Source organism: Pseudophryne corroboree, chromosome 8, assembly GCF_028390025.1.
Source record: "Pseudophryne corroboree isolate aPseCor3 chromosome 8, aPseCor3.hap2, whole genome shotgun sequence".
NCBI classification, from domain to species: domain Eukaryota; kingdom Metazoa; phylum Chordata; class Amphibia; order Anura; family Myobatrachidae; genus Pseudophryne; species Pseudophryne corroboree.
The window spans coordinates 163543396-163604343 of NC_086451.1; the positions used below are offsets into that span (position 1 = coordinate 163543396).

General features: G+C 39.6%; 13 non-coding genes across 13 annotated transcripts; 12 read left to right on the top strand and 1 right to left on the bottom strand.

The window, feature by feature from the left end:
* Window positions 1–11224: 11224 nt before the first annotated feature.
* On the bottom strand, window positions 11225–11390 carry LOC134951549 (U1 spliceosomal RNA). The gene has a single exon (XR_010184269.1). It is a non-coding gene; the product is annotated as a U1 spliceosomal RNA (small nuclear RNA).
* An 11510-nt stretch (window positions 11391–22900) lies between these two features.
* TRNAS-ACU (transfer RNA serine (anticodon ACU)) lies at window positions 22901–22974 on the top strand. The gene has a single exon. It is a non-coding gene; the product is annotated as a tRNA-Ser (tRNA).
* A 6909-nt stretch (window positions 22975–29883) lies between these two features.
* Window positions 29884–29957, top strand: TRNAS-ACU (transfer RNA serine (anticodon ACU)). The gene has a single exon. It is a non-coding gene; the product is annotated as a tRNA-Ser (tRNA).
* A 1094-nt stretch (window positions 29958–31051) lies between these two features.
* Window positions 31052–31125, top strand: TRNAS-ACU (transfer RNA serine (anticodon ACU)). Its single transcript has one exon. It is a non-coding gene; the product is annotated as a tRNA-Ser (tRNA).
* A 3436-nt stretch (window positions 31126–34561) lies between these two features.
* On the top strand, window positions 34562–34635 carry TRNAS-ACU (transfer RNA serine (anticodon ACU)). The gene has a single exon. It is a non-coding gene; the product is annotated as a tRNA-Ser (tRNA).
* A 1095-nt stretch (window positions 34636–35730) lies between these two features.
* On the top strand, window positions 35731–35804 carry TRNAS-ACU (transfer RNA serine (anticodon ACU)). Its single transcript has one exon. It is a non-coding gene; the product is annotated as a tRNA-Ser (tRNA).
* A 3433-nt stretch (window positions 35805–39237) lies between these two features.
* On the top strand, window positions 39238–39311 carry TRNAS-ACU (transfer RNA serine (anticodon ACU)). Its single transcript has one exon. It is a non-coding gene; the product is annotated as a tRNA-Ser (tRNA).
* Window positions 39312–40407: 1096 nt separating this feature from the next.
* TRNAS-ACU (transfer RNA serine (anticodon ACU)) lies at window positions 40408–40481 on the top strand. Its single transcript has one exon. It is a non-coding gene; the product is annotated as a tRNA-Ser (tRNA).
* Window positions 40482–45084: 4603 nt separating this feature from the next.
* On the top strand, window positions 45085–45158 carry TRNAS-ACU (transfer RNA serine (anticodon ACU)). The gene has a single exon. It is a non-coding gene; the product is annotated as a tRNA-Ser (tRNA).
* Window positions 45159–48587: 3429 nt separating this feature from the next.
* On the top strand, window positions 48588–48661 carry TRNAS-ACU (transfer RNA serine (anticodon ACU)). Its single transcript has one exon. It is a non-coding gene; the product is annotated as a tRNA-Ser (tRNA).
* Window positions 48662–52093: 3432 nt separating this feature from the next.
* TRNAS-ACU (transfer RNA serine (anticodon ACU)) lies at window positions 52094–52167 on the top strand. Its single transcript has one exon. It is a non-coding gene; the product is annotated as a tRNA-Ser (tRNA).
* Window positions 52168–57941: 5774 nt separating this feature from the next.
* Window positions 57942–58015, top strand: TRNAS-ACU (transfer RNA serine (anticodon ACU)). The gene has a single exon. It is a non-coding gene; the product is annotated as a tRNA-Ser (tRNA).
* Window positions 58016–60281: 2266 nt separating this feature from the next.
* Window positions 60282–60355, top strand: TRNAS-ACU (transfer RNA serine (anticodon ACU)). Its single transcript has one exon. It is a non-coding gene; the product is annotated as a tRNA-Ser (tRNA).
* Window positions 60356–60948: the final 593 nt, after the last annotated feature.

A 60948-nucleotide genomic window follows, 5' to 3' on the forward strand; every position in this document is an offset into this window, starting at 1 on the left:
TGTGTATTTTTACAATACCAACACCGTTCTCTTGATGCATTCCATTTTGAAACATTGGGGCAGATCTATTAAGCCTGGTGAACTGATAAAGTGCAAGGTGATAAAGTACCAGCCAGTCAGCTCCTAACTGTCATTTTTCAAACCCAGCCTGTGACATGGCAATTAGGTACTTTATCACCATGCAAATTATCATTCCACCAGGTTTAATAAATCGGCCGCTTATTCATTTATGTACTAGTAGTTAGAAGTAGAAGAACTCTAACAGAAACCACTAAGCTCATCTACAGCCACACCACACTGTATATGCCCAATATCACCTGATCTTAGGCCTGGTTTGTTCTTGGATGTGAGACCACCTGGGAATACCAGGTGCTGTAGGTAGTTTTATACTACCAACACCGTTCTCTTGATGCATTCTATTTTGAAACTTATTCATTGATGTAGAAGTTAGAAACAGCAAAAATCATCTACAGCCGCATCGCACTGGATATGTCCAATCTCATCTGATGTTGGAAGCTAAGCAGTGTTGTGCCTGGTTAGTTTTTGGATTTCAGGTCCTGCCTTCTGGTTTGGCCACGGCACCTCGGAAATTCACCAAGGTCATGGCCGTGATGACGACCCTTCACCATCGGTGGACCAGGGAGGAATCTCTCCTCCCGATAAACATTCTGGAATTGCGGGCAGTGTTCAATTCATTGATACTGGCCCTGCCTCTAGTACAGAACAGGCCTGTTCAAGTACAATCGGACAACGCCACCACGGTAGTGTACACAAATCATCAAGTCGGCACTCGAAACTGCATGGCAAAGCTGGAAGTATAAAAAAATCCTCAGTTGGGTAGAACGTCATCTGCCAGCAATATCGGCAGTGTTCATTCCCGGAGTCCTCAACTGGGAAGCGGATTTCCTCAGTCGTCAGGACGTTCACGCTGGAGAGTGGAGAGGCTGCAGCAGAAATATCTGCACTGGTGTCAGTAGGTGACTGAGGCAGGGATGACTGGGAGATAGTGGGTGACTGAAGCATGTATGAGTGGGATATAGTGGGTGACTGAAGCCGGGGTGACTGGGAGATAGTGGGTGACTGATGCAGGGGTGACAGTGATAGTGGGTGACTTAGGCAGGGGTGACAGGGAGATAGTGGGTTACTGAGGGAGGGGTGATAGGAAGGGGTTGGGTAAGTATGGGAAGAAAGTGGGTGACAGGGATAATAAATGAATAAGGCAGGGATGATAGGGAGATAGTGGATGACTGTGGCAGGGGTGACAGGGACAGTAAGAGACTGAGGCAGGGGTCGCAGGTATAGTGGTTGACTGAGGCAGCGGTGACTGGGAGATAGTGGGTAACTGAGGCAGGGGTGACAGGGAAAGTGTGCGACTCAGGCAGGGGTGATAGGGAGATAGTGGGCAGCATATCTCTGCCTCACTGCAGCAGCACATTCCTGCTTCACTGACAGCAGCACATCCCTGCAACGTTGACAGCAACACATCCCTGCAACATTGACGGCAGCACATCCCTGCCTCATTGACGGCAGCACATCCCTGCCTCACTTATAGCAGCACATCCCTGCCTCGCTGACAGCAGCACATCACTGCCTCGCTGACAGCAGCACATCACTGCTTCACTGACAGCAGCACATCACTGCTTCACTGACAGCAGAACATCCCTGCCTCACTGGCAGCAGCACATCCCTGCTTTACTGACAGCTGTATATAGGGCCTAATTAAGACCTGATCCCTGCTGTGCATATTCACACAACAGGAGATCAGGTCTGAAGTGCGTGTGTGCTGGTGCCACAGTGCACCGGCACATGCCAGAGATGCGATCAGCATCTCTGCCCAGTGAGCGCCTCTGCCTGATTGACAGGTAGAGGCGGTCACTGGGCAGGAGGAGTCGGGCCAGCGGCGTTGTGCCGCCATTTTGGGAGCACAGTCAGGACAACGCAGACATGACCGGACCGTATGGGGGCGGGGCCGTGACGGCTGTGTGACCCGGACAGCAACAGGCCTTATTTACTAAAATCTCAGATAAATTTTATGGCATTTATGTGCAGTCTAGTTTGCACAGTTGATAGAGTGTTGATCTTGCACTATCAATGTAAGCCTCACATAGGTTTGATACACATGTAAGTTTGTTTTTATTTTACTACATTGTGGTTTGTGGCTCTATACCATGTAATGCATGTCTTTTAACAGTAGTCAAGTCTTCCAATGTGCTTGTTAGTGAAACCCAATACATAGCTTTATTTTATTTTGTTTCTTCAAATATTACATAGTAACATAGTAACATAGTATCTGAGGTTGAAAAAAGACAATTGTCCATCGAGTTCAACCTATTTGTGGTGTCCTATGCATGATGATTTTACTAAAATGTCTGACTGATGCTGCTGTCAGCCATTGCATTTTATCCCTATTTATAGTAATTATAATGCATGACTATGCACCATACCCCTGGATATCCTTATCCAATAGGAATTTATCTAACCCATTCTTAAAGGTGTTGACAGATTCCGCCATTACAACTCCCTCGGGCAGGGAATTCCAAACACGTATTGTCCTTACCGTGAAAAAGCCTTTACGCTGTATTGTGCGGAATCTCCTCTCCTCTAACCTGAGCGAGTGTCCACGAGTCCTCTGTGTTGATCTAACCAGAAACAGGTCCCGCGCAAGCTCTGTGTATTGTCCCCTTATATATTTGTAGATGTTGATCATATCCCCTCTTAGTCTCCGCTTTTCCAATGTAAACATGCCTAGTCTTTCAAGCCTTTCCTTGTATTCCATCATCTCCATGCCCTTAATTAGTTTGGTCGCCCTCCTCTGTACCTTTTCAAGCTCCAGGATATCCTTTTTGTAGTACGGTGCCCAGAACTGTACACAGTATTCAAGGTGTGGCCTCACTAGTGATTTATATAACGGGAGTATAATACTCTCGTCCCTAGCATCAATACCCCGTTTTATGCATGCTAATATCTTATTAGCCTTCTTTGCTGCAGTCCTACTTTGGGTACTACTGCTTAGCTTGCTATCTATGAGGACACCTAAGTCCTTTTCCAGTACAGAATCCCCTAATTTTACCCCATTTAGTAGGTAGGCATATGTCTTATAACTTTTTTTTTCAATATATAAACATTTTTATTATAAGATTTTCAATGACACAAGTACATCCAAGTTGCAGATTATGGATTGTGAAGGACAAATCAACCATATAAACAATTTAAGCAATTTAAATTGCATGCAGGTAGTAGAATATCAAACTCCTTGGATGAAAGTTGGTCGTAATAAACTAGGATAGAAAAGAATAAAGTAGAAAATAAGATTTTAAACCTACCGGTAAATCTTTTTCTCGTAGTCCGTAGAGGATGCTGGGGACTCCGTAAGGACCATGGGGATAGACGGGCTCCGCAGGAGACATGGGCACTTTAAGAAAGACTTTAGTTCTGGGTGTGCACTGGCTCCTCCCTCTATGCCCCTCTATGCCACAGTTAGAGAAACTGTGCCCAGAGGAGACTGGCAGTATGAGGAAAGGATTTTGTTAATCCAGGGCAAGATTCATACCAGCCACACCAATCACACCGTATAACTTGTGATAAACTACCCAGTTATGAGTACGAAAAAACAACATACTGTAGCATCAGTGCAGGATTGATGCAACTCTAACATAACCCTTATTGAAGCAATAACTATATACAAGTATTGCAGAAGTAGTCCGCACTTGGGACGGTCACCCAGCATCCTCTACGGACTACGAGAAAAAGATTTACCGGTAGGTTTAAAATCTTATTTTCTCTAACATCCTAGAGGATGCTGGGGACTCCGTAAGGACCATGGGGATTATACCAAAGCTCCAAAACGGGCGGGAGAGTGCGGATGACTCTGCAGCACCGATTGAGCAAACATGAGTTCCTCCTCAGCCAGGGTATCAAACTTATAGTATTTTGAAAAGGTGTTTGAACCTGACCAAGTAGCAGCTCGACACAGCTGTAGTGCCGAGACCCCTCGGGCAGCCGCCCAAGAAGAGCCCACTTTCCTCGTGGAATGAGCCTAGACCGATTTCGGTAACTGCAATCCAGCCATAGAATGCGCTTGCTGAATCGTGTTACAAATCCAGCGAGCAATAGCCTGCTTTGAAGCAGGGGCACCAATCTTGTTGGTTGCATACAGGACAAACAGCGCTTCAGTTTTCCTGACTCTAGCCGTCCTGGCCACGTAAATCTTCAAAGCCCTGACCACATCAAGTAACTCGGAATCCTCCAAGTCACGCGTAGCCAAAGGCACCACAATAGGTTGGTTCATGTGAAAAGATGAGACCACTTTTGGTAGGAATTGAGGACGGGTCCGCAATTCCGCTCTATCCACATGGTACACCAAATATGGGCTTTTATGTGACAAAGCCGCTAATTCCGACACTCGCCTAGCCGAAGCCAAGGCTAATAACATGACCACCTTCCATGTAAGATATTTTAACTCCACCGTTTTAAGTGGTTCAAACCAGTGTGATTTTAGAAAACTTAACACCACGTTAAGGTCCCAAGGTGCCACCGGAGGCACAAAAGGAGGCTGAATATGCAGCACTCCTTTTACAAAAGTCTGAACTTCTGGAAGAGAAACCAATTCTTTTTGAAAGAAAATGGATAAGGCCAAAATCTGGACCTTAATAGAGCCTAATTTTAGGCCCAAATTCACTCCAGTTTGTAGGAAGTGAAGGAAACGGCCCAGATGGAATTCTTCCGTAGGAGCATTCCTGGCCTCACACCAAGAAACATAATTTCACCATATACGGTGTAATGTTTTGACGTTACATCCTTCCTAGCCTTTATCAGCGTAGGGATGACCTCAACCGGAATGCCTTTCACTGCTAGGATCCGGCATTCAACCGCCATGCCGTCAAACGCAGCCGCGGTAAGTCTTGGAACAGACAGGGCCCCTGATGCAACAGGTCCTGTCTTAGAGGAAGAGGCCACGGATCTTCTGTGAGCCATTCCTGCAGATCCGGATACCAGGTCCTCCGTGGCCAATCTGGAACAATGAGGATTGTTCTCACTCCTCTTTGTCTTATTATCCTTAACACCTTGGGTATGAGAGGAAGAGGAGGAAATACATAGACCGGCCGGAACACCCACGGTGTCACTAGGGTGTCTACAGCTACTGCCTGAGGGTCTCTTGACCTTGCGCAATACCTCTGTAGCTTTTTGTTGAGCCGGGACGCCATCATGTCTATCTGTGGCAGTTCCCACCGACTTGTAATCTGTGCAAAGACTTCCTGATGAAGTCCCCACTCTCCCGGATGTAGGTCGTGTCTGCTGAGGAAGTCTGCTTCCCAGTTGTCCACTCCCAGAATGAACACTGCTGACAGTGCGCTTGCGTGATTCTCCACCCAGCGAAGAATTCTGGTGGCTTGTGCCATCGCCACTCTGCTCCTTGTGCCGCCTTGGCGGTTTACATGAGCCACTGCGGTGACGTTGTCTGACTGGATCAGAACCGGTTGGTCGCGAAGTAAGGTCTCCGCTTGACGTAGGGCATTGTATATGGCCCCTAGTTTCAGGATGTTGATGTGAAGACAAGTCTCTTGACTTGACCAAAGACCTTGGATATTTCTTCCCTGTGTGACTGCTCCCCAACCTTGGAGGCTTGCCTCTGTGGTCACCAGGATCCAGTCCTGAATGCCGAATCTGCGTCTGCCGAATGGAATGGCTTCGTATGATGCCACCATCTTTCCCAGGACTCGAGTGCAGTGATGCACTGACACAAGTTTTGGTTTCAATAGGTTCCTGACAAGAGTCATGAGTTCCTGGGCCTTTCCTATCGGGAGATAAACTCTCTTCTGGTCTGTGTCCAGAATCATGCCCAAGAAAGACAGACGAGTCGTAGAAACCAACTGCGACTTTGGGATATTGAAAATCCAGCCGTGTTGCTGTAACACTTTCAGTGAAAGTGATACGCTGTTCAGCAACTGCTCTCTTGATCTCGCTTTTATGAGATCGCTCAAGTACGGGATAATTGTGACACCTTGCTTACGCAGGAGAACCATCATTTCCGCCATTACCTTGGTGAAAATTCTCTGGGCCGTGGAGAGACCAAACAGCAACGTCTGAAATTGGCAATGACAGTCCTGTACCGCAAATCTGAGGTACGCCTGATGAGATGGATAAATGGGGACATGAAGGTATGCATCCTGTACACAAATGCGGACAACAGGTGTCAAGCCGTGTGTTGCCTTTGTCAAGCTGTAATAAGTAGGGGTAAGGACGTTAACCACCTCAGAACATCCTCCCTTATACGTCACCTGCAGCGCATTAATCATAAGTCAGTGACAAGTTCAAAAACTTTGGATGACAGCGGAAGCAGTCCACTGACCACTAAATCCCTTCCTCTTGTAACCAAGCTCCTGCAAACCACACCACCAACTCCCTCAGTGTCAATTTCCTCCTTAGACAGGAAAGCCAATAGTCCTGTAGGCCATGTCACTGGCAAGTCTGACGAGTCCTCTCCTGCCTGGGATTCCTCCGATGCATCCTTGAGTGTAACGCCTACTGCTGCTGGCGCTGCTGTTGTTGCTGCTGGGAGTCGATCGTCATCCCAGAGGGGAAGTCGGAAGACCACTTGTACTACTTCCAGTAGGCAATTGACTGTCCAACAGTCCTTTGCGAGGAAGATGAAATATCACAGCAGTCATCCTGCTGCAAAGCGGATAACTCAGGTCTTGTCAGCCTGGGTGGTGAGAAACGTGGTTCCGGTATCCATCGTTAATTCAGAGGCAACTAGAGACTTGATTGAGGTACTGTGTCCCCGGTACCAAATGCCATCTAGGTTCCATTTCTCTAGGCAGGCGATACCGAAAATGTACACAGACCTCAGAAAAAGAGTCACCAGTGTCCTAAAAAATGCAGTTGTACCCAAGGTCCACTAGTCCACATGTCCGTGGTTAAGTGGAGCAGGGCAGACTCAGGACTATATGACTGTGACAGCCCACTGGGTAGATGTATTGCCTCCCGCAGCAAGAACAGCAGCGGCGGCACCAGTAGCAGCATCTCGCAAATGCCAACTCGTTCCTAGGCAGACTACGCTTTGTATCACCGCTTTCCATAAGAGGCACACAGCTGACAACCTCTTACGGAAACTGAGGAACATCATCGCAGAATGGCTTACCCCAATTGGACTCTCCTGGGGATTTGTGACATCGGACAATGCCACCAATATTGTGCGTGCATTACATCTGGGCAAATTCCAGCACGTCCCATGTTTTGCATATACATTGAATTTGGTGGTGCAGAATTATTTTAAAAAACGACAGGGGCGTGCAAGAGATGCTGTCGGTGGCCCGAAGAATTGCGGGCCACTTTCTGCATTCAGCCACCGCGTGCCGAAGACTGGAGCACCACCAAACATTCCTGCACCTGCCCTGCCATCCTCTGAAGCAAGAGGTGGTAACGAGGTGGAATTCAACCCTCTATATGCTTCAGAGGATGGAGGAGCAGCAAAAGGCCATTCAAGCCTATACATCTACCCACGATATAGACAAAGGAGGGGGAATGCACCTGACTCAAGCGCAGTGGAGAATGATTTCAACGTTGTGTAAGGTTCTGCAACCCTTTGAACTTGCCACACGTGAAGTCAGTTCAGACACTGCCAGGCTTTTGCAGAAGAAGCTGGAGACATTGAAGGAGGAGCTAAAACAGAGCGATTCCGCTAGGCATGTGGGACTTGTGGATGGAGCCCTTAATTCGCTTAACCAGGATTCAATCTGTTGAAATCAGAGCAATACATTTTGGCCACCGTGCTCGATCCTAGATTTAAAACCTACATTGTATCTCTCTTTCCGGCAGACACAAGTCTGCAGAGGTTCAAAGACCTGCTGGTGAGAAAATTGTCAAGTCAAGCGGAACGTGACCCGTCAACAGCTCCTTCTTCACATTCTCTCGCAACTGGGGGTGCAAGGAAAAGGCTAAGAATTCCGAGCCCACCCGCTGGCGGTGATGCAGGGCAGTTTGGAGTGAGTGCTGACATCTGGTCCGGACTGAAGGACCTGGCAACGATTACTGACATGTCGTCTACTGTCACTACATATGATTCTGTCACCTTTGAAAGAATGGTGGAGGATTATATGAGTGACCGCATCCAGGTAGGCACGTCAGACAGTCCGTATGTATACTGGCAGGAAAAAGAGGCAATTTGGAGGCCCTTGCACAAACTGGCTTTATTCTACCTAAGTTGCCCTCCCTCCAGTGTGTACTCCAAAAGAGTGTTTAGTGCAGCCGCTCACCTTGTCAGCAATCGGCGTACGAGGTTACTTCCAGAAAATGTGGAGAAGATGATGATCATCAAAATGAATTATAATCAATTCCTCCGTGGAGACATTTACCAGCAATTGCCTCCAGAAAGTACACAGGGATCTGAGATGGTGGATTCCAGTGGGGACGAATTAATAATATGTGAGGGGGGCGATGTACACAGTGAAAGGGGTGAGGAATCGGAGGATGATGAGGTGGACATCTTGCCTCTGTAGAGCCAGTTTGTGCAAGGAGAGATTGATTGCTTCTTTTTTGGTGGGGACCCAAACCAACCAGTCATTTCAGTCAGCCGTGTGGCAGACCCTGTTGCTGAAATGATGGGTTCGTCAATGTTTTTCTTTTCAATCTAAGCCCCTGCAGTTTTCTGTAAGAATCTGCTTCGCTATGATGATCAACAAGTCACAAGGGCAAACACTCAGGGCTGGAGGTGTAGATCTTAGGACCAGCTGCTACAAGCATGGCAAAGGTGTCACTATCATTGGTGACACCCAGAGAGGCAGCGAGGGAGATTGTAATGCAGTGCGCGCAGATAAGCAGCGCAATGGTAAAAAGGAGGCATGGTCTCATAGGTAGGGGTGTGGCCTGTTTTCCTGAATCTCCATTTTGTTGCTCCGGGTATCCCGGGGGTTGAGTGCTGCACCCGGGGACTAGTGTGTGAGTGGTGCTGGCTCCTGCACAGTGACAGAAACTGGGTGTTGCACGTAATGTTACAGTGAAACACCCATATTCTGTCACTGAAGAGGAGCCGGCACTTTGGTGTCACCCCCCTTGGCGGGTGACACTCGGGTGTGGGCCGCAACCCCGTTGTGATGCCACTGACCCATGGGAAGCTTTACGTGGCTTACCCATGTGTTAGTAGCCCCAAGCATCTTTTGTGTTAGTCCCTGAAGAAAAACTTCAAATATTTACAAATACATTTTGTAATCAATGGGCCTAATTCAGTAAGGATTGCAAATTCTGCTAAGTAACAGAATTTGCAATCCTTTGGTTCGCATGCTGGGGCCACCCAGCATGCCGCCTCCCTTCTTGACCACGCTGAAATTGCAGTCTCAGTGCAGTTCAGCGTGATCATAAAAAATGGGTTAGCCTCCTGTTGGTGCAGACTGTATGTGTGCGCAGGAAGCCGCCACCATTTTTGTGATCGCAGCTGCTGCATGTGATGTCATGCAGCAGCTCTGACCACGCCTCCTGTTTCTCCGTTGCCGACCCCATTTTGTAGCCCTGCCCATGCACCGCTCCATCTCCGACTTGGAAATGGATTGTTGCTGCCCCCCCCCCCCAGCACCGATTGACAGTCAGAAGCGATCGCATTATCTGCGGGGTGCCGCAGAAAATGCAGGCGCATGCGTATGCTCTTAGCAATTTTTGCAGTTGGATTGCTTATTGCGATTGCAATCCAACCTGAATCAGGCTCTATTACCTATCACAATGCACTGCGGGTAGTACAAAATGGGGTTAATATAAGAGAAACCCCCCCCAGAGCTGTGCTCCTTAACTGTCCCTGGTGGCTAGTGGAGCGGCTGCCCAGTAATCAGTGTCCACGCCAGTGCGCACATGGCCCACCCCCTACAGCCACGCTGGATCACGGTATAGTGTGGGCACAGAAGTCCCTTACCTCCCTTTCATCAGCGGCCTCGTGATCCCGGAGGGCGGTGTGTGTGTGACTGACCTTAGGAAGAAACCGGAGCCTCCGCTGCAGTGACCCAGCAACCAGGGCACGGGAGTATACTGCGCCGCTGGGAGTGATGGAGCTGTAGTAAAGATGTCTATTAGACCTAACCTGCTGCAGCCCTTGTAGATTCTTATAAAAAAAAGTTCTTCTTTTCTTGTCAAAATTAATAGCTAAGAATAGGCTGCCTGAGGCAGCCCCCTGTTAAGTGGCCTGCTACTGAAGGCACCAACTAATAACTGAGCTCCCTGTTCATGGAAGCGAGGTTATAGAGCAGGGGGCGCTGAGCATCTTGGGAACAGTCAAAAGCTTTGAGCCTGTTGGTGCCTCAGATCAAGATCCTACTCTACACCCCAATGTGAATCCTTGTGGAGTCCAGTGTACCCCACAGAAGAAATGAATGTGTCACACCCATTGGCAGCAACATTAGAATAGCTGCTGATGGGCACAATTGAGAAAGGAAGGGGGGAAAACATTTGAATCCAGCACATATATGTAATTTGAATATGTAATTTGTACCTTCCTACTTTAAAATGTAATGGATGAACCTCACCCTGTGAGAACTATCTTCATGATCAAGAGATCTCATACGCAAGAAAAGCATGTGTTGGGATAGGGCTGTGGAGGGCGGCTGCTCGAGCACACCCCCGTCAAGTTAAGGAGATTCAACTGAGGAAGCACAAGGGAACTCTTGTCTGGGGACAACAACTGCAGGGAGACCACATCTTTTCAGATGAAAATGAGAGGGCGGAAGGCTGCCTAATACTGAAGCACCCTCAAACATCAAACCATATGCAACAACTAGTACAAGCATTCCTGGGGAAAGGTCTGCAGCAGACGGATTTGCATACGGTGATGTCATCCAAGCAGTGGGCCAAAGTTGGCTGGAACCCTCATCTGCATATGAAAAGAGAAAAGGGGCGCTTGGATGACCCCTAGTTCGCATTGAACACCCCCCACCCTCCTTTGGTGTGGGGCTCATGTTGGCCATGCCCCAGCCCCTGAAGCATTCAAGCTGATTTCTTGCAGCAGCTGGGCACTGTAACAGCTCCAGAGCTGCTCTGTAAGGCAAATAAAAGGGTGTGGGCCCTGCAACACCACCTGTAGTTCGCATTGTGCGTTGGAAGGCACAAAGTAAGCAGACGGGAGAAGTCAGGATAGTGCGCAAGGGCATAGAAGGGAGGGGCTCAAGAAAAGAGAAGTGGAAACAGACAGCAAACTAGGCGGGAGAGTGACCTGAGACAATGAGATCTAAATTATACCAGAGCCAACCAGGGGAAAGCACAAATGCAGTCCCCCCCCCTACCACAAATTATGCAGTCGAGATTCCCACATTTGGGGAAATCACAGAGGTCAGCATACCCAGAATGCAATGAATGAACCTCACCCTGGGAAAACAATCTTCATGACCATGGAATCACCTAAGCAAAATAAGTATGATTTGAGATAGGGCTGGGGAGGGCCGCTGCTCAGGCACACCTCCGTCAAGTAAAGGAGATTCAACTGAGGCAGCACAAGGGAACTCTCATCTGGGGACAACAACTGCAGGGAGAACACATTTTCAGACGAATGTGTGAGGGAAGAAGGCTGCCTAATACTGAAGCACCCCCCAAACAACAAACCAAATGCAACAACTAGTGCAAGCATTCCTGGGGGAAGGCCTGCAGCAGATGGATTCGCATATGGTGATGTCATCCAAGCAATGGGTATAGTTGGCTGCAACCCTCGTCTGCATATGAAAAGAGAAAATGGTCACGCAGGGCATGGCGGCCTTTGTGGGGTTGCGCTTGGATGACCCCTAGATCGCTTTATACACCCCCATCAGTGTGGGGCTCATGTTGGCCATGCCCCAGCCCCTGAAGCATTCAAGCTGATTTCTTGCAGCAGCTGGACCCAGTAACAGCTCCAGAGTTGCTCTACAAGACAAGTAAAAGGGTGTGTGCCATGCAGCACCACCTGTAGTTTGCATACACACATATATAGGACAGCATCTCTTATATGCCCCAGGGGCAATAAAATAGTATCCTTATCTAGAGTATCCGTCCATGCCGCTACAGCACTACACATACACACCCAGGCCGACGCAATTGCCGGTCTGAGTAAGGTACCTGAATGTGTATAAATGGACTTCAGGGTAATCTCCTGTTTGCGGTCAGCAGACTCTTTGAGGGTAGCCGTATCCTGGGACGGGAGGGCTAACTTCTTGGATAAGCGTGTTAATGCTTTGTCCACCCAAGGGGAGGATTCCCATCGTAACCTATCCGTTGATGGGAAAGGATACGCCATAAGAATCCTTTTGGAAATCTGCAGGAGATTCCCAAGCTTTTTCACATAACTCGTTCAGCTCGTGTGAGGGGAAAAGGTTACCTCAGGCTTCTTTCCCTTGTACATATGTACCCTCTTGTCAGGGATAGGGGGCTCCTCTGTGATGTGCAAAACATCTTTTATTGCCATAATCATATATCAAATGTATTTTGCCAATTTTGGCTGTAACTTTGCATCATCGTAATCGACACTGGAGTCAGAATCCGTGTCGGTATCTGTGTCAACAATCTGGATAGTGGGCACTTATGAGACCCTGACAGTCCCTGCGACATAGGATCAGGCATGGGTTGAGACCCTGACTGTCCCAAAGCTTCAGCCTTGTCTAATCTTTTGTGCAATGAGTTTACACTAGCATTTAAAACATTCCACATATCCATCCAATCAGGTGTCGGCGGAGACACCACATTCATTTGCTCCCGCTCCTCTCTAATATAGCCTTCTTCCTCAGACATGTCGACACACGCGTACCGACACACCACACACACAGGGAATGCTTTTACTGAAGACATTTCCCCCACAAGGCCCTTTGCCAAAGCTGGCCCTAACCAATATGATGCCCTAGGCAAGATTTTGCCTGGTGCCCCCTAGCACCACCGCTGGTTCCGCCTCTGACCTTGCACCTCTTTCCCAGCACCATCAACCCTCACCCATAACAGTACTTATTTTGGTGTTTGTACCCCCTATATTTTAAACAGGAACAGTTCGCACATTTGGCGCACAGTCCAAAAAGGGGTGTGTTTTTGCTGGCAATGGGCATGTCCACACAATAGTACCCCCAATTAAAATTCCGCCACACAGTACTGCAATTTTATTCACATTTGATCACGCGATAGTGTCCATAATTCACATTACATCCCACAGTAGTATTACTTTACCTTATAAACGTTACTTCTCACAGTAGTGCTCCGTATTCACATTACATCACACTGAATTGCTCCTTATTTACATTACACCACACCCTATTGCTCTTTATTCACATTAGACGACACAGTAAATGCCCTTTCTATACGCAACGCTACATATTAGAGCACCTTATACACATAATGCCACACATTAGTAATGCATTTATACACATAATTCCACACAGTAATGCCCCTTACACATATGAGACACATCACTAATGTCCTTATAAACATAATGCGTCTTACACATTATGACAACCTTTATTAATGCCCTTTTACACATAATGGCACTCATTCCGAGTTGTTAGCTCGCAAGCTGCTTTTAGCAGCATTGCACACGTTAAGCCGCCGCCTACTGGGAGTGAATCTTAGCTTATCAAAATTGCGAACGAAAGATTAGCAGAATTGCGAATAGACACTTCTTAGCAGTTTCTGAGTAGCTCCAGACTTACTCGACAACTGTGATCAGTTCAGTCAGTTTCGTTCCTGGTTTGACGTCACAAACACACCCAGTGTTCGCCCAGACACTCCCCCGTTTCTTCAGACACTCCCGCGTTTTACCCAGAAACGGCAGCGTTTTTTCACACACACCCATAAAACGGCCAGTTTCCGCCCAGAAACACCCACTTCCTGTCAATCACACTACGATCAGCAGAACAAAGAAAAAACCTTGTAATGCCGTGAGTAAAATACCTAACTGCATAGCAAATTTACTTTGCGCAGTCGCAGAGCGAACATTGCGCATGCGCAATTAGCGGAAAATCGCTGCGATGCGAAGAAAATTACCGAGCGAACAACTCGGAATGACCACCCTTGCGCATGCGCAATTAGCGGAAAATCGCTGCGATGCGAAGAAAATTACAGAGCGAACAACTCGGAATGACCACCAATGTCCCTTACACATATGCCGCACATTATTAATGCCCTTATACACATAATGACACACATAGTGCCCCTTACACATATGTTGCACATTATTAATGCATTTTTACATGACACACATAATGCTCCTTACTCATATTCCGAACACTACTGCACAATCAACCCACTCACATGCACACAGCACTCACACTGCCACTAACACTGTGACCTCTGCCTCTGCTTGGATACAGATGTGTCCTCATAAATCTTGCCTCAATGCTAACGTTGGGGCACCTTTTTTTTATTAAAATGCATCTTATTTGCATTGCTATGTTGTTAGGATGCACACGCAGCTTCTGCCGATTAAAATGATATGCAGCACGCCTATATACTGTGTGAGACTGTGGCTGTATCTGCATATGAAATCCTACACACAGAATATAGGCATGCCGCATATCATTTTAATCAGCAGAAGTTGCTGATGCCCCTAGGCATATCAAATGCCCTAGGCAATTGCCTAGTTTGCCTATGCCTATGGCCGGCTCTGCCCTTTGGAGAGACAGAGAGAGAGTATGCCAGCACATACCCCAGCGCTATATAACCCAGGAATAGCACAGTAACTTAATGTTTGCACAGTAGCGCTGCTGTAAGTAATTTGCGCCAAATTATGTGCCCCCCCCCCTCTCTTTTCAACCCTCTTGTCTACCGTGGTATAAGCAGGGGAGAGTCCGGGGAGCTTCCTCTCAGCGGTGCTGTGAAGAAAAAATGGCGCTGGTGAGTGCTGAGGGAGAAGCCCCGCCCCCTCGGCGGCGGGCTTCTGTCCTGCTTAAACTGTACAATTGGCGGGGGCTCATACATATATACAGTGCCCAGCTGTATATATGTTATATTTCTGCCAAAAAGAGGTTTATATTGCAGCCCAGGGCGCCCCCCCTGCGCCCTGCACCCTTACAGTGACCGGAGTATGTGAGGTGTATGGGAGCAATGGCGCACAGCTGCAGTGCTGTGCGTTACCTCAATGAAGATCATGAAGTCCTCTGCCGCCTCTGAAGTCTTCTTTTCTTCTCATACTCACCCGGCTTCTATCTTCCGGCTCTGCGAGCGGGACGGCGGCGCGGCTCTGGGACGGACGGCGAGGGTGAGATCCTGCGTACCAATCCCTTTGGAGCTAATCCCTTTGGAGCTAATGGTGTCCAGTAGCTTAAGAAGCAGGACCTTGCAACTCGGAGAGTAGGGCTGCTTCTCTCCCCTCAGTCCCTCGATGCAGGGAGTCTGTTGCCAGCAGTGCTCCCTGAAAATTAAAAACCTAACAAAATACTTTCTGTCAGAAAGCTCAGGAGAGCTCCTGAAAAGCACCCAGTCTCCACTGGGCACAGTATCAAACTGAGGTATGGAGGAGGGGCATAGAGGGAGGAGCCAGTGCACACCCAGAACTAAAGTCTTTCTTAAAGTGCCCATGTCTCCTGCGGAGCCGTCTATCCCCATGTTCCTTACGGAGTCCCCAGCATCCTCTAGGACGTTAGAGAAAATAGGATTTTAATACCTACAGGTAAATCCTTTTCTCTTATTCCGTAGAGGATGCTGGGCACCCGTCCCAGTGCGTACTGTGTCTGCAGTTATTAAATGGCCCTTAACTCCAGAACATTTATGTGGAGACAACTTTCCCGACTTGACCATCTTCCTTGGACGTTTTCCCCCTGTGTGACTGCTCCCCAGCCTCGGAGGGTTGCATCCATGGTCCCTAGGATCCAGTCCTGGATCCCGAACCTTCGCCCCTCTAGGAGGTGAGAACTGTGCAGCCACCAATGGAGTGAGATTCTGGTCTTGGAAGACAGGATTATCCTCCGGTGCGTGTGTAGGTGGGATCCGGACCACTTGTCCAACAGGTCCCACTGGAACACTCTGGCATGGAACCAGCCAAACTGAATGGGCTCGTAGGCCGCAACCATCTTACCCAGCAACCAAATGCATTGATGGATTAACACTCTTGCTGGTTTCAGAATTTGTTTGACCAGACTCTGGATCTCCAGAGCCTTTCCACTGGAAGAAAACCTCTTCTGTGTCCAGTATCACTCCCAAAAACAACAACCGCGTCATTGGGACCAACTGCGATTTTGGCAAGTTTAGGAGCCAACTATGTTGTTGAAGAACTGTCAGGGAGAGTGCAATGTTTTGCACTAACTGGTCCCTGGATTTCGCCTTTATCAAAAGATCATCCAAGTACGGGATAATTGTTACTCCTTGCTTGCGATCACCCTGGTGAAAATCCTCAGAGCCGTGGACAGACCAAACGGCAATGTCTGAAATTGGTAATGACAATACTGAATTGCAAACCTCAGGTAGCTTGATGCAGAGGCTAAATGGGAACATGTAAGTAGGCATCCTTTATGTCTACCAAAACCATGAAATCTCCTTCCTCCGGACTGGAGATCACTGCACTGAGAGATTCCATCTTGAAATTTAATTTCCTTACGTAGAAATTGAGGGATTTCAGATTTCAGATTGGTCTGACTGAGCTGTCCGGCTTAGGGACCACGAAGAGGCTTGAATAAAAACCTGCTCCCTGCTGACTAAAGCCGATTTGAACAATCGGTGAGGGGGAACGTCTTGAAACCCCAGTTTGTACCCTTGGGACACTATTTGTAAAACACACGAGTCCATGTCCGAATGAATCCAGAACTGACTGAAGAGTTTTAGACGTGCCCCCACTGGTGCGGGCTCCTGCAAGAGAGCCCCAGCGTCATGCGGTGGATTTGGCAGAAGCAGAGGATGATCTCTGCTCCTGCGATCTTGAAGAGGATGCAGACCTCTTCCCTCTTCTCCTTCCTCTACCTGCAAAGAAAGGGGAATCTTAACTTCTTGCATATCTATTGGGCCGAAATGACTGCATCAGATAATGATGCGTCTTCATCCGTTGGGAGGGAACATAGGGCAAGAAGGTTGACTTACCTGCGGGAGCTGCCGAGATCAAATTAACTAGGCAGTCACCAAACAACGCTTCACCTTCATAGGGAAGGGACTCCCTTTCTTCTTGGAGTCAGCATCAGCATTCTCTTGGTGAATCCACAATGCCCTCCTATCCGAGACTGCCATGAAATTGGCCCGTGAACTCAAGAGTCCTATATCCCTTGCAGTCTCACGTAAGTATGCTGCAGTGTCCTTGATATGATACAACGTAAGGAGTATCCCATCTCTCCAAGGTATCTATATCGGATGACAAGGTATTCGACCAATTCTTGAATACTACTACTCACCCATGCACATGTAATGGCAGGTCTAAGTAATGTACCCTTGGTTACATAACTAGAAATAATGTAGCTTCCTGCATACGATCCGCTGGATTTGTGACAGGGCCCCGTGCAGAACAGGGGGTGACTCCCACTTTATTCTGTCCGCGGCGGGAAATGAATAAACAACCAGAATCCTTTTGGGGATTTGAAACCATCTTGTCGAGCTGGCCCAGACTTTCTCAAACAGAGATGGAGGAACGTTACATCAGCTTTCATTATATATCTATATATACATACATATAGACCCCTTTGTCAGGAACAGCAGGGTCTTCAGTGATTTTAATATGTCCTTAATATCCACAATCATGTACTGAATGCTCCTTGCCAATATTGGATCTAATCAGGAAACATTATGGTCGACATAGGAATCAGTATCCGTGTCAGTATCAGTGTGTAGTAACTGGGCAAAATAACATTTTTGCGACCCCGCGGGGCATGAGGGAAAAGAAACATAGCCATGAACATCACATCTATTCTCTACGTCTGTGTCTGGGACACAGATTTATCCAACCTTACTCTGATATTACTGAAACTTTTACCCAGTCAGTTATTGGTGGTGCCAACAGGGCCACCATCATATGTCTGCATTCCTGATATAGTTTCCTCTTGGGAAAAACATTCAGCCATCGACATGTTGACACACATGTACCAAGTACCCACAGACACATCGGCTTATGGGGGACAGACCGTCAGTAAATCTGTCAGAGGGACACAGAGGATTTTTCAGCTCACAATCCAGCGCCAAAAGTACACAGTCTGGGAAATAATAAACTCTATAGTGATAGACTTGTAATGCTCTAAAGATGTTCTGGTGAGGTGAGGAAGAAGCCCCGCTACTGTAATGGCGCGTATCTGTCCTGCTCAGAAATAATTAATTACGCTAGCGGGGTAAGGACAGTGCCCAGGCACTAATGTCCACTTTTTCCAGCCTTTTGTGAGGAATTTATGCTGCCCAGGGTGCCCCCCCCCCCCCCGTGCCCTGCACCCTGCAGTGCCTGTGTTTGTGTGGGAGCATGGCGCGCAGCGTTCCGCTCGCTGCTCGGTACCTCAGAATGCCATCACTGGAGAAGAAGTCTTCTGTTCTTCTGCTACTCACCTGTCTTCTGGCTCTGTAAGGGGGTGACGGCAGGCTGCGGGAGTGTGCATCTAGGCGTACCCAGCGATCATCACCCTCAGGAGCTAATGGTGTCCTGTCAGCCTGAAGCAGAGCTATTGAACTCACTAGAAGTTGGTCATACTTCTCTCCCCTAAGTCCCACGAAGCAGGGAGACTGTTGCCAGCAGCCTCCCTGAAAATAAAAAAAACTAACAAGTCTTTTCAGAGAAACTCAGTAGAGCTCCCCTGTAGTGCATCCAGTATCACTGCGCACAATACTAAAACTGGAGTCTGGAGGAGGGGCATAGAGGGAGGAGACAGTTCACACCCTTTGAAAGTCTTAAAGTGCCCATGTCTCCTGTGGATCCAGTCTATACCCCAAGGTTCTTAATGTGACCCCAGCATCATCTAGGACGTATGAGAAAACAAATAACGCACACATGAGGAGGAGAGAACTAAGGAAGCTATAAGGAGAAGAGGGGAGGGGGGGTTGAAAGGTAAGGTAGTAAAGGCATATTGGATAAACTACAACCTTATACATATTCATTAATGTACCAGTAGTTAGAAGTAGAAGAGCTCTAACAGAAACCACAAAGCTTATCTAAAGCCACACCACACTGGATATGCCCAATCTCATTTGATTTTTGAAGCAAAGCAGTATTGGACTTTGTTAATACATGGATGGGAGACTGCTTGGTAGTATCAGATTCTTTAGGTGTTTTTAAACTACCAACACCATTTTCTTGGTACATTCAATTTTTACATGTATTCTTTTATGTACCAGAAGTTAGAAGTAGAAGAGCTGTAATAAAAACCACCAGCTCATCTACAGCCACAGCACACTGGATTTGCCCAATCTCTCCTGATCATGGAAGCTGAGCAGTGTTGGTCCTGGTTTTAGTACTTGGATGGGAGACCACCAGGAAATACCAGGAGCTGTGTGTATTTTTACAATACTAACACCGTTCTCTTGATGCATTCCATTTTGAAACATTGGGGCAGATCTATTAAGCCTGGTGAACTGATAAAGTGCAAGGTGATAAAGTACCAGCCAGTCAGCTCCTAACTGTCATTTTTCAAACCCAGCCTGTGACATGGCAATTAGGAGCTGATTGGCTGGTACTTTATCACCATGCAAATTATCATTTCACCAGGTTTAATAAATCGTCCGCTTACTCATTTATGTACGAGTAGTTAGAAGTAGAAGAACTCTAACAGAAACCACTAAGCTCATCTACAGCCACACCACACTGTATATGCCCAATATCACCTGATTTTAGGCCTGGTTTGTTCTTGGATGTGAGACCACCTGGGAATACCAGGTGCTGTAGGTAGTTTTATACTACCAACACCGTTCTCTTGATGCATTCTATTTTGAAACTTATTCATTGATGTACCAGTAGTTAGAAGTAGAAGTTAGAAACAGCAAAAATCATCTACAGCCGCATCACACTGGATATGTCCAATCTCATCTGATGTTGGAAGCTAAGCAGTGTTGTGCCTGGTTAGTTTTTGGATTTCAGGTCCTGCCTTCTGGTTTGGCCACGGCACCTCGGAAATTCACCAAGGTCATGGCCGTGATGACGACCCTTCACCATCGGTGGACCAGGGAGGAATCTCTCCTCCCGATAAACATTCTGGAATTGCAGGCAGTGTTCAATTCATTGACACTGGCCCTGCCTCTAGTACAGAACAGGCCTGTTCAAGTACAATCGGACAACGCCACCACGGTAGTGTACACAAATCATCAAGGCGGCACTCGAAATTGCATAGCAAAGCTGGAAGTATCAAAAATCCTCAGTTGGGTAGAACGTCATCTGCCAGCAATATCGGCAGTGTTCATTCCCGGAGTCCTCAACTGGGAAGCGGATTTCCTCAGTCGTCAGGACGTTCACGCTGGAGAGTGGAGAGGCCGCAGCAGAAATGTCTGCACTGGTGTCAGTAGGTGACTGAGGCAGGGATGACTGGGAGATAGTGGGTGACTGAAGCATGTATGAGTGGGAGATAGTGGGTGACTGAGGCCGGGGTGACAGAGATAGTGGGTGACTAAAGCAGGGGTGACTGGTATAGTGGGTGACTGAGGCAGGGGTCGCAGGTATAGTGGTTAACTGAGGCAGCGGTGACTGGGAGATAGTGGGTAACTGGGGCAGGGGTGACAGGGAAAGTGTGTGACTCAGGCAGGGGTGATAGGGAGATAGTGGGCAGCAGATCACTGCCTTGCTGACAGCAGCACATCCCTGCTTCACTGACAGCAGCACATCCCTGCCTCACTTATAGCAGCACATCCCTGCCTTACTGACAGCAGCAGATCACTGCCTCACTGACAGCAGCAGATCACTGCTTCACTGACAGCAGCACATCCCTGCCTCACTGGCAGCAGCAGATCCCTGCCTCACTGGCAGCAGCAGATCCCTGCCTCACTGGCAGCAGCAGATCCCTGCCTTACTGACAGCTGTATATAGGGCCTAATTCAGACCTGATCTCTGCTGTGCATATTCACACAACAGGAGATCAGGTCTGAAGTGTGTGTGTGTGCTGGTGCCGCAGTGCACCGGCACATGCCAGAGATGCGATCAGCATCTCTGCCCAGTGAGCGCCTCTGCCAACACATACTTATCTTGCATATGAGATCTCTTGATCATAAAGATAGTTCTCACAGGGTGAGGTTCATCCATTACATTTTAAAGTAGGAAGGTACAAATTACATATTCAAATTACATATATGTGCTGGATTCAAATGTTTTCCCCCCTTCCTTTCTCAATTGTGCCCATCAGCAGCTATTCTAATGTTGCTGCCAATGGGTGTGACACATTCATTTCTTCTGTGGGGTACACTGGACTCCACAAGGATTCACATTGGGGTGTAGAGTAGGATCTTGATCTGAGGCACCAACAGGCTCAAAGCTTTTGACTGTTCCCAAGATGCTCAGCGCCCCCTGCTCTATAACCTCGCTTCCATGAACAGGGAGCTCAGTTTGTAGTTGGTGCCTTCAGTAGCAGGCCACTTAACAGGGGGCTGCCTCAGGCAGCCTATTCTTAGCTATTAATTTTGACAAGAAAAGAAGAACTTTTTTTATAAGAATCTCCAAGGGCTGCAGCAGGCTAGGTCTAATAGACATCTTTACTGCAGCTCCATCACTCCCAGCGGCGCAGTATACTCCCGTGCCCTGGTTGCTGGGTCACTGCAGCGGAGGCTCCGGTTTCTTCCTAAGGTCAGTCACACACACACCGCCCTCCGGGATCACGAGGCCGCTGATGAAAGGGAGGTAAGGGGCTTCTGTGCCCACACTATACCGAGATCCAGCGTGGCTGTAGGGGGCGGGCCGTGTGCGCACTGGCGTGGACACTGATTACTGGGCAGCCGCTCCACTAGCCACCAGGGACAGTAAAGGAGCACAGCTCTGGGGGTTTTTCTCCTATATTAACCCCATTTTGTACTACCTGCACTGCATTGTGATAGGTAATAGAGCCTGATTCAGGTTGGATTGTAATCGCAAAGAGCTGCGCATTGGAAAATTCAGGGCTATGCCGTGTAGATGATGGCCTAACAGGAGGCTTTAAAATTTTCTTTCTAGTGTCCTTCGTCTGGTATTTTAAAGCCTCCTGTTAGGCCATCATCTACACGGCATAGCCCTGAATTTTCCAATGCGCAGCTCTTTGCAAAAGAGAGATATTGGCAAGGAAAAGCTGTCTTGTACCTTTGCATTTTTCTCCCAAACGAAGGACACTAGAAAGAAAATTTTAAAGCCTCCTGTTAGGCCATCATCTACACGGCATAGCCCTGAATTTTCCAATGCGCAGCTCTTTGCAAAAGAGAGATATTGGCAAGGAAAAGCTGTCTTGTACCATTGGATTTTTCTCCCAAACGAAGGACACTAGAAAGAAAATTTTAAAGCCTCCTGTTAGTGCTTCATCTACACGGTATAGCCCTGAATTTTCCAATGCGTAGCTCTTTGCAAAAGAGAGATATTGGCAAGGAAAAGCTGTCTTGTACCTTTGCATTTTTCTCCCAAACAAATGTAGTTTGTTTTTGTCAATTACCATTTTAATAATAGGGTAAAAAAAATTAAGTAGATTTTTGAAAGAAAACAATACTGTCAATATACTATTAAAACAAATTAAAATGGTAAAAGTTATTGTACTTTAAGAAAACATAAAAGAGCTAACATATCAATCCCAGTTTTGGATTACTTTAATTAACAAAAAAAATGCATATAGCAGAGGATAGTTTCAATCTGCCTACCTCTGGGTAATGGGCCCAGCATGCTTCCATTGCAGTACTCTGCTGCACATGTAAGTGCAAGAGATCCTAAAGCACTCACTCATCATGGGAAAGTACCAATGTGTTTCTTCGTTGGTTGATGGAAGAAACATCTTAAAAAAACTCTCCAGATTATTGACTTTTTAAAGTTTTTCTAGGAAAAGTTTTAGATGTATGCTTATTAGCCTTTGTCAGTAGGTACTTTTTGCGAAGTGTCTCTGTGGCGCAATCGGTTAGTGTGTCCGGCTACTAACCAAAAGGTTGGTGGTTCAATCCCACCCAGGGACGTAATTGACCTTGTTATCAGATTTTGGTGATCTTTAAGTAGACAAGTCAAAATTTCAAACCCCCTGTTATGGTGTAGGGTACCTGGCCTTTTCTGATGTAATCAGAGTTAGATTTGATTCAGTGATTTAATAAAAACAGCTAGGAAGCACAATTTAGCAGTGGGTTGCAGAGAAAAAGAAATATGCTGGCAAAAAAAATCCAATTGAGTGATTAAACAGCTCTTCATTTTCTGGCTTTATTTTTATGCTAACAAATTTGTTCTCTGAAAAGTGTCCACAAAGCCAAGTCTCTGATTAACACCTTTGTAGGGATGGTTTTTCACCTATTACTAAATTAAATTTGCTTCATTGGAAAGGCAGCAAGATGCATCCTCATTTCAATGTCTACTGAAATAATACGGGTTGACACCAGGAAACATTAACGCCACTGCATCCTTGCTGCTTTCTCATGTAGAAGTCTGTTTAATGTGAAAACAAGGTGATATCTAATTAGCACACAGGTAAGGAATTAAGAAAATCTTTATTTAAGGGTGAAGATGTTTCTCACAAAATCGTTGCCCCAATGCATCATTGAAATTCAAGCTGGAAAGATGATTTTAATATATCACTTGTACATTTTGTATTGCTCTTCTGGTGACAATGTAGTTTGTTTTTGTCAATTACCCTTTTAATAATAGGGTAAAGAAAATGAAGTGGATTTTTTAAAGAAAACTATACTGTCAATATACTATTAAAACAAATTAAAATGGTAAAAGTTATTGTACTTTAAGTAAAAATAAAAGAGCAAAAATATCAATCCCAGTTTTGATTACTTAAATTAACAAAAAAAAATGCATATAGCAAAGGATAGTTTCAATCTGCCTACCTCTGGGTTATGGGCCCAGCATGCTTCCATTGCAGTACTCTGCTGCACATGTAAGTGCAAGAGATCCTGAAGCACTCACTCATCATGGGAAAGTACCAATGTGTTTCTTCATTGGTTGATGGAAGAAACATCTTACAAAAACTCTCCAGATTATTGACTTTTTAAAGTTTTTCTAGGAAACGTTCTAGATGTATGCTTATTAGACTTTGTCAGTATATACTTTTTGCAAAGTGTCTCTGTGGCGCAATCGGTTAGTGTGTCCGGCTACTAACCTAAAGGTTAGTGGTTCAATCCCAACCAGGGATGTAATTGACCTTGTTTACAGGTTTTGGTGATCTTTAAGTAGACAAGTCAAAATTTCAAACCCCCTGTTATGGTGTAGGGTACCTGGCCTTCTCTGATGTAATCAGAGTTAGATTTGATTCAGTGATTTTATAAAAACAGCTAGGAAGCACAATTTAGCAGTGGGTTGCAGAGAAAAAGAAATATGCTGGCAAAAAAAATCCAATTGAGTGATTAAACAGCTCTTCATTTTCTGGCTTTATTTTTATGCTAACAAATTTGTTCTTTGAAAAGTGTCCACAAAGCCAAGTCTCTGATTAACACCTTTGTAGGGATGGTTTTTCACCTATTACTAAATTAAACTTGCTTCATTGGAAAGGCAGCAAGATGCATCCTCATTTCAATGTCTACTGAAATAATACAGGTTGACACCAGGAAACATTAACGCCACTGTATCCTTGCTGCTTTCTCATGTGGAAGTCTGTTTAATGTGAAAACAAGGTGATATCTAATTAGCACACAGGTAAGGAATTAAGAAAATCTTTATTTAAGGGTGAAGATGTTTCTCACAAAATCGTTGCCCCAATGCATCATTGAAATTCAAGCTGGAAAGATGATTTTAATATATCACTTGTACATTTTGTATTGCTCTTCTGGTGACAATGTAGTTTATTTTTGTCAATTACCATTTTAATAATAGGGTAAAGAAAATTAAGTGGATTTTTGAAAGAAAACAATACTGTCAATATACTATTAAAACAAATTAAAATGGTAAAAGTTATTGTACTTTAAGTAAAAATAAAAGAGCCAAAATATCAATCCCAGTTTTGGATTACTTTAATTAACAACAAAAAAATGCATATAGCAGAGGATAGTTTCAATCTGTCTACCGCTGGGTTATGGGCCCAGCATGCTTCCATTGCTGTACTCTGCTGCACATGTAAGTGCAAGAGATCCTGAAGCACTCACTCATCATGGGAAAGTACCAATGTGTTTCTTCGTTGGTTGATGGAAGAAACATCTTACAAAAACTCTCCAGATTATTGACTTTTTAAAGTTTTTCTAGGAAACGTTTTAGATGAATGCTTATTAGCCTTTGTCAGTATGGACTTTTGCAAAGTGTCTCTGTGGCGCAATCAGTTAGTGTGCACGGCTATTAACCAAAAGGTTGGTGGTTCAATCACACCCAGGGACGTAATTGACCTTGTTATCAGATTTTGGTGATCTTTAAGTAGACAAGTCAAAATTTCAAACCCCCTGTTCTGGTGTAGGGTACCTGGCCTTCTCTGATGTAATCAGAGTTAGATTTGATTCAGTGATTTTATAAAAACAGCTAGGAAGCACAATTTAGCAGTGGGTTGCAGAGAAAAAGAAATATGCTGGCAAAAAAAATCCAATTGAGTGATTAAACAGCTCTTAATTTTCTAGCTTTATTTTTATGCTAACAAATTTGTTCTCTGAAAAGTGTCCACAAAGCCAAGTCTCTGATTAACACCTTTGTAGGGATGGTTTTTCACCTATTACTAAATTAAATTTGCTTCATTGGAAAGGCAGCAAGATGCATCCTCATTTCAATGTCTACTGAAATAATACGGGTTGACACCAGGAAACATTAACGCCACTGCATCCTTGCTGCTTTCTCATGTGGAAGTCTGTTTAATGTGAAAACAAGGTGATATCTAATTAGCACACAGGTAAGGAATTAAGAAAATCTTTATTTAAGGGTGAAGATGTTTCTCACAAAATCGTTGCCCCAATGCATCATTGAAATTCAAGCTGGAAAGATGATTTTAATATATCACTTGTACATTTTGTATTGCTCTTCTGGTGACAATGTAGTTTGTTTTTGTCAATTACCCTTTTAATAATAGGGTAAAGAAAATTAAGTGGATTTAAACAAATTAAAATGGTAAAAGTTATTGTACTTCAAGTAAAAATAAAAGAGCAAAAATATCAATCCCAGTTTTGATTACTTAAATTAACAAAAAAAATGCATATAGCAAAGGATAGTTTCAATCTGCCTACCTCTGGGTTATGGGCCCAGCATGCTTCCATTGCAGTACTCTGCTGCACATGTAAGTGCAAGAGATCCTGAAGCACTCACTCATCATGGGAAAGTACCAATGTGTTTCTTCGTTGGTTGATGGAAGAAACATTTTACAAAAACTCTCCAGATTATTGACTTTTTAAAGTTTTTCTAGGAAACGTTCTAGATGTATGCTTATTAGCCTTTGTCAGTAGGGACTTTTTGTGAAGTATCTCTGTGGCGCAATGGGTTAGTGTGTCCGGCTATTAACCAAAAGGTTGGTGGTTCAATCCCACCCAGGGACGTAATTGACCTTGTGATCAGATTTTGGTGATCTTTAAGTAGACAAGTCAAAATTTCAAACCCCCTGTTATGGTGTAGGGTACTTGGCCTTTTCTGATGTAATCAGAGTTAGATTTGATTCAGTGATTTAATAAAAACAGCTAGGAAGCACAATTTAGCAGTGGGTTGCAGAGAAAAAGAAATATGCTGGCAAAAAAAATCCAATTGAGTGATTAAACAGCTCTTCATTTTCTGGCTTTATTTTTATGCTAACAAATTTGTTCTCTGAAAAGTGTCCACAAAGCCAAGTCTCTGATTAACACCTTTGTAGGGATGGTTTTTCACCTATTACTAAATTAAACTTGCTTCATTGGAAAGGCAGCAAGATGCATCCTCATTTCAATGTCTACTGAAATAATACAGGTTGACACCAGGAAACATTAACGCCACTGCATCCTTGCTGCTTTCTCATGTAGAAGTCTGTTTAATGTGAAAACAAGGTGATATCTAATTAGCACACAGGTAAGGAATTAAGAAAATCTTTATTTAAGGGTGAAGATGTTTCTCACAAAATCGTTGCCCCAATGCATCATTGAAATTCAAGCTGGAAAGATGATTTTAATATATCACTTGTACATTTTGTATTGCTCTTCTGGTGACAATGTAGTTTGTTTTTGTCAATTACCCTTTTAATAATAGGGTAAAGAAAATTAAGTGGATTTTTTAAAGAAAACTATACTGTCAATATACTATTAAAACAAATTAAAATGGTAAAAGTTATTGTACTTTAAGTAAAAATAAAAGAGCAAAAATATCAATCCCAGTTTTGATTACTTAAATTAACAAAAAAAAATGCATATAGCAAAGGATAGTTTCAATCTGCCTACCTCTGGGTTATGGGCCCAGTATGCTTCCATTGCAGTACTCTGCTGCACATGTAAGTGCAAGAGATCCTGAAGCACTCACTCATCATGGGAAAGTACCAATGTGTTTCTTCTTTGGTTGATGGAAGAAACATCTTACAAAAACTCTCCAGATTATTGACTTTTTAAAGTTTTTCTAGGAAACGTTTTAGATGAATGCTTATTAGCCTTTGTCAGTATGGACTTTCGCAAAGTGTCTCTGTGGCGCAATCAGTTAGTGTGTATGGCTATTAACCAAAAGGTTGGTGGTTCAATCCCACCCAGGGACGTAATTGACCTTGTTATCAGATTTTGGTGATCTTTAAGTAGACAAGTCAAAATATCAAACCCCCTCTTATGGTGTAGGGTACCTGGCCTTCTCTGATGTAATCAGAGTTAGATTTGATTCAGTGATTTTATAAAAACAGCTAGGAAGCACAATTTAGCAGTGGGTTGCAGAGAAAAAGAAATATGCTGGCAAAAAAATCCAATTGAGTGATTAAACAGCTCTTCATTTTCTGGCTTTATTTTTATGCTAACAAATTTGTTCTCTGAAAAGTGTCCACAAAGCCAAGTCTCTGATTAACACCTTTGTAAGGATGGTTTTTCACCTATTACTAAATTAAACTTGCTTCATTGGAAAGGCAGCAAGATGCATCCTCATTTCAATGTCTACTGAAATAATACAGGTTGACACCAGGAAACATTAACGCCACTGCATCCTTGCTGCTTTCTCATGTGGAAGTCTGTTTAATGTGAAAACAAGGTGATATCTAATTAGCACACAGGTAAGGAATTAAGAAAATCTTTATTTAAGGGTGAAAATGTTTCTCACAAAATCGTTGCCCCAATGCATCATTGAAATTCAAGCTGGAAAGATGATTTTAATATATCACTTGTACATTTTGTATTGCTCTTCTGGTGACAATGTAGTTTGTTTTTGTCAATTACCATTTTAATAATAGGGTAAATAAAATTAAGTGGATTTTTAAAAGAAAACAATACTTTCAATATACTATTAAAACAAATTAAAATGGTAAAAGTTATTGTACTTTAATGAAAAATAAAAGAGCAAAAATATCAATCCCAGTTTTGGATTACTTTAATTAACAAAAAAAATGCATATAGCAGAGGATAGTTTTAATCTGCCTACCTCTGGGTTATGGGCCCAGCATGCTTCCATTGCAGTACTCTGCTGCACATGTAAGTGCAAGAGATCCTGAAGCACTCACTCATCATGGGAAAGTACCAATGTGTTTCTTCGTTGGTGGATGGAAGAAACATCTTACAAAAACTCTCCAGATTATTGACTTTTTAAAGTTTTTCTAGGAAATGTTTTAGATGAATGCTTATTAGCCTTTGTCAGTATGTACTTTTGCAAAGTGTCTCTGTGGTGCAATCAGTTAGTGTGTACGGCTATAAACCAGAAGGTTGGTGGTTCAATCCCACCCAGGGACGTAATTGACCTTGTGATCAGATTTTGGTGATCTTTAAGTAGACAAGTCAAAATTTCAAATCCCCTCTTATGGTGTAGGGTACCTGGCCTTCTCTGATGTAATCAGAGTTAGATTTGATTCAGTGATTTTATAAAAACAGCTAGGAAGCACAATTTAGCAGTGGGTTGCAGAGAAAAAGAAATATGCTGGCAAAAAAATCCAATTGAGTGATTAAACAGCTCTTCATTTTCTGGCTTTATTTTTATGCTAACAAATTTGTTCTCTGAAAAGTGTCCACAAAGCCAAGTCTCTGATGAACACCTTTGTAAGGATGGTTTTTCACCTATTACTAAATTAAACTTGCTTCATTGGAAAGGCAGCAAGATGCATCCTCATTTCAATGTCTACTGAAATAATACAGGTTGACACCAGGAAACATTAACGCCAATGCATCCTTGCTGCTTTCTCATGTGGAAGTCTGTTTAATGTGAAAACAAGGTGATATCTAATTAGCACACAGGTAAGGAATTAAGAAAATCTTTATTTAAGGGTGAAGATGTTTCTCACAAAATCGTTGCCCCAATGCATCATTGGAATTCAAGCTGGAAAGATGATTTTAATATATCACTTGTACATTTTGTATTGCTCTTCTGGTGACAATGTAGTTTGTTTTTGTCAATTACCATTTTAATAATAGGGTAAAGAAAATTAAGTGGATTTTTGAAAGAAAACAATACTGTCAATATACTATTAAAACAAATTAAAATGGTAAAAGTTATTGTACTTTAAGTAAACATAAAATAGCTAACATATCAATCCCAGTTTTGGATTACTTTAATTAACAAAAAAAATGCATATACAGAGGATAGTTTCAATCTGCCTACCTCTGGGTAATGGGCCCAGCATGCTTCCATTGCAGTACTCTGCTGCACATGTAAGTGCAAGAGATCCTGAAGCACTCATCTCATCATGGGAAAGTACCAATGTGTTTCTTCGTTGGTTGAGTTAAGAAAATTCCTACAAAAACTCTCCAGATTATTGACTTTTTAAAGTTTTTCTAGGAAACGTTCTAGATGAATGCTTATTAGCCTTTGTCAGTATGTACTTTTTGCAAAGTGTCTCTGTGGCGCAATCGGTTAGTGTGTCTGGCTACTAACCAAAAGGTTGGTGGTTCAATCCCACCCAGGGACATAATTGACCTTGTGATCAGGTTTTGGTGATATTTAAGTAGACAAGTCAAAATTTCAAACCCCCTCTTATGGTGTAGGGTACCTGGCCTTCTCTGATGTAATCAGAGTTAGATTTGATTCAGTGATTTTATAAAAAACAGCTAGGAAGCACAATTTAGCAATGGGTTGCAGAGAAAAAAAATATGCTGGCAGAAAAATCCAATTGAGTGATTAAACAGCTCTTCATTTTCTGCCTTTATTTTTATGCTAACAAATTTGTTCTCTAAAAAGTATCCACAAAGCCAAGTCTCTGATTAACACCTTTGTAGGGATGGTTTTTCACCTATAACTAAATTAAACTTGCTTCATTGGAAAGGCAGCAAGATGCATCCTCATTTCAATGTCTACTGAAATAATACAGGTTGACACCAGGAAACATTAACACCACTGCATCCTTGCTGCTTTCTCATGTAGAAGTCTGTTTAATGTGAAAACAAGGTGATATCTAATTAGCACACAGGTAAGGAATTAAGAAAATCTTTATTTAAGGGTGAAGATGTTTCTCACAAAATCGTTGCCCCAATGCATCATTGAAATTCAAGCTGGAAAGATGATTTTAATATATCACTTGTACATTTTGTATTGCTCTTCTGGTGACAATGTAGTTTGTTTTTGTCAATTACCCTTTTAATAATAGGGTAAAGAAAATTAAGTGGATTTTTTAAAGAAAACTATACTGTCAATATACTATTAAAACAAATTAAAATGGTAAAAGTTATTGTACTTTAAGTAAAAATAAAAGAGCAAAAATATCAATCCCAGTTTTGATTACTTAAATTAACAAAAAAAATGCATATAGCAAAGGATAGTTTCAATCTGCCTACCTCTGGGTTATGGGCCCAGCATGCTTCCATTGCAGTACTCTGCTGCACATGTAAGTGCAAGAGATCCTGAAGCACTCACTCATCATGGGAAAGTACCAATGTGTTTCTTCGTTGGTTGATGGAAGAAACATCTTACAAAAACTCTCCAGCTTATTAACTTTTTAAAGTTTTTCTAGGAAACGTTCTAGATGTATGCTTATTAGCCTTTGTCAGTACGTACTTTTTGCAAAGTGTCTCTGTGGCGCAATCGGTTAGTGTGTCTGGCTACTAACCAAAAGGTTGGTGGTTCAATCCCACCCAGGGACGTAATTGACCTTGTTATCAGATTTTGGTGATCTTTAAGTAGACAAGTCAAAATTTCAAACCCCCTGTTATGGTGTAGGGTACCTGGCCTTCTCTGATGTAATCAGAGTTAGATTTGATTCAGTGATTTTATAAAAACAGCTAGGAAGCACAATTTAGCAGTGGGTTGCAGAGAAAAAGAAATATGCTGGGAAAAAAATCCAATTGAGTGATTAAACAGCTCTTCATTTTCTGGCTTTATTTTTATGCTAACAAATTTGTTCTCTGAAAAGTGTCCACAAAGCCAAGTCTCTGATTAACACCTTTGTAGGGATGGTTTTTCACCTATTACTAAATTAAACTTGCTTCATTGGAAAGGCAGCAAGATGCATCCTCATTTCAATTTCTACTGAAATAATACAGGTTGACACCAGGAAACATTAACGCCACTGCATCCTTGCTGCTTTCTCATGTGGAAGTCTGTTTAATGTGAAAACAAGGTGATATCTAATTAGCACACAGGTAAGGAATTAAGAAAATCTTTATTTAAGGGTGAAGATGTTTCTCACAAAATCGTTGCCCCAATGCATCATTGAAATTCAAGCTGGAAAGATGATTTTAATATATCACTTGTACATTTTGTATTGCTCTTCTGGTGACAATGTAGTTTGTTTTTGTCAATTACCATTTTAATAATAGGGTAAAGAAAATTAAGTGGATTTTTGAAAGAAAACAATACTGTCAATATACTATTAAAACAAATTAAAATGGTAAAAGTTATTGTACTTTAAGTAAACATAAAATAGCTAACATATCAATCCCAGTTTTGGATTACTTTAATTAACAAAAAAAATGCATATAGCAGAGGATAGTTTCAATCTGCCTACCTCTGGGTAATGGGCCCAGCATGCTTCCATTGCAGTACTCTGCTGCACATGTAAGTGCAAGAGATCCTGAAGCACTCACTCATCATGGGAAAGTACCAATTTGTTTCTTCGTTGGTTGATTTAAGAAAATTCTTACAAAAACTCTCCAGATTATTGACTTTTTAAAGTTTTTCTAGGAAATGTTCTAGATGAATGCTTATTAGCCTTTGTCAGTATGTACTTTTTGCAAAGTGTCACTGTGGCGCAATCGGTTAGTGTGTCCGGCTACTAACCAAAAGGTTGGTGGTTCAATCCCACCCAGGGACATAATTGACCTTGTGATCAGGTTTTGGTGATATTTAAGTAGACAAGTCAAAATTTCAAACCCCCTCTTATGGTGTAGGGTACCTGGCCTTCTCTGATGTAATCAGAGTTAGATTTGATTCAGTGATTTTATAAAAAAACAGCTAGGAAGCACAATTTAGCAATGGGTTGCAGAGAAAAAAAATATGCTGGCAGAAAAATCCAATTGAGTGATTAAACAGCTCTTCATTTTCTGCCTTTATTTTTATGCTAACAAATTTGTTCTCTAAAAAGTGTCCACAAAGCCAAGTCTCTGATTAACACCTTTGTAGGGATGGTTTTTCACCTATAACTAAATTAAACTTGCTTCATTGGAAAGGCAGCAAGATGCATCCTCATTTCAATGTCTACTGAAATAATACAGGTTGACACCAGGAAACATTAACGCCACTGCATCCTTGCTGCTTTCTCATGTAGAAGTCTGTTTAATGTGAAAACAAGGTGATATCTAATTAGCACACTGGTAAGGAATTAAGAAAATCTTTATTTAAGGGTGAAGATGTTTCTCACAAAATCGTTGCCCCAATGCATCATTGAAATTCAAGCTGGAAAGATGATTTTAATATATCACTTGTACATTTTGTATTGCTCTTCTGGTGACAATGTAGTTTGTTTTTGTCAATTACCCTTTTAATAATAGGGTAAAGAAAATTAAGTGGATTTTTTAAAGAAAACTATACTGTCAATATACTATTAAAACAAATTAAAATGGTAAAAGTTATTGTACTTTAAGTAAAAATAAAAGAGCAAAAATATCAATCCCAGTTTTGATTACTTAAATTAACAAAAAAAAAATGCATATAGCAAAGGATAGTTTCAATCTGCCTACCTCTGGGTTATGGGCCCAGCATGCTTCCATTGCAGTACTCTGCTGCACATGTAAGTGCAAGAGATCCTGAAGCACTCACTCATCATGGGAAAGTACCAATGTGTTTCTTCGTTGGTTGATGGAAGAAACATCTTACAAAAACTCTCCAGATTATTGACTTTTTAAAGCTTTTCTAGGAAACGTTCTAGATGTATGCTTATTAGCCTTTGTCAGTATATACTTTTCGCAAAGTGTCTCTGTGGCGCAATCGGTTAGTGTGTCCAGCTACTAACCAAAAGGTTGGTGGTTCAATCCCACCCAGGGACGTAATTGAACTTGTTATCAGATTTTGGTGATCTTTAAGTAGACAAGTCAAAATTTCAAACCCCCTCTTATGGTGTAGGGTACCTGGCCTTCTCTGATGTAATCAGAGTTAGATTTGATTCAGTGATTTTATAAAAACAGCTAGGAAGCACAATTTAGCAGTGGGTTGCAGAGAAAAAGAAATATGCTGGCAAAAAAATCCAATTGAGTGATTAAACAGCTCTTCATTTTCTGGCTTTATTTTTATGCTAACAAATTTGTTCTCTGAAAAGTGTCCACAAAGCCAAGTCTCTGATTAACACCTTTGTAGGGATGGTTTTTCACCTATTACTAAATTAAACTTGCTTCATTGGAAAGGCAGTAAGATGCATCCTCATTTCAATGTCTACTGAAATAATACAGGTTGACACCAGGAAACATTAACGCCAATGCATCCTTGCTGCTTTCTCATGTGGAAGTCTGTTTAATGTGAAAACAAGGTGATATCTAATTAGCACACAGGTAAGGAATTAAGAAAATCTTTATTTAAGGGTGAAGATGTTTCTCACAAAATCGTTGCCCCAATGCATCATTGGAATTCAAGCTGGAAAGATGATTTTAATATATCACTTGTACATTTTGTATTGCTCTTCTGGTGACAATGTAGTTTGTTTTTGTCAATTACCATTTTAATAATAGGGTAAAGAAAATTAAGTGGATTTTTGAAAGAAAACAATACTGTCAATATACTATTAAAACAAATTAAAATGGTAAAAGTTATTGTACTTTAAGTAAACATAAAATAGCTAACATATCAATCCCAGTTTTGTATTACTTTAATTAACAAAAAAAATGCATATAGCAGAGGATAGTTTCAATCTGCCTACCTCTGGGTAATGGGCCCAGCATGCTTCCATTGCAGTACTCTGCTGCACATGTAAGTGCAAGAGATCCTGAAGCACTCATCTCATCATGGGAAAGTACCAATGTGTTTCTTCGTTGGTTGAGTTAAGAAAATTCCTACAAAAACTCTCCAGATTATTGACTTTTTAAAGTTTTTCTAGGAAACGTTCTAGATGAATGCTTATTAGCCTTTGTCAGTATGCACTTTTTGCAAAGTGTCTCTGTGGCGCAATCGGTTAGTGTGTCTGGCTACTAACCAAAAGGTTGGTGGTTCAATCCCACCCAGGGACATAATTGACCTTGTGATCAGGTTTTGGTGATATTTAAGTAGACAAGTCAAAATTTCAAACCCCCTCTTATGGTGTAGGGTACCTGGCCTTCTCTGATGTAATCAGAGTTAGATTTGATTCAGTGGTTTTATAAAAAAACAGCTAGGAAGCACAATTTAGCAATGGGTTGCAGAGAAAAAAAATATGCTGGCAGAAAAATCCAATTGAGTGATTAAACAGCTCTTCATTTTCTGCCTTTATTTTTATGCTAACAAATTTGTTCTCTAAAAAGTATCCACAAAGCCAAGTCTCTGATTAACACCTTTGTAGGGATGGTTTTTCACCTATAACTAAATTAAACTTGCTTCATTGGAAAGGCAGCAAGATGCATCCTCATTTCAATGTCTACTGAAATAATACAGGTTGACACCAGGAAACATTAACACCACTGCATCCTTGCTGCTTTCTCATGTAGAAGTCTGTTTAATGTGAAAACAAGGTGATATCTAATTAGCACACAGGTAAGGAATTAAGAAAATCTTTATTTAAGGGTGAAGATGTTTCTCACAAAATCGTTGCCCCAATGCATCATTGAAATTCAAGCTGGAAAGATGATTTTAATATATCACTTGTACATTTTGTATTGCTCTTCTGGTGACAATGTAGTTTGTTTTTGTCAATTACCCTTTTAATAATAGGGTAAAGAAAATTAAGTGGATTTTTTAAAGAAAACTATACTGTCAATATACTATTAAAACAAATTAAAATGGTAAAAGTTATTGTACTTTAAGTAAAAATAAAAGAGCAAAAATATCAATCCCAGTTTTGATTACTAAAATTAACAAAAAAAATGCATATAGCAAAGGATAGTTTCAATCTGCCTACCTCTGGGTTATGGGCCCAGCATGCTTCCATTGCAGTACTCTGCTGCACATGTAAGTGCAAGAGATCCTGAAGCACTCACTCATCATGGGAAAGTACCAATGTGTTTCTTCTTTGGTTGATGGAAGAAACATCTTACAAAAACTCTCCAGATTATTGACTTTTTAAAGTTTTTCTAGGAAACGTTCTAGATGTATGCTTATTAGCCTTTGTCAGTACGTACTTTTTACAAAGTGTCTCTGTGGCGCAATCGGTTAGTGTGTCTGGTTACTAACCAAAAGGTTGGTGGTTCAATCCCACCCAGGGACGTAATTGACCTTGTTATCAGATTTTGGTGATCTTTAAGTAGACAAGTCAAAATTTCAAACCCCCTGTTATGGTGTAGGGTACCTGGCCTTCTCTGATGTAATCAGAGTTAGATTTGATTCAGTGATTTTATAAAAACAGATAGGAAGCACAATTTAGCAGTGGGTTGCAGAGAAAAAGAAATATGCTGGGGAAAAAAATCCAATTGAGTGATTAAACAGCTCTTCATTTTCTGGCTTTATTTTTATGCTAACAAATTTGTTCTCTGAAAAGTGTCCACAAAGCCAAGTCTCTGATTAACACCTTTGTAGGGATGGTTTTTCACCTATTACTAAATTAAACTTGCTTCATTGGAAAGGCAGCAAGATGCATCCTCATTTCAATTTCTACTGAAATAATACAGGTTGACACCAGGAAACATTAACGCCACTGCATCCTTGCTGCTTTCTCATGTGGAAGTCTGTTTAATGTGAAAACAAGGTGATATCTAATTAGCACACAGGTAAGGAATTAAGAAAATCTTTATTTAAGGGTGAAGATGTTTCTCACAAAATCGTTGCCCCAATGCATCATTGAAATTCAAGCTGGAAAGATGATTTTAATAAATCACTTGTACATTTTGTATTGCTCTTCTGGTGACAATGTAGTTTGTTTTTGTCAATTACCCTTTTAATAATAGGGTAAAGAAAATTAAGTTGATTTTTTAAAGAAAACTATACTGTCAATATACTATTCAAACAAATTAAAATGGTAAAAGTTATTGTACTTCAAGTAAAAATAAAAGAGCAAAAATATCAATCCCAGTTTTGATTACTTAAATTAACAAAAAAAATGCATATAGCAAAGGATAGTTTCAATCTGCCTACCTCTGGGTTATGGGCCCAGCATGCTTCCATTGCAGTACTCTGCTGCACATGTAAGTGCAAGAGATCCTGAAGCACTCACTCATCATGGGAAAGTACCAATGTGTTTCTTCGTTGGTTGATGGAAGAAACATTTTACAAAAATTCTCCATATTATTGACTTTTTAAAGTTTTTCTAGGAAACGTTCTAGATGTATGCTTATTAGCCTTTGTCAGGATGTACTTTTTGCGAAGTGTCTCTGTGGCGCAATCGGTTAGTGTGTCCGGCTACTAACCAAAAGGTTGGTGTTTCAATCCCACCCAGGGACGTAATTGACCTTGTTATCAAATTTTGGTGATCTTTAAGTAGACAAGTCAAAATTTCAAACCCCCTGTTATGGTGTAGGGTACCTGGCCTTTTCTGATGTAATCAGAGTTAGATTTGATTCAGTGATTTAATAAAAACAGCTAGGAAGCACAATTTAGCAGTGGGTTGCAGAGAAAAAGAAATATGCTGGCAAAAAAAATCCAATTGAGTGATTAAACAGCTCTTCATTTTCTGGCTTTATTTTTATGCTAACAAATTTGTTCTCTGAAAAGTGTCCACAAAGCCAAGTCTCTGATTAACACCTTTGTAGGGATGGTTTTTCACCTATTACTAAATTAAACTTGCTTCATTGGAAAGGCAGCAAGATGCATCTTCATTTCAATGTCTACTGAAATAATACAGGTTGACACCAGGAAACATTACCGCCACTGCATCCTTGCTGCTTTCTCATGTAGAAGTCTGTTTAATGTGAAAACAAGGTGATATCTAATTAGCACACAGGTAAGGAATTAAGAAAATCTTTATTTAAGGGTGAAGATGTTTCTCACAAAATCGTTGCCCCAATGCATCATTGAAATTCAAGCTGGAAAGATGATTTTAATATATCACTTGTACATTTTGTATTGCTCTTCTGGTGACAATGTAGTTTGTTTTTGTCAATTACCATTTTAATAATAGGGTAAAGAAAATTAAGTGGATTTTTGAAAGAAAACAATACTGTCAATATACTATTAAAACAAATTAAAATGGTAAAAGTTATTGTACTTTAAGTAAAAATAAAAGAGCCAAAATATCAATCCCAGTTTTGGATTACTTTAATTAACAAAAAAAAATGCATATAGCAGAGGATAGTTTCAATCTGCTTACCTCTGGGTTATGTGCCCAGCATGCTTCCATTGCTGTACTCTGCTGCACATGTAAGTGCAGTAGATCCTGAAGCACTCACTCATCATGGGAAAGTACCAATGTGTTTCTTCGTTGGTTGATGGAAGAAACATCTTACAAAAACTCTCCAGATTATTGACTTTTTAAAGTTTTTCTAGTAAACGTTTTAGATGAATGCTTATTAGCCTTTGTCAGTATGTACTTTTGCAAAGTGTCTCTGTGGCGCAATCAGTTAGTGTGTATGGCTATTAACCAAAAGGTTGGTGGTTCAATCCCACCCAGGGACGTAATTGACCTTGTTATCAGATTTTGGTGATCTTTAAGTAGACAAGTCAAAATTTCAAACCCCCTCTTATGGTGTAGGGTACCTGGCCTTCTCTGATGTAATCAGAGTTAGATTTGATTCAGTGATTTTATAAAAACAGCTAGGAAGCACAATTTAGCAGTGGGTTGCAGAGAAAAAGAAATATGCTGGCAAAAAAATCCAATTGAGTGATTAAACAGCTCTTCATTTTCTGGCTTTATTTTTATGCTAACAAATTTGTTCTCTGAAAAGTGTCCACAAAGCCAAGTCTCTGATTAACACCTTTGTAAGGATGGTTTTTCACCTATTACTAAATTAAACTTGCTTCATTGGAAAGGCAGTAAGATGCATCCTCATTTCAATGTCTACTGAAATAATACAGGTTGACACCAGGAAACATTAACGCCACTGCATCCTTGCTGCTTTCTCATGTAGAAGTCTGTTTAATGTGAAAACAAGGTGATATCTAATTAGCACACAGGTAAGGAATTAAGAAAATCTTTATTTAAGGGTGAAGATGTTTCTCACAAAATCGTTGCCCCAATGCATCATTGAAATTCAAGCTGGAAAGATGATTTTAATATATCACTTGTACATTTTGTATTGCTCTTCTGGTGACAATGTAGTTTGTTTTTGTCAATTACCCTTTTAATAATAGGGTAAAGAAAATGAAGTGGATTTTTTAAAGAAAACTATACTGTCAATATACTATTAAAACAAATTAAAATGGTAAAAGTTATTGTACTTTAAGTAAAAATAAAAGAGCAAAAATATCAATCCCAGTTTTGATTACTTAAATTAACAAAAAAAATGCATATAGCAAAGGATAGTTTCAATCTGCCTACCTCTGGGTTATGGGCCCAGCATGCTTCCATTGCAGTACTCTGCTGCACATGTAAGTGCAAGAGATCCTGAAGCACTCACTCATCATAGGAAAGTACCAATGTGTTTCTTCGTTGGTTGATGGAAGAAACATCTTACAAAAACTCTCCAGATTATTGACTTTTTAAAGTTTTTCTAGGAAACGTTCTAGATGTATGCTTATTAGCCTTTGTCAGTACGTACTTTTTACAAAGTGTCTCTGTGGCGCAATCGGTTAGTGTGTCTGGTTACTAACCAAAAGGTTGGTGGTTCAATCCCACCCAGGGACGTAATTGACCTTATTATCAGATTTTGGTGATCTTTAAGTAGACAAGTCAAAATTTCAAACCCCCTGTTATGGTGTAGGGTACCTGGCCTTCTCTGATGTAATCAGAGTTAGATTTGATTCAGTGATTTTATAAAAACAGATAGGAAGCACAATTTAGCAGTGGGTTGCAGAGAAAAAGAAATATGCTGGGAAAAAAAATCCAATTGAGTGATTAAACAGCTCTTCATTTTCTGGCTTTATTTTTATGCTAACAAATTTGTTCTCTGAAAAGTGTCCACAAAGCCAAGTCTCTGATTAACACCTTTGTAGGGATGGTTTTTCACCTATTACTAAATTAAACTTGCTTCATTGGAAAGGCAGCAAGATGCATCCTCATTTCAATGTCTACTGAAATAATACAGGTTGACACCAGGAAACATTAACGCCACTGCATCCTTGCTGCTTTCTCATGTAGAAGTCTGTTTAATGTGAAAACAAGGTGATATCTAATTAGCACACAGGTAAGGAATTAAGAAAATCTTTATTTAAGGGTGAAGATGTTTCTCACAAAATCGTTGCCCCAATGCATCATTGAAATTCAAGCTGGAAAGATGATTTTAATATATCACTTGTACATTTTGTATTGCTCTTCTGGTGACAATGTAGTTTGTTTTTGTCAATTACCCTTTTAATAATAGGGTAAAGAAAATTAAGTGGATTTTTTAAAGAAAACTATACTGTCAATATACTATTAAAACAAATTAAAATGGTAAAAGTTATTGTACTTTAAGTAAAAATAAAAGAGCAAAAATATCAATCCCAGTTTTGATTACTTAAATTAACAAAAAAAAATGCATATAGCAAAGGATAGTTTCAATCTGCCTACCTCTGGGTTATGGGCCCAGCATGCTTCCATTGCAGTACTCTGCTGCACATGTAAGTGCAAGAGATCCTGAAGCACTCACTCATCATGGGAAAGTACCAATGTGTTTCTTCGTTGGTTGAGTTAAGAAAATTCCTACAAAAACTCTCCAGATTATTGACTTTTTAAAGTTTTTCTAGGAAACGTTCTAGATGAATGCTTATTAGCCTTTGTCAGTATGTACTTTTTGCAAAGTGTCTCTGTGGCGCAATCGGTTAGTGTGTCTGGCTACTAACCAAAAGGTTGGTGGTTCAATCCCACCCAGGGACATAATTGACCTTGTGATCAGGTTTTGGTGATATTTAAGTAGACAAGTCAAAATTTCAAACCCCCTCTTATGGTGTAGGGTACCTGGCCTTCTCTGATGTAATCAGAGTTAGATTTGATTCAGTGATTTTATAAAAAACAGCTAGGAAGCACAATTTAGCAATGGGTTGCAGAGAAAAAAAATATGCTGGCAGAAAAATCCAATTGAGTGATTAAACAGCTCTTCATTTTCTGCCTTTATTTTTATGCTAACAAATTTGTTCTCTAAAAAGTATCCACAAAGCCAAGTCTCTGATTAACACCTTTGTAGGGATGGTTTTTCACCTATAACTAAATTAAACTTGCTTCATTGGAAAGGCAGCAAGATGCATCCTCATTTCAATGTCTACTGAAATAATACAGGTTGACACCAGGAAACATTAACACCACTGCATCCTTGCTGCTTTCTCATGTAGAAGTCTGTTTAATGTGAAAACAAGGTGATATCTAATTAGCACACAGGTAAGGAATTAAGAAAATATTTATTTAAGGGTGAAGATGTTTCTCACAAAATCGTTGCCCCAATGCATCATTGAAATTCAAGCTGGAAAGATGATTTTAATATATCACTTGTACATTTTGTATTGCTCTTCTGGTGACAATGTAGTTTGTTTTTGTCAATTACCCTTTTAATAATAGGGTAAAGAAAATTAAGTGGATTTTTTAAAGAAAACTATACTGTCAATATACTATTAAAACAAATTAAAATGGTAAAAGTTATTGTACTTTAAGTAAAAATAAAAGAGCAAAAATATCAATCCCAGTTTTGATTACTTAAATTAACAAAAAAAATGCATATAGCAAAGGATAGTTTCAATCTGCCTACCTCTGGGTTATGGGCCCAGCATGCTTCCATTGCAGTACTCTGCTGCACATGTAAGTGCAAGAGATCCTGAAGCACTCACTCATCATGGGAAAGTACCAATGTGTTTCTTCGTTGGTTGATGGAAGAAACATCTTACAAAAACTCTCCAGCTTATTAACTTTTTAAAGTTTTTCTAGGAAACGTTCTAGATGTATGCTTATTAGCCTTTGTCAGTACGTACTTTTTACAAAGTGTCTCTGTGGCGCAATCGGTTAGTGTGTCTGGCTACTAACCAAAAGGTTGGTGGTTCAATCCCACCCAGGAACGTAATTGACCTTGTTATCAGATTTTGGTGATCTTTAAGTAGACAAGTCAAAATTTCAAACCCCCTGTTATGGTGTAGGGTACCTGGCCTTCTCTGATGTAATCAGAGTTAGATTTGATTCAGTGATTTTATAAAAACAGCTAGGAAGCACAATTTAGCAGTGGGTTGCAGAGAAAAAGAAATATGCTGGAAAAAAAATCCAATTGAGTGATTAAACAGCTCTTCATTTTCTGGCTTTATTTTTATGCTAACAAATTTGTTCTCTGAAAAGTGTCCACAAAGCCAAGTCTCTGATTAACACCTTTGTAGGGATGGTTTTTCACCTATTACTAAATTAAACTTGCTTCATTGGAAAGGCAGCAAGATGCATCCTCATTTCAATTTCTACTGAAATAATACAGGTTGACACCAGGAAACATTAACGCCACTGCATCCTTGCTGCTTTCTCATGTGGAAGTCTGTTTAATGTGAAAACAAGGTGATATCTAATTAGCACACAGGTAAGGAATTAAGAAAATCTTTATTTAAGGGTGAAGATGTTTCTCACAAAATCGTTGCCCCAATGCATCATTGAAATTCAAGCTGGAAAGATGATTTTAATATATCACTTGTACATTTTGTATTGCTCTTCTGGTGACAATGTAGTTTGTTTTTGTCAATTACCATTTTAATAATAGGGTAAAGAAAATTAAGTGGATTTTTGAAAGAAAACAATACTGTCAATATACTATTAAAACAAATTAAAATGGTAAAAGTTATTGTACTTTAAGTAAACATAAAATAGCTAACATATCAATCCCAGTTTTGGATTACTTTAATTAACAAAAAAAATGCATATAGCAGAGGATAGTTTCAATCTGCCTACCTCTGGGTAATGGGCCCAGCATGCTTCCATTGCAGTACTCTGCTGCACATGTAAGTGCAAGAGATCCTGAAGCACTCACTCATCATGGGAAAGTACCAATTTGTTTCTTCGTTGGTTGATTTAAGAAAATTCTTACAAAAACTCTCCAGATTATTGACTTTTTAAAGTTTTTCTAGGAAATGTTCTAGATGAATGCTTATTAGCCTTTGTCAGTATGTACTTTTTGCAAAGTGTCACTGTGGCGCAATCGGTTAGTGTGTCCGGCTACTAACCAAAAGGTTGGTGGTTCAATCCCACCCAGGGACATAATTGACCTTGTGATCAGGTTTTGGTGATATTTAAGTAGACAAGTCAAAATTTCAAACCCCCTCTTATGGTGTAGGGTACCTGGCCTTCTCTGATGTAATCAGAGTTAGATTTGATTCAGTGATTTTATAAAAAACAGCTAGGAAGCACAATTTAGCAATGGGTTGCAGAGAAAAAAAATATGCTGGCAGAAAAATCCAATTGAGTGATTAAACAGCTCTTCATTTTCTGCCTTTATTTTTATGCTAACAAATTTGTTCTCTAAAAAGTGTCCACAAAGCCAAGTCTCTGATTAACACCTTTGTAGGGATGGTTTTTCACCTATAACTAAATTAAACTTGCTTCATTGGAAAGGCAGCAAGATGCATCCTCATTTCAATGTCTACTGAAATAATACAGGTTGACACCAGGAAACATTAACGCCACTGCATCCTTGCTGCTTTCTCATGTAGAAGTCTGTTTAATGTGAAAACAAGGTGATATCTAATTAGCACACTGGTAAGGAATTAAGAAAATCTTTATTTAAGGGTGAAGATGTTTCTCACAAAATCGTTGCCCCAATGCATCATTGAAATTCAAGCTGGAAAGATGATTTTAATATATCACTTGTACATTTTGTATTGCTCTTCTGGTGACAATGTAGTTTGTTTTTGTCAATTACCCTTTTAATAATAGGGTAAAGAAAATTAAGTGGATTTTTTAAAGAAAACTATACTGTCAATATACTATTAAAACAAATTAAAATGGTAAAAGTTATTGTACTTTAAGTAAAAATAAAAGAGCAAAAATATCAATCCCAGTCTTGATTACTTAAATTAACAAAAAAAAAATGCATATAGCAAAGGATAGTTTCAATCTGCCTACCTCTGGGTTATGGGCCCAGCATGCTTCCATTGCAGTACTCTGCTGCACATGTAAGTGCAAGAGATCCTGAAGCACTCACTCATCATGGGAAAGTACCAATGTGTTTCTTCGTTGGTTGATGGAAGAAACATCTTACAAAAACTCTCCAGATTATTGACTTTTTAAAGCTTTTCTAGGAAACGTTCTAGATGTATGCTTATTAGCCTTTGTCAGTATATACCTTTCGCAAAGTGTCTCTGTGGCGCAATCGGTTAGTGTGTCCAGCTACTAACCAAAAGGTTGGTGGTTCAATCCCACCCAGGGACGTAATTGAACTTGTTATCAGATTTTGGTGATCTTTAAGTAGACAAGTCAAAATTTCAAACCCCCTCTTATGGTGTAGGGTACCTGGCCTTCTCTGATGTAATCAGAGTTAGATTTGATTCAGTGATTTTATAAAAACAGCTAGGAAGCACAATTTAGCAGTGGGTTGCAGAGAAAAAGAAATATGCTGGCAAAAAAATCCAATTGAGTGATTAAACAGCTCTTCATTTTCTGGCTTTATTTTTATGCTAACAAATTTGTTCTCTGAAAAGTGTCCACAAAGCCAAGTCTCTGATTAACACCTTTGTAGGGATGGTTTTTCACCTATTACTAAATTAAACTTGCTTCATTGGAAAGGCAGTAAGATGCATCCTCATTTCAATGTCTACTGAAATAATACAGGTTGACACCAGGAAACATTAACGCCAATGCATCCTTGCTGCTTTCTCATGTGGAAGTCTGTTTAATGTGAAAACAAGGTGATATCTAATTAGCACACAGGTAAGGAATTAAGAAAATCTTTATTTAAGGGTGAAGATGTTTCTCACAAAATCGTTGCCCCAATGCATCATTGGAATTCAAGCTGGAAAGATGATTTTAATATATCACTTGTACATTTTGTATTGCTCTTCTGGTGACAATGTAGTTTGTTTTTGTCAATTACCATTTTAATAATAGGGTAAAGAAAATTAAGTGGATTTTTGAAAGAAAACAATACTGTCAATATACTATTAAAACAAATTAAAATGGTAAAAGTTATTGTACTTTAAGTAAACATAAAATAGCTAACATATCAATCCCAGTTTTGGATTACTTTAATTAACAAAAAAAATGCATATAGCAGAGGATAGTTTCAATCTGCCTACCTCTGGGTAATGGGCCCAGCATGCTTCCATTGCAGTACTCTGCTGCACATGTAAGTGCAAGAGATCCTGAAGCACTCATCTCATCATGGGAAAGTACCAATGTGTTTCTTCGTTGGTTGAGTTAAGAAAATTCCTACAAAAACTCTCCAGATTATTGACTTTTTAAAGTTTTTCTAGGAAACGTTCTAGATGTATGCTTATTAGCCTTTGTCAGTACATACTTTTTACAAAGTGTCTCTGTGGCGCAATCGGTTAGTGTGTCTGGTTACTAACCAAAAGGTTGGTGGTTCAATCCCACCCAGGGACGTAATTGACCTTGTTATCAGATTTTGGTGATCTTTAAGTAGACAAGTCAAAATTTCAAACCCCCTGTTATGGTGTAGGGTACCTGGCCTTCTCTGATGTAATCAGAGTTAGATTTGATTCAGTGATTTTATGAAAACAGATAGGAAGCACAATTTAGCAGTGGGTTGCAGAGAAAAAGAAATATGCTGGGAAAAAAAATCCAATTGAGTGATTAAACAGCTCTTCATTTTCTGGCTTTATTTTTATGCTAACAAATTTGTTCTCTGAAAAGTGTCCACAAAGCCAAGTCTCTGATTAACACCTTTGTAGGGATGGTTTTTCACCTATTACTAAATTAAACTTGCTTCATTGGAAAGGCAGCAAGATGCATCCTCATTTCAATTTCTACTGAAATAATACAGGTTGACACCAGGAAACATTAACGCCACTGCATCCTTGCTGCTTTCTCATGTGGAAGTCTGTTTAATGTGAAAACAAGGTGATATCTAATTAGCACACAGGTAAGGAATTAAGAAAATCTTTATTTAAGGGTGAAGATGTTTCTCACAAAATCGTTGCCCCAATGCATCATTGAAATTCAAGCTGGAAAGATGATTTTAATATATCACTTGTACATTTTGTATTGCTCTTCTGGTGACAATGTAGTTTGTTTTTGTCAATTACCCTTTTAATAATAGGGTAAAGAAAATTAAGTTGATTTTTTAAAGAAAACTATACTGTCAATATACTATTCAAACAAATTAAAATGGTAAAAGTTATTGTACTTCAAGTAAAAATAAAAGAGCAAAAATATCAATCCCAGTTTTGATTACTTAAATTAACAAAAAAAATGCATATAGCAAAGGATAGTTTCAATCTGCCTACCTCTGGGTTATGGGCCCAGCATGCTTCCATTGCAGTACTCTGCTGCACATGTAAGTGCAAGAGATCCTGAAGCACTCACTCATCATGGGAAAGTACCAATGTGTTTCTTCGTTGGTTGATGGAAGAAACATTTTACAAAAATTATCCATATTATTGACTTTTTAAAGTTTTTCTAGGAAACGTTCTAGATGTATGCTTATTAGCCTTTGTCAGGATGTACTTTTTGCGAAGTGTCTCTGTGGCGCAATCAGTTAGTGTGTCCGGCTACTAACCAAAAGGTTGGTGTTTCAATCCCACCCAGGGACGTAATTGACCTTGTTATCAAATTTTGGTGATCTTTAAGTAGACAAGTCAAAATTTCAAACCCCCTGTTATGGTGTAGGGTACCTGGCCTTTTCTGATGTAATCAGAGTTAGATTTGATTCAGTGATTTAATAAAAACAGCTAGGAAGCACAATTTAGCAGTGGGTTGCAGAGAAAAAGAAATATGCTGGCAAAAAAAATCCAATTGAGTGATTAAACAGCTCTTCATTTTCTGGCTTTATTTTTATGCTAACAAATTTGTTCTCTGAAAAGTGTCCACAAAGCCAAGTCTCTGATTAACACCTTTGTAGGGATGGTTTTTCACCTATTACTAAATTAAACTTGCTTCATTGGAAAGGCAGCAAGATGCATCTTCATTTCAATGTCTACTGAAATAATACAGGTTGACACCAGGAAACACCGCCACTGCATCCTTGCTGCTTTCTCATGTAGAAGTCTGTTTAATGTGAAAACAAGGTGATATCTAATTAGCACACAGGTAAGGAATTAAGAAAATCTTTATTTAAGGGTGAAGATGTTTCTCACAAAATCGTTGCCCCAATGCATCATTGAAATTCAAGCTGGAAAGATGATTTTAATATATCACTTGTACATTTTGTATTGCTCTTCTGGTGACAATGTAGTTTGTTTTTGTCAATTACCATTTTAATAATAGGGTAAAGAAAATTAAGTGGATTTTTGAAAGAAAACAATACTGTCAATATACTATTAAAACAAATTAAAATGGTAAAAGTTATTGTACTTTAAGTAAAAATAAAAGAGCCAAAATATCAATCCCAGTTTTGGATTACTTTAATTAAAAAAAAAATGCATATAGCAGAGGATAGTTTCAATCTGCTTACCTCTGGGTTATGTGCCCAGCATGCTTCCATTGCTGTACTCTGCTGCACATGTAAGTGCAGTAGATCCTGAAGCACTCACTCATCATGGGAAAGTACCAATGTGTTTCTTCGTTGGTTGATGGAAGAAACATCTTACAAAAACTCTCCAGATTATTGACTTTTTAAAGTTTTTCTAGTAAACGTTTTAGATGAATGCTTATTAGCCTTTGTCAGTATGTACTTTTGCAAAGTGTCTCTGTGGCGCAATCAGTTAGTATGTATGGCTATTAACCAAAAGGTTGGTGGTTCAATCCCACCCAGGGACGTAATTGACCTTGTTATCAGATTTTGGTGATCTTTAAGTAGACAAGTCAAAATTTCAAACCCCCTCTTATGGTGTAGGGTACCTGGCCTTCTCTGATGTAATCAGAGTTAGATTTGATTCAGTGATTTTATAAAAACAGCTAGGAAGCACAATTTAGCAGTGGGTTGCAGAGAAAAAGAAATATGCTGGCAAAAAAATCCAATTGAGTGATTAAACAGCTCTTCATTTTCTGGCTTTATTTTTATGCTAACAAATTTGTTCTCTGAAAAGTGTCCACAAAGCCAAGTCTCTGATTAACACCTTTGTAAGGATGGTTTTTCACCTATTACTAAATTAAACTTGCTTCATTGGAAAGGCAGTAAGATGCATCCTCATTTCAATGTCTACTGAAATAATACAGGTTGACACCAGGAAACATTAACGCCACTGCATCCTTGCTGCTTTCTCATGTAGAAGTCTGTTTAATGTGAAAACAAGGTGATATCTAATTAGCACACAGGTAAGGAATTAAGAAAATCTTTATTTAAGGGTGAAGATGTTTCTCACAAAATCGTTGCCCCAATGCATCATTGAAATTCAAGCTGGAAAGATGATTTTAATATATCACTTGTACATTTTGTATTGCTCTTCTGGTGACAATGTAGTTTGTTTTTGTCAATTACCCTTTTAATAATAGGGTAAAGAAAATTAAGTGGATTTTTTAAAGAAAACTATACTGTCAATATACTATTAAAACAAATTAAAATGGTAAAAGTTATTGTACTTTAAGTAAAAATAAAAGAGCAAAAATATCAATCCCAGTTTTGATTACTTAAATTAACAAAAAAAAATGCATATAGCAAAGGATAGTTTCAATCTGCCTACCTCTGGGTTATGGGCCCAGCATGCTTCCATTGCAGTACTCTGCTGCACATGTAAGTGCAAGAGATCCTGAAGCACTCACTCATCATAGGAAAGTACCAATGTGTTTCTTCGTTGGTTGATGGAAGAAACATCTTACAAAAACTCTCCAGATTATTGACTTTTTAAAGTTTTTCTAGGAAACGTTCTAGATGTATGCTTATTAGCCTTTGTCAGTACGTACTTTCTACAAAGTGTCTCTGTGGCGCAATCGGTTAGTGTGTCTGGTTACTAACCAAAAGGTTGGTGGTTCAATCCCACCCAGGGACGTAATTGACCTTGTTATCAGATTTTGGTGATCTTTAAGTAGACAAGTCAAAATTTCAAACCCCCTGTTATGGTGTAGGGTACCTGGCCTTCTCTGATGTAATCAGAGTTAGATTTGATTCAGTGATTTTATAAAAACAGATAGGAAGCACAATTTAGCAGTGGGTTGCAGAGAAAAAGAAATATGCTGGGAAAAAAAATCCAATTGAGTGATTAAACAGCTCTTCATTTTCTGGCTTTATTTTTATGCTAACAAATTTGTTCTCTGAAAAGTGTCCACAAAGCCAAGTCTCTGATTAACACCTTTGTAGGGATGGTTTTTCACCTATTACTAAATTAAACTTGCTTCATTGGAAAGGCAGCAAGATGCATCCTCATTTCAATGTCTACTGAAATAATACAGGTTGACACCAGGAAACATTAACGCCACTGCATCCTTGCTGCTTTCTCATGTAGAAGTCTGTTTAATGTGAAAACAAGGTGATATCTAATTAGCACACAGGTAAGGAATTAAGAAAATCTTTATTTAAGGGTGAAGATGTTTCTCACAAAATCGTTGCCCCAATGCATCATTGAAATTCAAGCTGGAAAGATGATTTTAATATATCACTTGTACATTTTGTATTGCTCTTCTGGTGACAATGTAGTTTGTTTTTGTCAATTACCCTTTTAATAATAGGGTAAAGAAAATTAAGTGGATTTTTTAAAGAAAACTATACTGTCAATATACTATTAAAACAAATTAAAATGGTAAAAGTTATTGTACTTTAAGTAAAAATAAAAGAGCAAAAATATCAATCCCAGTTTTGATTACTTAAATTAACAAAAAAAAATGCATATAGCAAAGGATAGTTTCAATCTGCCTACCTCTGGGTTATGGGCCCAGCATGCTTCCATTGCAGTACTCTGCTGCACATGTAAGTGCAAGAGATCCTGAAGCACTCACTCATCATGGGAAAGTACCAATGTGTTTCTTCGTTGGTTGATGGAAGAAACATCTTACAAAAACTCTCCAGATTATTGACTTTTTAAAGCTTTTCTAGGAAACGTTCTAGATGTATGCTTATTAGCCTTTGTCAGTATATACTTTTCGCAAAGTGTCTCTGTGGCGCAATCGGTTAGTGTGTCCAGCTACTAACCAAAAGGTTGGTGGTTCAATCCCACCCAGGGACGTAATTGAACTTGTTATCAGATTTTGGTGATCTTTAAGTAGACAAGTCAAAATTTCAAACCCCCTCTTATGGTGTAGGGTACCTGGCCTTCTCTGATGTAATCAGAGTTAGATTTGATTCAGTGATTTTATAAAAACAGCTAGGAAGCACAATTTAGCAGTGGGTTGCAGAGAAAAAGAAATATGCTGGCAAAAAAATCCAATTGAGTGATTAAACAGCTCTTCATTTTCTGGCTTTATTTTTATGCTAACAAATTTGTTCTCTGAAAAGTGTCCACAAAGCCAAGTCTCTGATTAACACCTTTGTAGGGATGGTTTTTCACCTATTACTAAATTAAACTTGCTTCATTGGAAAGGCAGTAAGATGCATCCTCATTTCAATGTCTACTGAAATAATACAGGTTGACACCAGGAAACATTAACGCCACTGCATCCTTGCTGCTTTCTCATGTAGAAGTCTGTTTAATGTGAAAACAAGGTGATATCTAATTAGCACACAGGTAAGGAATTAAGAAAATCTTTATTTAAGGGTGAAGATGTTTCTCACAAAATCGTTGCCCCAATGCATCATTGAAATTCAAGCTGGAAAGATGATTTTAATATATCACTTGTACATTTTGTATTGCTCTTCTGGTGACAATGTAGTTTGTTTTTGTCAATTACCATTTTAATAATAGGGTAAAGAAAATTAAGTGGATTTTTGAAAGAAAACAATACTGTCAATATACTATTAAAACAAATTAAAATGGTAAAAGTTATTGTACTTTAAGTAAAAATAAAAGAGCCAAAATATCAATCCCAGTTTTGGATTACTTTAATTAAAAAAAAAAATGCATATAGCAGAGGATAGTTTCAATCTGCTTACCTCTGGGTTATGTGCCCAGCATGCTTCCATTGCTGTACTCTGCTGCACATGTAAGTGCAGTAGATCCTGAAGCACTCACTCATCATGGGAAAGTACCAATGTGTTTCTTCGTTGGTTGATGGAAGAAACATCTTACAAAAACTCTCCAGATTATTGACTTTTTAAAGTTTTTCTAGTAAACGTTTTAGATGAATGCTTATTAGCCTTTGTCAGTATGTACTTTTGCAAAGTGTCTCTGTGGCGCAATCAGTTAGTATGTATGGCTATTAACCAAAAGGTTGGTGGTTCAATCCCACCCAGGGACGTAATTGACCTTGTTATCAGATTTTGGTGATCTTTAAGTAGACAAGTCAAAATTTCAAACCCCCTCTTATGGTGTAGGGTACCTGGCCTTCTCTGATGTAATCAGAGTTAGATTTGATTCAGTGATTTTATAAAAACAGCTAGGAAGCACAATTTAGCAGTGGGTTGCAGAGAAAAAGAAATATGCTGGCAAAAAAATCCAATTGAGTGATTAAACAGCTCTTCATTTTCTGGCTTTATTTTTATGCTAACAAATTTGTTCTCTGAAAAGTGTCCACAAAGCCAAGTCTCTGATTAACACCTTTGTAAGGATGGTTTTTCACCTATTACTAAATTAAACTTGCTTCATTGGAAAGGCAGTAAGATGCATCCTCATTTCAATGTCTACTGAAATAATACAGGTTGACACCAGGAAACATTAACGCCACTGCATCCTTGCTGCTTTCTCATGTAGAAGTCTGTTTAATGTGAAAACAAGGTGATATCTAATTAGCACACAGGTAAGGAATTAAGAAAATCTTTATTTAAGGGTGAAGATGTTTCTCACAAAATCGTTGCCCCAATGCATCATTGAAATTCAAGCTGGAAAGATGATTTTAATATATCACTTGTACATTTTGTATTGCTCTTCTGGTGACAATGTAGTTTGTTTTTGTCAATTACCCTTTTAATAATAGGGTAAAGAAAATTAAGTGGATTTTTTAAAGAAAACTATACTGTCAATATACTATTAAAACAAATTAAAATGGTAAAAGTTATTGTACTTTAAGTAAAAATAAAAGAGCAAAAATATCAATCCCAGTTTTGATTACTTAAATTAACAAAAAAAATGCATATAGCAAAGGATAGTTTCAATCTGCCTACCTCTGGGTTATGGGCCCAGCATGCTTCCATTGCAGTACTCTGCTGCACATGTAAGTGCAAGAGATCCTGAAGCACTCACTCATCATAGGAAAGTACCAATGTGTTTCTTCGTTGGTTGATGGAAGAAACATCTTACAAAAACTCTCCAGATTATTGACTTTTTAAAGTTTTTCTAGGAAACGTTCTAGATGTATGCTTATTAGCCTTTGTCAGTACGTACTTTTTGCAAAGTGTCTCTGTGGCGCAATCGGTTAGTGTGTCTGGTTACTAACCAAAAGGTTGGTGGTTCAATCCCACCCAGGGACGTAATTGACCTTGTTATCAGATTTTGGTGATCTTTAAGTAGACAAGTCAAAATTTCAAACCCCCTGTTATGGTGTAGGGTACCTGGCCTTCTCTGATGTAATCAGAGTTAGATTTGATTCAGTGATTTAATAAAAACAGATAGGAAGCACAATTTAGCAGTGGGTTGCAGAGAAAAAGAAATATGCTGGCAAAAAAAATCCAATTGAGTGATTAAACAGCTCTTCATTTTCTGGCTTTATTTTTATGCTAACAAATTTGTTCTCTGAAAAGTGTCCACAAAGCCAAGTCTCTGATTAACACCTTTGTAGGGATGGTTTTTCACCTATTACTAAATTAAACTTGCTTCATTGGAAAGGCAGCAAGATGCATCTTCATTTCAATGTCTACTGAAATAATACAGGTTGACACCAGGAAACATTACCGCCACTGCATCCTTGCTGCTTTCTCATGTAGAAGTCTGTTTAATGTGAAAACAAGGTGATATCTAATTAGCACACAGGTAAGGAATTAAGAAAATCTTTATTTAAGGGTGAAGATGTTTCTCACAAAATCGTTGCCCCAATGCATCATTGAAATTCAAGCTGGAAAGATGATTTTAATATATCACTTGTACATTTTGTATTGCTCTTCTGGTGACAATGTAGTTTGTTTTTTTCAATTACCATTTTAATAATAGGGTAAAGAAAATTAAGTGGATTTTTGAAAGAAAACAATACTGTCAATATACTATTAAAACAAATTAAAATGGTAAAAGTTATTGTACTTTAAGTAAAAATAAAAGAGCCAAAATATCAATCCCAGTTTTGGATTACTTTAATTAACAAAAAAAAATGCATATAGCAGAGGATAGTTTCAATCTGCTTACCTCTGGGTTATGTGCCCAGCATGCTTCCATTGCTGTACTCTGCTGCACATGTAAGTGCAGTAGATCCTGAAGCACTCACTCATCATGGGAAAGTACCAATGTGTTTCTTCGTTGGTTGATGGAAGAAACATCTTACAAAAACTCTCCAGATTATTGACTTTTTAAAGTTTTTCTAGGAAACGTTTTAGACTAATGCTTATTAGCCTTTGTCAGTATGTACTTTTGCAAAGTGTCTCTGTGGCGCAATCAGTTAGTGTGTATGGCTATTAACCAAAAGGTTGGTGGTTCAATCCCACCCAGGGACGTAATTGACCTTGTTATCAGATTTTGGTGATCTTTAAGTAGACAAGTCAAAATTTAAAACCCCCTCTTATGGTGTAGGGTACCTGGCCTTCTCTGATGTAATCAGAGTTAGATTTGATTCAGTGATTTTATAAAAACAGCTAGGAAGCACAATTTAGCAGTGGGTTGCAGAGAAAAAGAAATATGCTGGCAAAAAAATCCAATTGAGTGATTAAACAGCTCTTCATTTTCTGCCTTTATTTTTATGCTAACAAATTTGTTCTCTGAAATGTGTCCACAAAGCCAAGTCTCTGATTAACACCTTTGTAAGGATGGTTTTTCACCTATTACTAAATTAAACTTGCTTCATTGGAAAGGCAGCAAGATGCATCCTCATTTCAATGTCTACTGAAATAATACAGGTTGACACCAGGAAACATTATCGCCACTGCATCCTTGCTGCTTTCTCATGTGGAAGTCTGTTTAATGTGAAAACAAGGTGATATCTAATTAGCACACAGGTAAGGAATTAAGAAAATCTTTATTTAAGGGTGAAGATGTTTCTCACAAAATCGTTGCCCCAATGCATCATTGAAATTCAAGCTGGAAAGATGATTTTAATATATCACTTGTACATTTTGTATTGCTCTTCTGGTGACAATGTAGTTTGTTTTTGTCAATTACCATTTTAATAATAGGGTAAAGAAAATTAAGTGGATTTTTTAAAGAAAATAATACTTTCAATATACTATTAAAACAAATTAAAATGGTAAAAGTTATTGTACTTTAATGAAAAATAAAAGAGCAAAAATATCAATCCCAGTTTTGGATTACTTTAATTAACAAAAAAATATGCATATAGCAGAGGATAGTTTTAATCTGCCTACCTCTGGGTTATGGGCCCAGCATGCTTCCATTGCAGTACTTTGCTGCACATGTAAGTGCAAGAGATCCTGAAGCACTCACTCATCATGGGAAAGTACCAATGTGTTTCTTCGTTGGTGGATGGAAGAAACATCTTACAAAAACTCTCCAGATTATTGACTTTTTAAAGTTTTTCTAGGAAACGTTTTAGATGAATGCTTATTAGCCTTTGTCAGTATATACTTTTGCAAAGTGTCTCTGTGGTGCAATCAGTTAGTGTGAACGGCTATAAACCAAAAGGTTGGTGATTCAATCCCACCCAGGGACGTAATTGACCTTGTGATCAGATTTTGGTGATCTTTAAGTAGACAAGTCAACATTTCAAACCCCCTCTTATGGTGTAGGGTACCTGGCCTTCTCTGATGTAATCAGAGTTAGATTTGATTCAGTGATTTTATAAAAACAGCTAGGAAGCACAATTTAGCAGTGGGTTGCAGAGAAAAAGAAATATGCTGGCAAAAAAATCCAATTGAGTGATTAAACAGCTCTTCATTTTCTGGCTTTATTTTTATGCTAACAAATTTGTTCTCTGAAAAGTGTCCACAAAGCCAAGTCTCTGATTAACACCTTTGTAAGGATGGTTTTTCACCTATTACTAAATTAAATTTGCTTCATTGGAAAGGCAGCAAGATGCATCCTCATTTCAATGTCTACTGAAATAATACGGGTTGACACCAGGAAACATTAACGCCACTGCATCCTTGCTGCTTTCTCATGTGGAAGTCTGTTTAATGTGAAAACAAGGTGATATCTAATTAGCACACAGGTAAGGAATTAAGAAAATCTTTATTTAAGGGTGAAGATGTTTCTCACAAAATCGTTGCCCCAATGCATCATTGAAATTCAAGCTGGAAAGATGATTTTAATATATCACTTGTACATTTTGTATTGCTCTTCTGGTGACAATGTAGTTTTTTTTTTGTCAATTACCATTTTAATAATAGGGTAAAGAAAATTAAGTGGATTTTTGAAAGAAAACAATACTGTCAATATACTATTAAAACAAATTAAAATGGTAAAAGTTATTGTACTTTAAGTAAAAATAAAAGAGCAAAAATATCAATCCCAGTTTTGATTACTTAAATTAACAAAAAAAATGCATATAGCAAAGGATAGTTTCAATCTGCCTACCTCTGGGTTATGGGCCCAGCATGCTTCCATTGCAGTACTCTGCTGCACATGTAAGTGCAAGAGATCCTGAAGCACTCACTCATCATAGGAAAGTACCAATGTGTTTCTTCGTTGGTTGATGGAAGAAACATCTTACAAAAACTCTCCAGATTATTGACTTTTTAAAGTTTTTCTAGGAAACGTTCTAGATGTATGCTTATTAGCCTTTGTCAGTATGTACTTTTTGCGAAGTGTCTCTGTGGCGCAATCGGTTAGTGTGTCCGGCTACTAACCAAAAGGTTGGTGGTTCAATCCCACCCAGTGACGTAATTGACCTTGTTATCAGATTTTGGTGATCTTTAAGTAGACAAGTCAAAATTTCAAACCCCCTGTTATGGTGTAGGGTACCTGGCCTTTTCTGATGTAATCAGAGTTAGATTTGATTCAGTGATTTAATAAAAACAGCTAGGAAGCACAATTTAGCAGTGGGTTGCAGAGAAAAAGAAATATGCTGGCAAAAAAAATCCAATTGAGTGATTAAACAGCTCTTCATTTTCTGGCTTTATTTTTATGCTAACAAATTTGTTCTCTGAAAAGTGTCCACAAAGCCAAGTCTCTGATTAACACCTTTGTAGGGATGGTTTTTCACCTATTACTAAATTAAACTTGCTTCATTGGAAAGGCAGCAAGATGCATCTTCATTTCAATGTCTACTGAAATAATACAGGTTGACACCAGGAAACATTACCGCCACTGCATCCTTGCTGCTTTCTCATGTAGAAGTCTGTTTAATGTGAAAACAAGGTGATATCTAATTAGCACACAGGTAAGGAATTAAGAAAATCTTTATTTAAGGGTGAAGATGTTTCTCACAAAATCGTTGCCCCAATGCATCATTGAAATTCAAGCTGGAAAGATGATTTTAATATATCACTTGTACATTTTGTATTGCTCTTCTGGTGACAATGTAGTTTGTTTTTGTCAATTACCATTTTAATAATAGGGTAAAGAAAATTAAGTGGATTTTTGAAAGAAAACAATACTGTCAATATACTATTAAAACAAATTAAAATGGTAAAAGTTGTTGTACTTTAAGTAAAAATAAAAGAGCAAAAATATCAATCCCAGTTTTGGATTACTTTAATTAACAAAAAAAAATGCATATAGCAGAGGATAGTTTCAATCTGCTTACCTCTGGGTTATGTGCCCAGCATGCTTCCATTGCTGTACTCTGCTGCACATGTAAGTGCAGTAGATCCTGAAGCACTCACTCATCATGGGAAAGTACCAATGTGTTTCTTCGTTGGTTGATGGAAGAAACATCTTAAAAAAACTCTCCAGATTATTGACTTTTTAAAGTTTTTCTAGGAAACGTTTTAGATGAATGCTTATTAGCCTTTGTCAGTATGTACTTTTGCAAAGTGTCTCTGTGGCGCAATCAGTTAGTGTGTATGGCTATTAACCAAAAGGTTGGTGGTTCAATCCCACCCAGGGACGTAATTGACCTTGTTATCAGATTTTGGTGATCTTTAAGTAGACAAGTCAAAATTTCAAACCCCCTCTTATGGTGTAGGGTACCTGGCCTTCTCTGATGTAATCAGAGTTAGATTTGATTCAGTGATTTTATAAAAACAGCTAGGAAGCACAATTTAGCAGTGGGTTGCAGAGAAAAAGAAATATGCTGGCAAAAAAATCCAATTGAGTGATTAAACAGCTCTTCATTTTCTGGCTTTATTTTTATGCTAACAAATTTGTTCTCTGAAAAGTGTCCACAAAGCCAAGTCTCTGATTAACACCTTTGTAAGGATGGTTTTTCACCTATTACTGAATTAAACTTGCTTCATTGGAAAGGCAGCAAGATGCATCCTCATTTCAATGTCTACTGAAATAATACAGGTTGACACCAGGAGACATTATCGCCACTGCATCCTTGCTGCTTTCTCATGTGGAAGTCTGTTTAATGTGAAAACAAGGTGATATCTAATTAGCACACAGGTAAGGAATTAAGAAAATCTTTATTTAAGGGTGAAGATGTTTCTCACAAAATCGTTGCCCCAATGCATCATTGAAATTCAAGCTGGAAAGATGATTTTAATATATCACTTGTACATTTTGTATTGCTCTTCTGGTGACAATGTAGTTTGTTTTTGTCAATTACCATTTTAATAATAGGGTAAAGAAAATTAAGTGGATTTTTTAAAGAAAATAATACTTTCAATATACTATTAAAACAAATTAAAATGGTAAAAGTTATTGTACTTTAATGAAAAATAAAAGAGCAAAAATATCAATCCCAGTTTTGGATTACTTTAATTAACAAAAAAATATGCATATAGCAGAGGATAGTTTTAATCTGCCTACCTCTGGGTTATGGGCCCAGCATGCTTCCATTGCAGTACTTTGCTGCACATGTAAGTGCAAGAGATCCTGAAGCACTCACTCATCATGGGAAAGTACCAATGTGTTTCTTCGTTGGTTGATGGAAGAAACATCTTACAAAAACTCTCCAGATTATTGACTTTTTAAAGTTTTTCTAGGAAACGTTCTAGATGTATGCTTATTAGCCTTTGTCAGTATGTACTTTTTGCAAAGTGTCTCTGTGGCGCAATCGGTTAGTGTGTCCGGCTACTAACCAAAAGGTTGGTGGTTCAATCCCACCCAGGGACGTAATTGACCTTGTTATCAGATTTTGGTGATCTTTAAGTAGACAAGTCAAAATTTCAAACCCCCTGTTATGGTGTAGGGTACCTGGCCTTTTCTGATGTAATCAGAGTTAGATTTGATTCAGTGATTTAATAAAAACAGCTAGGAAGCACAATTTAGCAGTGGGTTGCAGAGAAAAAGAAATATGCTGGCAAAAAAAATCCAATTGAGTGATTAAACAGCTCTTCATTTTCTGGCTTTATTTTTATGCTAACAAATTTGTTCTCTGAAAAGTGTCCACAAAGCCAAGTCTCTGATTAACACCTTTGTAGGGATGGTTTTTCACCTATTACTAAATTAAACTTGCTTCATTGGAAAGGCAGCAAGATGCATCTTCATTTCAATGTCTACTGAAATAATACAGGTTGACACCAGGAAACATTACCGCCACTGCATCCTTGCTGCTTTCTCATGTAGAAGTCTGTTTAATGTGAAAACAAGGTGATATCTAATTAGCACACAGGTAAGGAATTAAGAAAATCTTTATTTAAGGGTGAAGATGTTTCTCACAAAATCGTTGCCCCAATGCATCATTGAAATTCAAGCTGGAAAGATGATTTTAATATATCACTTGTACATTTTGTATTGCTCTTCTGGTGACAATGTAGTTTGTTTTTGTCAATTACCATTTTAATAATAGGGTAAAGAAAATTAAGTGGATTTTTGAAAGAAAACAATACTGTCAATATACTATTAAAACAAATTAAAATGGTAAAAGTTGTTGTACTTTAAGTAAAAATAAAAGAGCAAAAATATCAATCCCAGTTTTGGATTACTTTAATTAACAAAAAAAAATGCATATAGCAGAGGATAGTTTCAATCTGCTTACCTCTGGGTTATGTGCCCAGCATGCTTCCATTGCTGTACTCTGCTGCACATGTAAGTGCAGTAGATCCTGAAGCACTCACTCATCATGGGAAAGTACCAATGTGTTTCTTCGTTGGTTGATGGAAGAAACATCTTACAAAAACTCTCCAGATTATTGACTTTTTAAAGTTTTTCTAGGAAACGTTTTAGATGAATGCTTATTAGCCTTTGTCAGTATGTACTTTTGCAAAGTGTCTCTGTGGCGCAATCAGTTAGTGTGTATGGCTATTAACCAAAAGGTTGGTGGTTCAATCCCACCCAGGGACGTAATTGACCTTGTTATCAGATTTTGGTGATCTTTAAGTAGACAAGTCAAAATTTCAAACCCCCTCTTATGGTGTAGGGTACCTGGCCTTCTCTGATGTAATCAGAGTTAGATTTGATTCAGTGATTTTATAAAAACAGCTAGGAAGCACAATTTAGCAGTGGGTTGCAGAGAAAAAGAAATATGCTGGCAAAAAAATCCAATTGAGTGATTAAACAGCTCTTCATTTTCTGGCTTTATTTTTATGCTAACAAATTTGTTCTCTGAAAAGTGTCCACAAAGCCAAGTCTCTGATTAACACCTTTGTAAGGATGGTTTTTCACCTATTACTAAATTAAACTTGCTTCATTGGAAAGGCAGCAAGATGCATCCTCATTTCAATGTCTACTGAAATAATACAGGTTGACACCAGGAGACATTATCGCCACTGCATCCTTGCTGCTTTCTCATGTGGAAGTCTGTTTAATGTGAAAACAAGGTGATATCTAATTAGCACACAGGTAAGGAATTAAGAAAATCTTTATTTAAGGGTGAAGATGTTTCTCACAAAATCGTTGCCCCAATGCATCATTGAAATTCAAGCTGGAAAGATGATTTTAATATATCACTTGTACATTTTGTATTGCTCTTCTGGTGACAATGTAGTTTGTTTTTGTCAATTACCATTTTAATAATAGGGTAAAGAAAATTAAGTGGATTTTTTAAAGAAAATAATACTTTCAATATACTATTAAAACAAATTAAAATGGTAAAAGTTATTGTACTTTAATGAAAAATAAAAGAGCAAAAATATCAATCCCAGTTTTGGATTACTTTAATTAACAAAAAAATATGCATATAGCAGAGGATAGTTTTAATCTGCCTACCTCTGGGTTATGGGCCCAGCATGCTTCCATTGCAGTACTTTGCTGCACATGTAAGTGCAAGAGATCCTGAAGCACTCACTCATCATGGGAAAGTACCAATGTGTTTCTTCGTTGGTTGATGGAAGAAACATCTTACAAAAACTCTCCAGATTATTGACTTTTTAAAGTTTTTCTAGGAAACGTTCTAGATGTATGCTTATTAGCCTTTGTCAGTATGTACTTTTTGCAAAGTGTCTCTGTGGCGCAATCGGTTAGTGTGTCCGGCTACTAACCAAAAGGTTGGTGGTTCAATCCCACCCAGGGACGTAATTGACCTTGTGATCAGATTTTGGTGATCTTTAAGTAGACAAGTCAAAATTTCAAACCCCCTGTTATGGTGTAGGGTACCTGGCCTTTTCTGATGTAATCAGAGTTAGATTTGATTCAGTGATTTAATAAAAACAGCTAGGAAGCACAATTTAGCAGTGGGTTGCAGAGAAAAAGAAATATGCTGGCAAAAAAAATCCAATTGAGTGATTAAACAGCTCTTCATTTTCTGGCTTTATTTTTATGCTAACAAATTTGTTCTCTGAAAAGTGTCCACAAAGCCAAGTCTCTGATTAACACCTTTGTAGGGATGGTTTTTCACCTATTACTAAATTAAACTTGCTTCATTGGAAAGGCAGCAAGATGCATCTTCATTTCAATGTCTACTGAAATAATACAGGTTGACACCAGGAAACATTACCGCCACTGCATCCTTGCTGCTTTCTCATGTAGAAGTCTGTTTAATGTGAAAACAAGGTGATATCTAATTAGCACACAGGTAAGGAATTAAGAAAATCTTTATTTAAGGGTGAAGATGTTTCTCACAAAATCGTTGCCCCAATGCATCATTGAAATTCAAGCTGGAAAGATGA